The sequence below is a fragment of the Amblyomma maculatum genome, chromosome 11 (assembly GCF_055883805.1).
Source record: "Amblyomma maculatum isolate TAMU_Amacu chromosome 11, ASM5588380v1, whole genome shotgun sequence".
Taxonomy (NCBI): domain Eukaryota; kingdom Metazoa; phylum Arthropoda; class Arachnida; order Ixodida; family Ixodidae; genus Amblyomma; species Amblyomma maculatum.
In genome coordinates, this window is record NC_139354.1 from 80,371,136 (window position 1) to 80,443,224 (window position 72,089).

The following is a 72,089-nucleotide window of genomic DNA, read 5'->3' on the forward strand; positions in this document are numbered from 1 at the left end:
TCTTGCGAAACCCAAGTGTCCAGCTGTGGCATCGTCGTGCATTACCCGAAGAACCTGACACCTCAGACTTGTAGGAACTACCAGAAGAAGCCGCGCACCTACTGACGAGTAGTTCTTCCTGTATAGTACACCGTCACGAATGCAGAATGAGGTCGTAGGGTTCCGGGAACTTGCTGCCTCAACAAGCGGCGCCAACTCGTTGCCGTGCCGCTGCGCAATCTTGAATTCACCAACATCAGGGAAACTTGTAGAGATAGCAGCTATATATTCATCCAAGACCTCATTGTCGCAATCAGTAGTTTCAAGTGGCAACCGTGACAAGCAGTCAGCATCACCGTGCTTACGACCACTCTTAAAAGACACAGTAAAATTGAATTCTTGAAGGCGCAAAGCCCACCGCGCAAGGCGTCCACAGGGGTCACGAAGGTTTACAAGCCAACATAAGGAATGATGGTCCGTCACAATTTTAAATGCACATCCATAAAGATATGACCTAAACCGTTGCACACCGAATACAACAGCTAAGCATTCCTGTTCAGTTACAGTGTAATTACGCTCAGCCTTGCTCAAAGAACGGCTTGCATACGCAACGACATGTTCATCACCATTGTGGCGCTGTATGAGCACAGCACCAATTCCAACAGCGCTGGCGTCAGTGTGAAGTTCTGTTGGAGCTGATGGACAGAAGTGGCGTAGTACTGGTCCTGATGTCAAAATAAACTTCAACTGACGAAAGGCGGAGTCACAATCGGCAGTCCACTTAAAAGGCACATCTTTTTGCAGAAGACAAGTAAGGGGATATGCTAGAGCAGCAAACTTCGGAACAAAACGCCGAAAATAGGAGCAAAGCCCCAAAAAACTCCTGAGCTGTTTTAACGATTTCGGCGGTTTAAAACAAGTGACAGCTTCGATCTTTTTCGGATCAGGCCTGATTCCATCTTTGTCTATAAGATGTCCAAGTACCACAGTCTGGCGTTCTCCAAAACGACATTTCTTGGAATTGAGTACTAGACCAGCTTTCTCGATACACTCCAAGACAATCTCTAATCGACTGTTGTGTTCATGAAAAGTTGTCCCGAATATCACTACATCGTCCAAATAACACATACAAATGTGCCACTTCAGCCCGCGCAAAACTGTATCCATGAATCTTTCGAACGTGGCTGGAGCGTTCCATAATCCAAACGGCATCACATTAAATTCATACAGGCCGTCTCGGGTGATGAATGCCGTCTTTTCTTTATCTTCCGGGTGCATGGGGATCTGCCAACAGCCTGATCGCAGGTCAACTCAGGAAAAATCGGAGGCGGAATGTAAGCAATCAATGGCGTCATCAATACGTGGCAGAGGATACACGTCCTTCTTGGTAACAGTATTCAAACGTCGATAATCAACGCAAAATCGCCATGTGCCATCTTTCTTTTTGACTAGAATCACAGGGGCAGCCCACGGACTAGACGATTCCTGAATGATGCACTTATGCAGCATGTCACGAACTTGTTCTTCGATTGTTTGGCGCTCTGATGGGGATACACGATAAGGCTTCTGGCGGATTGGATTAGCAGTTCCTGTATTGATTCGGGGCTGAAGTGGCACATTTGTATGTGTTATTTGGACGATGTAGTGATATTCGGGACAACTTTTCATGAACACAATAGTCGATTAGAGATTGTCTTGGAGTGTATCGAGAAAGCTGATCTAGTACTCAATTCCAAGAAATGTCGTTTTGGAGAACGCCAGACTGTGGTACTTGGACATCTTATAGACAAGGATGGAATCAGGCCTGATCCGAAAAAGATCGAAGCTGTCACTTGTTTTAAACCGCCGAAATCGTTAAAACAGCTCAGGAGTTTTTTGGGGCTTTGCTCCTATTTTCGGAGGAAAGCCCGAAAATAGTGGCTGCACATCAAACATAGTTCTGCATAAAGAAAGTAACAATTGATATAAAGAAAGATGCTAACCAATGAGACACGATCTCCTAAGTAGTATTAAGAGCTTTCTTAGAGGAAGTACTCAGATGACTTTTAATGGAGCAGTTAGGAATATTGGTAGATGGAGAAGACCTCATTAATGTTCGATTCACTGATGACATCGCCTTGGTAAATAACTCAGGGGATGAACTGCAAATTGTTGATGAGCTTTGCAGGAAAACAAGAAAAGAAGGCTTGAAATTCAATTTGCAGAAGGCTAAAGTAATGTTCAACATCCTCAGGATGAAACAGTAGTTTACATTAAGTAACAAATCACTGGAACTATACGGCAAATATGTCTGCTTAAAATTGTTAATAACCGCAGATTCTTGCGTAGGACAGTTAGTAACCGCAGATGCGGACCATGAAAGGGAAATAACAAGGAGAATAACATAAGACTGGAGCGCATATGCCAAGCCCTCACCGATTATGACTAGCAGCTTAGCGGTATCACTCAAGAGGAAAGTAGTAATAGTTGCATATTATCTATACTCACCTTATGGTGATGAAATGTAGAGTCTAACGAAAAGGGTGTTTCTTAAGTTGAGGACAGCCCAGAGGGCTACAGAACAAAATCTGGTAGGGGTAACATTTAAAGATATGAAGCGGGAAGAGTCGATCAGAGCAATAACTCAAGTTACTGATATTCTAGTGTAAATCAAGAAGAAATGGGCATGAGCAGTACATGTATTGCGTAAAGAGGATAATAGATGTTCGCTTAGGGTAACCCTCTTGATTCCGAAGGATGGAAATCGCAGCAGTGGACGGCAGAAAGTTAGCGGGAAGTGAGGTTAAGTTAGCGGGAGTGAAGCAGATACCGCTTGCACAGAACAGGGTTAATTGGAGGAATAAGAGAGAGGCCTTCGTCCTGCAGTGGGTATAGTCCAGCTGATGAGAGATAGAATGCCCTGAATTCTATGAAAACACAATATTGCAAGACCTGTCGCACTAAAAATGTTTAACGTGATTTAGTAGCGATTTGCTTGTCGCCGAGATAACCAGGCTGCATATCGAATCAGGTTGCATGAATGGTGGTTGTATTAGAATGCGCTGTTTGGAACCTCATGTTTTGCAAAGCTTGAAGACTTCGGCAGCGTTAGTGCGGTTACGAGCAACACGTATCTCGAATGTGTGTGCCTCGACGGCTTTCAAAATGTGTTAAAGGTGACCCGCCTACGTCTTGGGGTGTCTACGCGGGAGTACAGGATGACAGCTTTTATGTAACTTCTGAAGGTTTCTCCAAGCAGATGGTCTCTAAATCGCAGACGCTGCTCTACGCGCGGTTTTTCGACAGTAGAGTGAACGAAGATGTCAGGCAAAGCTTATTTAAAGGCAGAAAAGGGGTAAAATCCGCTCGTGGTCGCAGCACCATACGCTGTTAATGTCTATGAGGTAGAACACTGTTTTTTAGCTTCATGACTTCGTCCCATTATTTGTGGTCCATTGCCCTCTCGTATGGAGAAAGGAAATCCTCTGCATCGTGATCTTCGGCTCCGCTGAACATGGCTGGGTAGCCCTTTCGGAACATGCGTTGGCAAATTACAGGGGAGGCGAAGAAGCAGAGGTTCGGCTCACACAGTTTTCGTAGTTGGTGCGGCTGCGGAGCTCCAGAATAGTAGAGAAGGATCGACGAAGGACGCTGCCCCAAGTTGTAACTTTCTTTTTGCAGCGATGAGCACGCGAAAAGCACCTCGCGAAAGCGACCGTTTTAGCATTCCGTGTCAGCAGCTTGATCTCCCGCCGTGAGTGCACGGTTCGGTTTCTTCCAGATCTCTTTCTCTTTACATGGTAATGTTTTCACAAAGATATGATGTTTAATACAAGTGTGTCCAGCAAAAAGGAAATGCACTGCGGACGTATATTTCTGTGTTTTTTACTGTTAATGTGTAGTGCAGGATAAGACAGGTTGTGTCACGCGATTGTTGCTCTTGTCTCTTACTAGTGAGTTGTTTGGTCACGCTAAAGTAGAAAGCCTGATATAAACGAAGTACCATACATAAAACATAGCACAAGGTGAAAGCTGAAATTTCAGTCAACGTTAGAGGATAAAATTGTATATGACTGCTTTTACCGTGTGCTAACAACAGTACCCAAATAAATGTACCTGATCAGCTTACGAGAAAGCTATATTTGCAAGGCTCATTCGGCTTCTTAAGTCGGTCTCCTGATAAGTCTACTGTGAGACAGTGGTTAGCAGTATATTTGTCATATATTTTTCCGTCGTCGCATATAGATGATCACATAGCATAAAGCAGAATAATTTTTGTGAAATGAACCTCACAGTGCAATGGCACCACTTTATCTGATTGGCCCCACTTTATCTGGCACCACTTGATCGCTAACTATATTTATCTCTATTTCGAAATCTCAGTAGTGGGTAATCCTTCGCGTTCCACTCTCGTGCAGCAAGTGCTCACCGTCGGTCCGCATACCACAGTAGCAGGAGGCGCGAAGTTGTTTTCTAGGTAGAGCCTCAGCCCGGTTTTTAAAGCGAAACCAACACTACACCATGTAAAGCAGGAGTCACCATACAGGCCGCAGGCCATAAGTGCGCATGCTCCTTATCTTCTTTTTACCTTCTTCTAGCTTCTTGGCTTATTCCGAATCTTCTTTCTTCCCATTTTCTTCTTCTATTTTTCATCTCCTTGTCTACCGAGTATTCTTGTCTTTCGTCTTTTGTTTTCCTTCTGTCTTCTTATTCATAGCGTCTTCCGACTCTGCTTACTCCATTTTACCAATTTCTTCTTCGATAAAGAAATAGATTTACCAGGTCTAACTATTTGTATTGAAACTTTTGCTTGCACACTGCCTTTAATAAAGCTAAACCTTCAGCAAATTTTCCTATAATGAGCACCGAGTGCGAAAGCTTTCGCCACGCGGGCACCACTCCTCAGAAGCCTTCATCGATGTCACATCACATAAGCTTTAGACGTCAAAGAAATACCTGTTGTCAGTTTCCGCACTATACGATGTTGCAGCCTCGTCTCAGGAGGACGTGTACCTGCAAATGATGTCTGAGATGGGTGGCACAGCCGGAATTTTAAATAGCGTTTCCTAATCGTACGAGCCTGTCGAGAAAAACAACATTTGCCTGAACATTTCCGTAAGCCCTTGCTTTTGCATGCTAACTATGTTTCAAAATTTATATCAAAATTTGACTTTCACTGCACAGGCCTCATCATGCAGAAAAGGCGAAGTCAAAAAGAAGTGCACTAAGAGAGAATACCCGGAAGAAATATGTCCTGACATAAAAAGGAAGAGACCTTGCAAAAACGGCGAGGAAGTGTGCGCATGTGAAAAATACAAAATAAGGCAGCCTGGAACGATGCTTTGTGTGGATCTAGATCAATGTTGTGTAGGAAGGTATTGTGAATGGCAGCATCATTGTCCTTCGTGTTTCTAACTAAAGAAATATAAAATGATCTGAAATAATAAAAAAATCTAAATATTTGTGTCATATTGTAATCTTTTCTAGGCGAAATGGCTATTGTTCTCACAGTTCTGAAAAAGGGGTGTGGGCGGGGAAGATATGCTGGCTCCGTAAATGCGATTTCCGTGCTGGGCAAAAATATTGCCACGACCTAGAGTAATATATTGCTTCAACTAACGAAAAGCGCACATATGGCATTTACATCTTGCACGTATGAGTATACATCAACAAGGTTTTCTTTGGCAGGGCCAATGCTACGTATGAAGAAATTTTGACTCACACGCTGGGGGAGAGGGGGTGCGACTTCGGTGGCGGACATTTCCCGTGCTATGAATATGGCGGCCGGGATCTCCCGTACGTGCCGAATTCTTCGGACAAAGCCATACCACGGCGTTTGACGCGAGAGGCGCCGAGAGCGCGCGGTATTTATCTGTCGCTTCGCTGTTGGGAACCAGAGGACGGGCGGTCGTGCACAACGGGTCCTGCCGTGTGCGTTGCGTACTCTGTGCCCGCTATCCCCCGAAATTTGTCGGGAGAGGCGGCGGGACACAACCGGTCTCGTCTCCGGCTGGGTCCAGAATCTCCCTCTCGTATTCTCCCGGGAATCCGCGTAGACGTATTGGTGACGCACCCATCGCTCGTCTCCTTCCCCCAAGGGGAGGTATTTACTTCCTCTCCCAGCTGGCGCTGCCACGAAGCTCGTTGGGGTGGTGATGATCGGTAGCGGCGAAGGGGAAGGCAACTGGTTTTTCACATCCCTCACTCCTTAAATGTTCACCTATGGTAGTCGAGAGGTGCTCCTTGGATGTCGTCTAAGAGGCACACATGAGGCTTCTAATGACGACCGCAGATAGCTCACACCGGGAAGCCGCCAGTGCCGCGAACAGCAAGGTGTTGTTCCCGCTTCCACGCCTTTGTTGGCAGTCAGGTGGTCGGCCTCCTCTCCCGTTAAGTCGGACTGGTTCGGCGAGCCTTCGCAGCTTCGGTGATTCACGGCCGCAGGGCAGCGGTCAGGAACGTGGACAATGGCAGCAGACCCAGGTGGCTTCACTTGATCTCTGCACAAAATTCGGATCTCCAAAAAATTTGAATAAATTGCGCAAAACGACCATTTCGTAAAATGCGGTCCAATGCGAGTCCCAAACAATATTATGCGGCACCGCGCTGCGTTCCGTTAATCCGAACAACGCACTGGCATCCGCGGTTCTTTTGCCGGCATAAAAATCTGGTTCTGCGAAAATTCTGATCCGCCTTCTCAGCACCAACATACCAAGTTCATTTGAATGAAATTAGCTTTATCTAGGTAGAACGAAAGGAAGAAGATGGTTTGCACGGTATAAAAAAGAAGAACTGAACAAGGGTAAATAGGGTACGCCTCAGGTCGCAGATGAGCCAACGTTTCGATAAGTGGACTTGTCTTCGTCTAGGCGAGAGCTGCTCAGACGAACACAAGTCCACTTGTCGAAACGTTGGCTCATCTGCGACCTGAGGCGTACCCTATTTACCCTTGCTCAGTTCTTTTCTATTAGCTTTATCTAGTTAGACGAGATGTTCGGCTACAGCGAGGTCAATAAAACAAACAAGCAAAACACATTTGCTCATCCTGTATGCCACGGTTAGCCTCTCCTCCGATGTGCGACAGGCAGCTTCCAAAACGAGCCTTAGCAAGCTCGCTCTAGCGTTAAGGACAATAGCTAGAACACAACGCCACGAGGATGTGCATCTCCGCCAAAAAAACTGAGGGTTACGCTAATCGCTCGCTGTCATCGAAAATCAACTTCTGAGCTAACGGCGCCCACCGCATCCAGCGGTGTCGGAGCGCCCCGGTGCTTTCCGGCAATCACGGCTGCAATACCAGTCAGTCGACTGCGGCACCTGGCTCCCACAGTACAGAAGAGGAAATATTCACAACTATACACAAGAGAAATAGGGTCACCGTCCCGGCTGAGGCACTCGCTCGCTTCCGGCTTGCTGCTGTCTGTGAACGGCTCTGTCTCGCGCTCCATATACGGACCTCGTGGCTGTACCTCTCAAAGATTTCGGCACGTTACACACACAAAAAAATAAAACTGCTTCACACACTCAACAGACAAATACATGCAGAAGCATCCGTTCTCGCTGCAACTCCTCTCACCTCGCCGTCAAGAAAGCAAATTAGCCTTGCTATAACCCCGGTGTCGGATCAGGCGAAACGCTGTTAATTAAAGTCCGGGCAGGCACACCATGCCGCGAACTGACTATTGTTCTTTGTCCGAACGGTTTGCTACACGTCGGGCTACCGTTGTGGCGATCGGAGCAAGCAGCTCAAGTGCTTCTTCACGAGATAACCACGTTGGGCGGTACGAGGGGACGGTATTCCCCCCGCTCGCACTTCGCAGGTGCAACGTTCTCGCTAGCTGTATGCGAGGGACGGCCTTCCGCCTTGTCGCTACTCCGCGGATGCAGCGTCCTCGCTAGCGACCCGCAGAGGGAACAAAAGGACAACGTACGGGGATGACATAGCGTTATTACTCGAATACTGTTTATTGCATTTGCAAATAATACAGACCATGCCGGATAGCTATACATCAACAAGGTTTTCCTTGGAAGAGCAAGGCTACGTAAGAAGGATTTTGACTCACCGGCTGGGGAAGGGGGTGCGCTTTCGGCGGCGGACATTTTCACGCGCCGTGAATATGGCGGCCGCGATCTCCCGTGGGAGCCGCATTCTTCGGACAAAGCCATAGCACGGCGTTAGCCGCGGGAGACGGCGACAGCATGCGGTATTTACCGGTCGCTTCGCTGTTGGGAAGCAAAAGACGGGCGGTCGTGCACCATCCGTGTGCGCTGCGTACTCCGTGCCCGCTATCCCCCGATATTTGCCGGGATAGGCGGCAGTAGACGACCGGTCTCGCTGCCAGCTGGATCCAGAACCACCATCTCGTCTTCTCGCGGGAGCCCGCGATGGGTGGCGCACCCGTCGCTCGTCTCCTTCCCCCAAGCGGAGGTATTTATCTCCTATCCCAGCCGGCGCTACCACAAAGCTCGTTGGGGCGGTGGTGATCAGAGGTGGCGAAGGAGCAGGCAACTGGTTTTTCACAGATTGCATACAATACGCAAAATGATAACGTTAAGGGTACCTTAGCGCTTTAGTAAAATAAATGCTATTACTTAGTCATTTGTCCTTTTTAACTTCTTTCCTAACCGACCTGCGATGAAAATGCAGAAATTCAAATGACTTGTAGGAGAAGTATAAACCTTGCTCTTATCGCCTTCCTTTTAACGTGATAACAATGCATGTGACCGAATGGCACCTACCCACTTCAGCATTGCCCAACGTCCGAATGGCTAGTTTCGACGTCCAACAGGCGTAAATACATTTTAGTTTCCGTAAGAAATGTTCATAAGTCGAGTCATCCATGTTGACGTGGGGCGTATTAATAAGGGACGAATGTGTGTTTATATTCGGTTAAGCGTGAGCGCTATGACAACGTTTAGGCTGGGATAGTGAAACATGCACAGATTCAATTAACGATAAGAGCGAATGTGTGCCATATAATGCCGAATAAAAGGCCGATAAGGTGCACAAAACTGGATATTGCTGGACTAGTGCCAGTATGCGGATCTGACAATGGGGCCTCATTGATTTGCCAGCCGTCTCTGCTTAACTTTGGTGAGTGTTGTATAGAATTTACTTATTCTCTCTCCTAATTTTCATGCGGTTCGACGGTGTTATTATTCGATTTTGATGCTCACGCCTCGCGCGTGTTCTCAGGCGCTAATACGCAGCTCCGTAAGAATCTTCCCTCAGAATTGGTATGCTTATCTGAGTACAATAAAAAGGTATTGATATTTTTATTACAAGTCAAAGAAGTACGTAATGTATGCGTTCTGCTCGCACACAATAAATATAGTTTTCTTGATCTGTGCAGAATTATAGCTGAACAAGTACGTTGTTCAACAGCAATGTGTCGTATGTTTGTGACTTTGGTACATGACTTTTCTGTGATCAGCCACATTTTTGTTGGTTAGAAGCCGCCCTGGCTCCAACCAAAAAGGACAGAGAGTGGTTCGTGACGCCACGTGCATGGCGACTGAAAACAACGGTGGAAACGAAGGAAAGCCCTATTAGTTATTGTGATTCTCAGGGTAAAAAAGTTTCAGTGCGAAAGGGGTGGATTACAAGAATAAAAAAATATGCAATGCAAACATGAAAAGTTTAGGGTCGCTTTATATATATATATATATATATATATATATATATATATATATATATATATATATATATATATATATATATATATATTTATAAGATGAGGTAGGGGCGTACAAACGAAATCAAAGGTTTTCGTTTGTGCGCCCCTACCTCATCTTATACATATTTCTGGATCCTGGAAGACTTTTATGAAATATATATATATATATATATATATATTGTAACGTTACGTTACAATATATATATAATGTTTCGATCGCCTGTGGATTTGTGGATTTGGCCCATGACAGTACGGACGAAGATGCCCATTTTGATGGCATTTTCATTTCCTCTGATTAAAAAGACCGCAACGGGCTGATGCAGACCTCAAATCTGCGATCGATCATCTGGAGTGTTTCGATTCTGCAGTATCTCGACTGTTTGCTTAAGACAGTGTCATCCTTCGGTACAAAAAGAACTTTTAGACGGGCTAGATGGTTTTCAGCTTCAGACGGCATTCTTAGAGCAAAAAAACACACACGCACATGAGCGTGCGCGAGTGTTTTTTTGCGCCAAGAATGCCGTCTGAATCCTTCGGTACGCGCGACGGAATCCTTTACAAGAAAAGCGCCGGCGACAGTGACCGAGCAAATCTTTTGGTCATCCCTGCAGATCTCCGCGACGAAATTCTTCATGAAATCGAATTGTTTCTTGGACGGCCATGTTGTATGCAAATGGGACATAAGTAATATCTCGTTACAATATATATATATATATATATATATATATATATATATATATATATATATATATATATATATATATATATATATATATATATATTTATATATATATATATTGTCACAGTGTTGGCGATTGGAACTAGGAAACAAAGCCGGTACAGGTGGAATGCACATTCCAAGCTTTAGGTACATCCTGCAAGTCCGGAGCCGAATCACTTCAACGTCGTTTTCACTCCGAGCGCCCCCTGGCATTCCTTGCTCCTTAAGCGTAACGCACAGTCACATGTGTACACAAGCGGACAAAAGCAACCCCCCCAAAAAGTTGGCAGATGCAGTTTTTCAGTCACCGCGCAAAGTACGGCTTCAATCGCAAGACATGAACTGACTCTGGACGAGGTAGCCGACGGCCTGTGTGCTCTGATCCATCCGGGAGCACCTCGTAATTGACGTTGCTGATGCGCCGCACGATTTTATATGGTCCTAAGTAGCGGCCAATTAGCTTGTCTGATACGCCGCGGCGTCGAACAGGAGTCCATACCCAAACCTGGTCCCCGGTGTTGTAGGAAGCTTGTCTGTGGTGGAGGTTGTGCTGGCGTGAATCTCTGTCCTGTTGCAGAGTGTTGTGTACGAGTTCTAGTTTGCGTGCTTGCTCAGCCTCTTGGGCAAACTGCTCGGCGTCAGAACAAAGTTCGGCATCTGTTTTGCAAGGGAGCATTGCGTCCAGCATCGTCCGAACCTCCCTGCGTAAACGAGGCGAAACGGCGTGAAACGTGTAGTCTCTTGGACTGCCGCATAGTATGCGAATGTCACATATGGCACGATCACATCCCAAGCCTTGTGCTGGCGTCAACATCAACCACCAGCATATCCGCGACGGTCTTACTAAGCCTTTCCGTCAGCCCATTAGTCTGCGGATGGTAAGGAGTATGTTTTCGATGCACCTACCACTGAGATGAAAGACTTCGGCCATTATTTTTAAAGTAAAGGCAGTCCCTCTATCAGTAATAATACAGGTAGGAGCACCGTTCCGTAGTATAATATGGTGTAAAAAGAAATAGGAAACTTCAGACGCTGTACCACTAGGTAACGCTTTGGTCTCGGCATAGCGAGTCAGATAGTCTGTGGCGATGATTATCCAACGATTGCCACCGGAGGACCGAGGGAAAGGACCGAGACGGTCCATGCCGACTTGATGAAACGGTGCTCGTAGTGGTATTAGGGGCATGAGGAGACCTACAGGCTTCGATTGAGCAGAATTCCAGCGCTGACATTGCCGACAGCTCTTGACATAGCGCTTAACAACAGTGGCTAGGTTGGGCCATTAGAATGTCTGTCGTATTCTAGCAAGTATGCGAGAATAGCCCAAGTGGCCAGAAGTTGATTCACCGTGGCACGGGGAAAGGATTTTCTCTCTCAGAGCTGTGGGTAGCACGAGGAGGTAGGTTCTCGACTCTGATCTAAAGTTGTGCTTATAAAGCTGAACGCCTCTCAGGCAGAAATTTGAGAGGCTCCGAGAAAAGCACTTAGGTATGGTGGCCGGCTGACCTTATAAATAATGAATCAGTCTTCGTAACTCTGGATCGGCACGCTGCTGATGAGGCATATCTCAAGCATCAACAGCTGCGAGGAAACTGCCAGCGTCATGCTTGTCTGGTGAGGGGAGCTCGGCAGGCGCATGGAAGAGCGTGTTAGCATCTTAATGCTTATGTCCGGACTTAAGACAATAGTGAGATCGAACTCCTGTAGGCGAAGGCTCCATCGCGCCAGTCGGCCGCCCGGGTCACGCAGGTTGGCCAGCCAACACAAAGAATGGTGGTCAGTGACCATTTTAAATGGGCGACCATAAAGGTAGGGGCGAAATTTCGCAGCAGCCCAAAAAGTGGCGATGCGTTCCTTTTCAGTAACTGAATAGTTCGTCTCGGCGTGGGATAAAGTACGGCTGGCATAGGCAATGATTTGTTCAACACCCTCTTGACGTTGCACGAGAACCGCTCCAAGGCCAATGTCACTGGCCTCGGTGTGTATTTCTGTCTCCCCCGCTCATCGAAATGGGCTAGAACAGGCGGCGATTGGAGACAGAGACGCAGCTCGGCAAAAGCAGCTTCTTGCTCGTGAGTCCAAACAAAAGGGGTGTCTCCCCGGGTGAGCCTAGTCAGCGGTTCAACGAGATCAGCGAAGTTATCGATAAAAAGCCGGTAGTAACTGCACAAGCCAAGAAATCGGCGAAGGGCTGTCTTGTCACGTAGATGTGGAAATTCCGCAACAGCGGCAAGCTTATCAGAGTGGGGCTTCACGCCGGTGGCGCTGACCACAAGGCCGAGAAATTTAAGCTTTTTCTAGCCTAAGTGGCATTTCTGAGACTTAGGTGCCAGGTTAGCGGCTCGAAGGGCTTCGAGTACGTACTGACCGCAGGCGCTTAAGATGTTGTGCATATGATTCTGCGAGGAGCACCACGTCATCTAGGTAGACTAGGCAACACTGCCATTTAAGGCCAGCGAGGACAGTGTTCATCATCTGCTGAAATGGTGCCGGTGCGGAACACAGGCCGAAAGGTACAACTTTAAATTGGTAAAGGCCATCGGGTGTGACCGGAAGGCCGTCTTCTCAATATCTCGCTCATCGACCTCAATCTACCAGTAGCCAGTTTGTAGATCAATGGAAGAAAAATACTTTGCACGCCGAAAGCGGTCGAGAGAGCCGTCAATCCGCGGCAAGGGGTAGACATCCTTCTTTGTTACGGAGTTCAGTGTGCGGTAATCGACACAAAAACGTAACGTGCCGTCTTTCGTTTTAACTAAAACTACCGGGGAGGGCCACGGGGGTTTGGACGGCTGGATAACCTCATCTTCGAGCATTTCCTTAACTTGTGACTTAATAACTTCGCGCTCGATTGAAGAGACCCGGTAGGGAGTGTAGGCGGATCGGGCGCACATCATCGAACGTTACGATCTGGTGCTTGGCGATCGGAGTTTGATTCACTTTTGACGGCGATGCAAAACACTCTCTGAATTCGAGTAACAATGAAAACAGCTGATCACGCTGGCTGACCGATAGCTCTGAGCTGACATCGAGACTGTCGAGGGATGTGAGCGGTGGCACGATTTCTGTGGACAAGCACTCGGAAGCACCACAGATGCGTGAGGCGAAAATTTGGCATGTGTCACGAAAACGGTGCCGATACTCGTGCGAAAAATTGGTAACAAGTACCTTGGACTGACCACGGTGAAGATGAATCAAACTGCAGGTCATGCAGACTCATTGTGTCAACAGTAACGAGACGTTAGTTTTGGCTATTGCGTAACCATCGTGAAGGGCATTGAATTTGACATTAACGAAGGTGCCGGTTCGGGGTGACAGAGTGACACTGTCCTCGTAAACTAGAAGCACATTGAGTGGCCGCTTTGCACTGCTGAGGGCCACTGCTTTCGTAGTAGAAAACGAGGCCTTAGAATCCCGGAGGTCAATAAGTGCGCCATATCCACGCAGAAAATTTACGGCCAGAATCAGGTCACGCGAACAGCTTTTCATAACAAGGCTGCTTACCACAAATGTTGACTCTTAAATTTGAACTCTGGCCGTGCACATGCCCAGAAGAGTAATCACATGACCATCAGGAGTGCGAACGTGTGGGCCAGCCCACGGAGTGAAAACCTTCTTGAGAACTGCGGCGAACTGGCTGCTCAAAATAGAATAATCAGCGCCAGTATTCAACAGGGCTCGAACATGGCGACCATCAAGTACTACGGGTATGTCCAATGAAAGCTGCTCGCGAATGTCAGGCTTCTGAGCCTTTAAGTGCTCTGCGTTGGTGTACGCGGTCTGCTTCACCTGCAAATCGTCGTCGTTGCAGGTGCGTTGCTGCGGCGTCCGTTCCACCGACAATTCGTCGCCGTTGCGGGTGCGTTGTTGCGTCATATGTCCCACCGGCCAATCGTCGTCGTTGAGGGTGCGTGGCTGCGTCGTTTGTTCCACCTGCAATTTTTCGTCTTTGCGGTTTTGTTGTTTCGTCATCAGTTCCATCGGCAAATAATCGTGGTTGCAGGTGCGTCGTGGTGGCGTCGAGGTGGCGTTATGACCGGTAACCGCGGACGTTTCCAATGTCGATGCGTAGTCTTTCCGTGTCCGCATCAATGGGGGGTCTCCCGCGCAGCGATGTCCAGCGAGCCTGCCCCCGAAGGTCGCTGGTTTCAGATTTCCCTCCGGGGACCGGGTGATCGGCCCTGCGCTGGTCATGAGGAACTCGTAGCAGATAGCGACGGGCGAGCCCTGGGTGACAGTGATTAAGATTGTCGCAAACGAGACGGCACAAACTGGCGCTGGTCATTGACGAAATCTTTAACGGCTCGAGGCCGTTCGCCGTAGCGAGGCCGTGGAGAATCAGCGGGAAACCATTCGAGACCCAGTCGACGGTAAGGGCAGCGCTGATAGAAATGACCCGGTTCGTCGCAGTGAAAGCATAACGGCCGTCCGTCGGGGGTACGCCACTCGTCTGCATTCCGTGTGGGCGGTCGGGAATCTGTGACGTACTGGATCACGGGGGCTGCTGTTTTCGGCACAACTACGTTCGCAGGAACCAGGGACGGTGACAAGGGCGGAGAGTATTGCAGCACCTGGGAGTATGTGGGGCGGTGACACTCAATTGAAGTAAGAGGAGGAGCAGGGCGAGCTTCACCGCTTGAAAATGGAGGCCGGAGCGCTTGCTGCACCTCGTCGCGGACAACGCTCGCAATGGAGGCAGGAGCTGGTATGAGCTCCCGTAGCGCCGATATGTCCATGCTATGCAATGGTAATTCGGCAGAGACGGAGGCGGCGTGGACGGTACGATCCTGTGCCGAAGCTCGCCGCTGAAGCACGTTCTCTATAGTGCATGTTTTTGCAAGGAATTCTGCGACAGTTTTCAGCGCGCTGCGAACCAGGCCAGAGAAAAGCTGCTCTTTGAGCCCAAATAATGCTGCTCACGAGGTAGCGCAGCTTTCTGTCCTCGGACATCGTAGGATCCGCACGCTTAAACAGACGCGTCATGTCTTCGATATACGCCGCGGCGGTTTCGTTAGGAATTTGGACCCGAGATTGGAGAGCGCATTCGGCCTGTTCGCGACGATCTGAGCTGCCGTAAGTTGCCGTAAGATGACATTTGAACTCACTCCAAGAAGACCGCTGCTATTCATGGTTCTCGACCCACGTCCGAGCGCCATCGTGAAGGCTGAAGTACACATTTCGAAGCCGTGCGGCGTCATCGCAGAGGTTGAATGTAGCTACCCTTTCGTAGTGCTGCAACCAGTCGTCGACGTCTTCGTAGGTGTCCCCGTTAAACGTCTTTGGGACGCGGGGATTCTGAAACATCCCTTAAGGGGGGGGGGGGGTCGTTCCAGACATTGCGACGACGTCGTGGATGCCGGTAGTCATGCTCAAGGGTTAAAACTCAGGTGGTATGCCTCGTTGCCTGCGGCTAGTGCGGTGAACAGGCGTTTCTTCGAATGTATGACCAGCACTCCTGCTTAGCGTAGGGGTACGGGACATCAGACCTCACCTCCATCAGATTTGTCACAATGTTGGCTACTGGGGCTAGGTTAACAGAGCCGGTACAGATGGAATTGAACGGTCCTAGTTTTAGGTGTGTCTTGCGAGTCCGGAGCCGATTCACTTCAACGTCGTTTTCACTCCGAGCGCCCCTTGGCAATATATATATTAGTCATTTAGGGGAGTGGTCATCAGAAAGGCACGACTAATCAGCGAAGTTTGCAGACTATCAGGCTGTGATTAAAATAGTATAATATATTTGCGTAAAAGGTATATCTTTATTTCAGATTTTGGCAGCAAAACCTACACTACGCTACTCTTTAACATTACACCGGTACCCAAAAGGACATCCCGTTAGTTATTGACCTGTTCGTTGCTGCTAGAGAAAAACGACGAGAAGAGTAAGATAAATAAACTGCTGGTGATAACCGGTAGAGACGAATTACATCGCTGTAGGCGATCTACAGCGAAAGCCTTCGTTCCACACTTATTTCGGCAGCACTGAACCTCCAGGGTAAACGGAGTCTAACGAAAGCGTGCGTTAACAGAAATAATTAACACGTCACCAAGCTCGACCAAAAACATTTAGAAATGGAGAAGCATTAGTTGGCATCGCTGGGCAAAGTTTAGTTTTCTGATATTGTAATCCTTATTAAGTAATGTGTAGTAGTTTATTACCACCCGCATTCGGGGCCGACAGCATTGTGAACTGCAAGGCAAGAATTAGCGCCAGAGGCGACACAACCGACTGTTGATTCGAAAAGCCACCTACAGCACTGCTTACGCCGAATTATTCTTAGCTATGCTGCATAATTCCTAATTTTGCTGAGGATGCTCATTTAGTCCTAGAGTAATGTTGAGATTGAACGCAACTTCAGCTCGTGTGGCTAATTGGTGTTATTAACCATATTCAGGTAATAGGCTTTTAACTTGGCTTAAATTTTATGCTGTTTAGAACTGCCTTTAAGTAGGAGCAATTATTTCTTAATAATAATAGCTGACCCTAATTCTTTCATAGCCTAAATTACTAGTCGATCCTTGTATTCGCAAATTTTCATCCTTGACCCGGTGTCTTTCTAATTTCTGGTTATTTTATGTTATCCTTGGAAATTAGCAATGCCACGTCACAGCCCGCCGGCGGGGCGCAGTGGTTACGGCGCTCGACTACTGTGCCCAAGGACGCGGGATCGAATTCCGGCCTCGGTGGCCGCTTTTCGATGGAGGCGAAAAGCAAGGCGCCCGTGTGCTGGGCGATGTCAGTGCATGTTAAAGAACTCCAGGTTGTCGAAATGTCCGGAGTCCTCTACTATGGCGTCTCTCGTAGCCTGAGTTGCTTTGTGACATTAAACTCCACAAAACAAACCAACCAATGCCATGTCACTTTTGGACCTGGTATTACAAAGCTATATGTTGTTCGGAATCAGCGTTAAGCTCGGTAGCTCAGAGGCTTCATGCAGAACTCGTTGGTAGCTAGGACGGCAGCTCATAATGTATTGCATTAAACAAAATGTGTGCTTTTTTCACTCTATATGCCTGCGCAATTTATATGACTTATATTTAGACAATAGGTTCGAAACGGTATATGTCACATCGACGTTCTAGCCTACGGCCAGTTATCTTTAACTCAGGCTGGCGTACGTAAAAGTAAAACATCTAGAGATTATTGGCACATTCTGCCGCCCAGGACAGTCGCCCAATGAAATCTTAGGATCTTGTGAGGCCTAACCCACTCGAATAACATCTATGGGGCTTGAAAGCGCAATACCAGTACCTAATTTTGAACCTGAATATGGCTCCTGCATTTAAACAACTGCAGAAAAACCGTTGTCCTATGGTATGTCACTTCCGAGTATACATTCCCAAGGATCAAAAATATGCGCTGAGCCTACAAGTGAGGAGCCGCACAGTTGCCATGTGGCATTTAGCCCCGAGTACCGTCTCTTCACCCAACACAAACGTGAACAATGTTCATCCGGCGAATAAAAACGTTCGAAAACAGAGACGGAAAATCCCAGTGAAAACGATTCCACAATGGTTTCGTATTGTCAGGTAGCATGTTCAACCACTCACACTGGTAGGAAAAGTGGAACGCTTTCTGAAGGGTGCGAATTAGGAGATGAGCCACACGGAATTTAACCTGATTACATATTCTATGTAGTCTGTTTAAATCTGTGCTCATTGTCATACGACATAATTTTTCTCAGCTAATAATGAAGGTTAGTGCAAATACTGTGTGATACGCGATTCAGGAACTATGAAATAATGGAACTGTAACATCATGGATATCACGAAATCGGAGCATATTTCTATTCAACCACCGCGTGCGCGGCGTCAGACACGGAGTTCGAGAATATTGAAAAACGTCTCCTTCTCCGCACAAGGAGAGACCGTAGCCTTGCGCGCATCGGCGTCACCCCCACCTCATCAGCCAGCGGAGACGGTGGCTCAACCGGCCGATAATGTGCTAGTCCTGTCGAGAAAATACTGCCGCGCCTTAGCAATGACTACGCACGGCCGAAGGAGGAAGAGAGGATGATTAAAGAGCGAAATTTACGTGTATGTGCGCACCACCCATGGCCTGTTGTAACAGGCAGACGATACGCGCACTACTTATTCAGGTCCCTGTAGCTTGAGCCAGCCAGGCAGCGTTAGAGCCAGTGTTACTGCAAGTTAGGAAATCCCAATGCTGGGCTCCCGGGGTTAACCAGCTGTTCGGAGAGCCTGCAAGATCTGCGAGGGAGCGGCGTTCGTCTGCAGGATGCCCACATGGTGAGTTAAGACGTCGATCTATGACGTGCCCGGTGAACAATTTGGTGTTTGTTTATTGACTGTCTCGTGCATTGTTCAGGATTGTAAGCTTTTATGTTTATTGAAAGCCTCTTTAGTTGCATGCTTTGCATTGCCTTTCTGTGGACTTCTTTTCTGTGCGTTTTAAGTGTTCGTGTGAATTCCTTTATACGGTGTCTTGCTGTGTATAAAGTTTTTTTTTTGTTCATTCATTATGACTTCGACTCTTACTCTGGCTTGAACCGGCGAAAGCTGGGCAACAAACGGCTACCCCCTCCTGTCAATACAGGTAACTGTCTTCAGGCTGAGCTTGCTATGCATGTCGAAGGGATCTCCTTTGAGACCGGAACAGCTACCACCACTCACTCTAAAGGTGTCTTCAAATGTGCGCGCTGATAGTGGCGCATCGTTAACAACATTATAATTATTATCAGGTGAAAATGCATATGCCTATTTTGTGTTGCGGATAAAGCTGATTGTTGCTACAAGTGGCTATCACTATGCGGCTGAAATATTTGTATCATGTCATAAGGACCGTAGTGGAGATCTCTTTGCTACAATTTCCTGGGAGAGTCACATTGCTCTTTACATAGGTAAAAACGCGCGTGGTAGCTCACTGCAGTGTGAGCAGCTAGTCCAGAAATGAGGCGAGTCATACTGAGTGTTCTCTGAAAGGAACCTGCTGCAAAGGTCAGCTTGGCTCGGAGAGATTGTGTCGAGGAAGACACTAGCAATAGCGTAAGTTTGCAATGGAAGAAGGTGCCTCACCTGAGTGCCTGCTATAAACCTACAGAAAATAACACCAGGAGAACAAACACCGTAATGGCAGCAATCATTCAGTCGTGTTTACTAGCTAATGGGGCAAATCCTACGAACTTGCCACTCTGGAGACAATATTTATGAATAGACAAAAAAAAAGCCTGACGACAACTAAACCCAAGTGCCTGCCGTTGTACCTACATAACGAATCAATTCGCTTTGGAATCCTATTTCATAAAAAGAAATGCAATAAAGTATTCTGTGCAGCCAACCAATGACCTCGAGTTCTACCGCAGGAGACGCATTTTTTAGAGGTCGGTGGCCAAAGCGGCAGTCACTCCAGTGATAAATTAAATTTCAGTGCGGATGTCATGAAACACATATTAAATAGCTTGATGTAGCTTTAAGGGTTCGTTCACTAAGGCTATCACATACGTATTGAACGGAAAAGAGAAGTTTAGAAAAAACAGTCACCTCATCAGGCACAGAAAAATTGTGTCTGATTAAAGCTAAAATGAATAAAACAGACAAGTTATGTTAAGTTCAGTTCAGTTCAATTTATTCCAGTCATTCACAACGGCTGAGGACAGAGGAAAAAAACAAGCTGCTTGCACAGCTTGACAAAGCTCCCATCTCACGCAGTGGTTCGAGGCGGCGATGGCGAATAACAAAACAAAAATCAGAGAAGTCGTGGAAATAAAGAATATATACACTATTTTTCGTCTTAAGGCAGTGCAGGTTCTGTAGATTTACACACAGAACCAAATCAGCTTCAAATCGCATGGTTACTTTGTATTTCTTAGAGTTCCATTATCTTCATTGCTATGTAGGAAAATGTTTATGATTATGTCGCATGAAACTGAGAAAATGGATAAATTAGTGAAAGTATATCGGTTTAAGACTGACGATAATGTATCTCTTACCGTTTGAAGTCCATAATTTCCGAGTGGACGAGTATTCGTAGTGTCTTATATTCCGGAGAAATTATTTTCCCGCCGAATAACAGGGTCAGTTAAAACTGCAATGTGGCTGTGTACGTGGGATTGATACAGCTAAATCGCACGATACTGATGGATGACTCTTTCATTCATAATGCGGTATTTTGAAATTAAAAAAACTTGTATGTGCTAAATCTGAAGCCCCTGCTATCGCTCTCACTGCAATTTTTTGAAATATTGAAACCTTCTGAATATTAGTTTGCGTCGTCGTTCCTCAGTAAAGATTACAATATTTAACATGAGATTGAAACAGGGCGAGGTAGATTACAAATTTCGTCCTAGTAGAAAACATGCACTTTAGCTTTCTAAGTATGCAGACAACGCTATCCAGTTTACCATCCAGCCTCTTGACGTGGTCATCCAATAACATGAATTCATTAAAGTAAATGCTAAGCGTTTTACAACATTACTTGTTTCTATTCTCTTACCACCCAAGACTAAATATGTGTCTTCCACCCATTTCACATTTTTTGCTGTAAACAATATCATGTGCTTTACGGTTATCAGTAAAGAAAGTACTTCAGACAAGGAGTTAACTTTACCTAACATGCTGTTGGCCCTCTCGACTATTCTGTTCGCGCTGGTCCTGACAGAAATAAGGTTGCGTCCTCGTGAATAATTACATATTCTGTTTCGGAATCAATTTGTCCTAAATCGCTAATATATACATTGAATAATAAGAAGCCAAGAATACTTCCTTGAAGTACACCATGCTTTATTTTATTATAAGTTGAACAATTATTACATATGGAAACATACTGATATCGGTAATTTTAGATAGCTAGTATTTAGTGCCTTGTCCTGATTACCGTAAATATGAAGTGTCAGAAGAAGAGCATCGTGATTAATTCTGTGAAAAGCTTTGGAGAAATCTATGAGAAATTCCAGCGATAACTCTTTACATTCTATGTTTTACAGGATTATTTCTTTTTGTTTCATAAGAGCCATTTCAGTAGAAGTCTTAGGTCTAAATCGAAATTATTTAGTTATTACATTAAACGTGTCAAGAAAATTAGAAAGTCGTAAATGCATAATTTTTCCACGCCTTTAAAAAAAAAGGCAATATTTAAACTGGCCTATAACTGCACAGATCGTGTTTGGAAACACCTTTAGAAATTGCAAGTACTTTCGCTATTTTCTCGTCTGAAGGAAAGATGCCTATAGTTAGAGACGAGTTATAGAAAAAAGGTAAAATAGGGCATATAATTGCGAAGACGTGCATAACAGTTGTCATTTTCAGTCCAAAGCTTCTTCACTGTTCGAAACATTCATACCTTTTAATATTTCTACTATATCATTTTCAATACAGCATGTTAAGAAAATGCTGGTGCTTGTAGGGTTAGTAATGTAATCCAATGCCCTATTATTGCGTTCATTTTGAATAAGTGCACTGAAATAGGTATTACACGCATCTTGAGACATGCGACAGCAGTGTACAGCACCAGCCAGAGGTTAGTAACAAGCACAGCTGCCTGACTAGAAAACTATTATTTTTCTAGCTATGATAGCATCATTAACACAGCAAATGCATTAGAAGACTTTTGCAGTGTCAGCATTGCATTGCTTCTTAGCATACTGCCAGATTTGTCTGAAATGCAATGTGACGTCACAGCACAAAATAGGCTTTTTTTCTTGCTTATGAAGTTGAAACTTGGTATTAGCTACTACTCGTCACAAGCTATTCACTTCTATATAAGCGAAACGTCTATGTCACGAGATTTGAAAAGTGTGGTAAAGATAGTCTTTGTGGCCGCAAAGAAATAGATTTTTCGCCCCCGTCAAGAGTGATTGCGGCCGAAATGTTTGAAAGTTTCAAGGTGCATTATCCTGGATGGACAATAATTATTGATTGCAGAAAGATACGTAGCGAACAGGCATAAACCATGAAGAAAGAAAGAGTCCTATGCTCAAATTACAAAGAAGCGTACATGCTTAAGTTTTTGGTATGCGTAACACCAGGAGGGAGATTTTTTTGCTCGAGAGCTTACGGTGGTAATTTTCGGATACGCATGTAACAATTGATTGGGGTTTTCTAGACCTTGTTCAAGCTGGAAATATAGTTCTTGCAAAAAAGCGATTTCCAGCAATCAGAACAATTATAGGGAACCAGAGCGTTCTCCTTGATATGCCGCCATTTCTCCGTTGTTCATATTGACACTCACATTTAGGGACACCTAATGTATCACTCAAGTGAGAATACATTTCGAAAGGTATAAAATATATACATCTTGAACAATAAGGTGCCAACTGAATTCATCCCATGCATGGTTGGTGCCTTTCATCTCCCAATCAAGAAACGCAAAGAGCAGCCCAGCTATATTGAGCAATCCGCTTTACCGGCCTCACCCTTGAGAGCATGCAAGAAAACAAACATAGGTTATGGAAGCCTCCGTCAACGAGCCAGTATTTCAAAGGCTGGGCTGCTGCGACTTCAACCTGTCTTTTTATCAGAATATACAGCCTGCAGTAGCCATGCGGTACTAGGGAGCGCTGCGTTCACCGCTGCCACCACCACCGCCAAGTAATTTGAGGCGGCTGGCGGGGTAAGGCTGCATTCGCGTTTTACGACGGGAAGCATGTCGGCTATAATGTTCTGCGGTTTTAAGGCAATCGAATGTTTTAAAATCAACTCCCGAACACCAGTACTGGCGAAAGGACACCGCCTGTTCAGGAATGGTCATGATGTGAAAGGGAATGGTGTCGACGTGCGGCTTGGTGGCCGGGGTGCGTGTGGCTATAGTAAGTTATAACAACTTTTGCCGGTCTAATGTGTCTATTTGAGTTGAAAATTTGGCCAAATGTTAACGCAATGACCCGCTACGTCCTCGCCCCGTTCAATGCACCAACTGTTGGCGATTTGGAGACAGTGGAAAAGCGTGTAAGTCTGCGACTAGATGCAGGGTGTGTGGGGGAGGACACTCTTCTGATAGCTGCACCGCTGCAAAACATAGCTGTTGCCTATGTAGTAACGAGCCCTCGGCTAATGACCGACACCAGTTGTAAGAAACGTTCCCAAAGCAAGTGATAGTAGAATTATTTCAAGAGAATCGTTGTTCTCGAGCAGATGTTTATGCTCTTCTTGATCGCAAAAGGCACACTTATGCCAACTGTGTGCTCCCTTCTACAACAGACTTCGAGGCCACGTTGTCTACCGCAATTGCGACAACGGTTGAAAAACTCCTTTCTGTCGGGTTTGAGCGTATGCTTACCAGCTTTATTGAAGCCTTGTTTGGTATTGTTGCTAGCCAGTCATATTGCCTACCACAACCTGTGCTGGCTCCAGCATCTATTTCATTTCAAACCTGCGCTGAAAGTTTAAATGCAGCTTGTCCTCTAGTTCTGGCCCAAGTGCAGCCTATCGACAGTGTCCCTGTCAGCATTTCTCGCAAGAGTGTTTGCTTTAATGATGTTGAAATGGCATGCTTTACTCAGAAGCGCCGTGCTTCAAACTCATCCTCTTAGTCCTCCATTTCCCAGACCAAAACTAAAAAAGGGCCTTTAAAAGTTTTACCGCAATCCGGTGTGTTAAAAGATGCTCTTGCGGCCTCAATTTTAGGAAAGTAATCATGGCAGGCGTACAAGTTCTTTAGTGGAATTGTCGCTCTATTGCATCTTCACTTCACGATTTATATCTTCTTATTTCAACACATAAGCCAGACATAGTGCTCTTGCAAGAAACTTGGCTCTCCCCCGCAAAGTCATTAACCTTAAAGAAATTTCGTGTTTGCGGCGCCGATCGTGCACACGGTAGGGATGGTGGCTTATTCACTTTGATATCGTCAAAATTATGTCACCGGGCAAAAATAAGCAAAACAATAATGAATCCTGAGTGTGAGATTTTGGCTGTAGATATCACATTGCCGCAGTGTGGCCTGCACAGTCGCTAATGTCTACTGCCATATAGGTGTACGTAGCCCAGACTTTTGACTTCAGTTCAGTTCAGTTCAGTCGTTCAGTCGTGTCCGACTCTTCGTGACCCTATTGACCATGTCACGCCACGCTTTCCGGTCTCTCACTATCTTCCGAACATTACATAACTTCATCTGCAGTGCCTCGAGGATGCCATCTAACCATCGCGTTCGCGGCCTACCCCTTCTCTGGTGACCTTCAACTTTCTCCAACATCAAATCTTTCTCCAGCGACTCCTCTCTTCTCATCAGATGACCAAAGTAGCTGACCTTTACCTTAAGAATTTGACCCTCCAATGAGCAGTCAGGTTTATGGTCGACAATATCGACTGATTTGATCTTCTGGCAGTCCAATGAACTCTCAAGAGTCTTCGCCAGCACCACAAATCAAACGCGTCAATTCTTCGGCGGTCAGCCTTCTTCACAGTCCAGCTCTCGCATCCATACATCACAACTGGAAAGACCATGTCACGCGTTATACCGATCTTGGTAGGCAGTCTAATATCTCTGCTCTTTACTAGGCGGTCAAGGCTAGCCGTGGCTCTCTTTCCCAGAAGCAGGCGTCACCTAATTTCATGGCTGCAGTCTCCTTCCTGGGTAATCTTGGAGCTCAAGAAAAGAAAATCTGTCGCAGCTTCCACTTCTTGTCCATTGATGTTTCAGGCCTTGATAGGGCAAGATGCCATGATCTTTGTCTTTTTATTGTTCAGTTCACGGCCAAACTTCTCACTCTCTTCTTGTACGTGCTTCAGAAGTCTCTTGAGTTCCACTTCACTTTCACGATTAAAGTGGTATCATCCGCATATCTAAGGTTGTTGATACGTTTTCCAGCAACCTTCACTCCGACTGAAGACTCGTCCAGACTGACCTTCCTCATGATGCACTCCGCATATAGGTTAAATAGGCGGGGCGACCGTATGCAGCCTTGCTCACTCCTTTCTCAATCGGAACCCAATCAGTAAGACCATGCCCAGTTCTGACTGGGGCTTCTTGCCCTTCATACTAGTTCCTCGGGAGACAGATGAAGTCAATTAAAACTCCCATCTCTTGTAGAGCTTGCCACAATCTTCTGTGATCTACGCAGTCAAACGCTTTCGCAGAATCAATAAAGCAGAAGTAGATGGGTTTCTGGAACTCTGCTGATTTTTCCATAATCCAGCGAAGGTTGGCAATCTGGTCTCTAGTTCCTCTGCCCTTGCGAAACCCAGCTTGCACGTCCGGAAGCTCCCGATCCACATACTGCTGCAGCCTTCTCGGAGGACACATTACCTTCCTAGCATGCGAAATAAGCGCGATCGTGCGGTAGTTGGAACAATCTTTGGCACTGCCTTTCTTTGGAATGAGGATGTAAACTGACCTGCTCCAATCCTGTGGCCACTGCAGGGTTGTCCGAATTTGCTGACATAATGTATACAGAACGTTAACAGCGTCTTGGTTGAGGTTTTAAAGCAACTCAGCTGGAATGCCATCAATTCCGCTAGCTTTGTTCTTAGCAAGGCAGGCTAAGGCATATTTAATTTTACTCTTCAGGATGCCGGGCTCGCGATCAGTAATCATAACCGTCTTATGTTGGGTTTGCACATCCGGGTCCTTCTTTTACAGTTCTGTGTATCCCTGCCACCTCTTTTACTGCGAAAGCAATACTAAGATCACTTTTCAGCCGTTCGCATAGCGCGGCGGTACGCATGAAATGACCTTTTGCGTAACCCCGTGTGACGTCACGCCGAAGAGCTGGGCAACCAACTTTAGCCGTTCGCGAGGGGCGGCGGTGCACATGAAGCGGCTTTCTAACTGCCGGTCTCTCCACGAGGAGCGCCACAGGTGTTGCGACGTCACATAGTTGTATAAGTAGGCGGCCGACTCGTGCCGTTTGTGAGAAGAGGCGGTGCACACGACTATGATAGCGCCTATTGCTAAGGCGGCTGGACGTAATGAGAGGTTGAAACAACGGCATGCTGCGGAGACAACCGAGAAGCGAGAAGCGAGACTTGCGAAATAACGTGCTCAATATGCAGCTCGGCGTGAACGTATAGCCTCTTTGGCACAAACTTGCCATCCGGCTTTCGCAATACTCCAATGCATATTCTACAGTGCCCTATGATTTTTTTTATCTCTGAGGCTTCAGTGAGGTCCCTGCCACGTTTGTCCGTTAACACGTCCAGCATAGCCCAGAAGCTTCCTTGGATATCTTTGATTGTCTTATACAGAGCTCTTGTGTTCCTCAATTGGCGGCTGTCCTCAACTGCTTGGCAGTGTACGCTCAGGAAGGCATCCTTATCTCTCCTTGCTATTTGCTATTTTCTGAAAATCCGCATTGAGAACCTTGTATATTTCTCTTTCCCCCATAACGTTTGCCATCCTCCTTTCCTCAGCTATTTGCAAAGCCTCTTCAAATAACCAGTTTGCTTTCTTGAATTTCTTTTGCATTTGAACAATCTTAGTAGCAACTTCTTGTATTATATCACGAACATCAGTCCATATCTCTTCAGGCTCTTTTTTTAGATCTAATTCTTGAAATCGATTCCTGACTTCCACAGCATATTCTGATGGAATTTGATCCAGATCATACCTGAAAGGCCTTCTAGTTTTCTGCGTTTTCCTCAATCGGAGCTTTAATTTGGCAACAAGAAGCTGATGATCGGTGGCACAATCGACCCCAGGCTTTGTTTTTACTGCTTGTATAGCGCTTCTCCATCTCTGCCTGCAAAGAATATAATCAATCTGATTCCTGTACAGACCGTCCGGTGAAGTCCGTGTGTACCGGCGCCTCTTGTGCTGCTGAAAATGAGTATTCGCTATGGTCAGGTTGTTTTCTTGACCAAACTCTGCTAGCCTCTGCCCAGCTTCATTTGTCTCACCAAGACCGAACTTGCCTGTAATTCCGGATATTTCTTGACTCCCCACCTTAGCATTCCAGTCTCCCATGAGAAAAAGGATGCCTGATGATGGAGTGTGGTCTAAAAGTCATGGCAGGTCAGCATAAAATCTCTCAACGTCAGCGTCTTCAGCAGTAGTGGTTAGTGCACAGACTTGGATAACTTATGTTGAAAGGGTGACCTTGGATCCGAAGGGAAATCATTCGGTCGTTTTTGGGGTTGTACCCTAGCGCTGCTTTGCCCAATCTTCTGTTTACAATGAGAGCGACCACCCTCCTTCTCCTGGATTCGTGCCCACAATAAAAGACATAATGGTCGCCGGAAATAAATTCTCCCATTCCGGTCCACTTGAGCTCGCTGATGCCCAAAATATCAACGTTCAATCTGTCCATTTCTCACTGGACGATATCAGTTTACCTTGCGTCATAGATCTTACATTCCATGTTGCAATGTGATATATCTCCTTGCAACATTGGACTTTCCGGTCGCTTCCCATTGCCGCAGTGTGGCCCTGTCACAGTCGCTAATGTCTACTGCCCCATAGGTGTACGTAGCACAGACTATTTTGACTTACAAATTCTAATAGGGTTGTTATTGCAGGCGATTTTAACTTGCACCATACTCTTTGGGGTAACTACTCTGACTCATGTGGGTAGCTATTATGGACGTGGATGTCGGCAAATGCTGTGCGCTGCTGCAATTCTCGGGCTATAACCTTCATGCACGGAAATTCGCGATCTGTCATCGATTTATCTCATTGGCAGCAGGTGGGATAGGTATAGGATGATGATCTACAGTAGACAGTGGTGCATCTAGTGACCACTTTCCAATAACATTTACCGTCATGATGAGCCCAACGCGAGATAGCACTTTTGACCGTAAACTAGTAGACAACTCCAAATATCCAGCTTTGCTACGCTTCTCCCTCACATCTAACCTCTGTTCATGTATGACCGACAAAGCACAAAAGGTATTTTCCTCAATTGCAAATGCTACTGTAGATTCCCTGTTAACTGTGCGGTCTGCAATAAACAATAAGTCGCCATCAACATGGTGGAATGATGCGTGTGAGAAAGCTTTCCGCCATAGGAAACCAGCATGGAGAAGCCTTTCTTATAACCAGATCCCAGTAACCTGGATAAACTACAAATTTTGTTCGGCATCATTTAAAATAGGCATAGCGCAGGCAAAGAACGAGTAAAAAGAAAATGTAAATATTATTTGTCAAATCCTAGTACAGGAAGGCTTTGCATTGTTTCATGCAACGAAATAGAAACACATATTTCTCAGTCATTAGGTTCAGTAGTGTTGTCTCTACAGGAAGCAAAGCATGAGCTGGAACAAATTACGCAAGGGCCAGCATTCTTCGCCTCTGCAAAAGATATTCATGACGTCTAACGTTCACAACAGGCTTACCTAAATGCACTTGAGGTCCGGTTGGACAACATTTCCAGGAGCAGTGCAGAGTTCCCTTGCACGCTTCCATTTCCTGCTCAGACTATGTTTAGGTTGAAAGGTCCTTCCATGCAAACCTCGGCTCCAGATTGGGACGTGGTTACGGTAGGTATGCTCAAAAGTTTAGCAAATCAGTTCACTCAGAATCTCCTGGATCGGGTCACCGAATTATAATCTACAAGGCTGCTGCACGTCTGTAAAGTGGCGAGGATTATATTGCTCTTGGAAGACTCTGGTAAAGGATTTCATGTTCAAAACATTCTGCCGATTGCTTTGACTTCGAATCTAGTATAATTATTAGAAATAATTTTGCATGGCCGCCTCTCAATGCTTATTTTCGAGATTATTGCATTGAGTTCTGCCCAGATTGGTTCCCGCAATGGATGCTCAATATGGTCTGCACATGTAGATTTAGAAAGCAGAATTCGCCTTGAAGTGTGCAACAAGGAGGTATCAGCGTTAGTGACGCTCAATATTGCCAAGGCCCATGACAGCATTGAAAATTCCAGTCTACTAAACAAGTTGTCATTGTTACGCCCACCGTTCCACATTTATGCTTGGATCAGGAAATTTTTGAAAGGACGAGAATTCGTTTGCACTGATGGCTCATTATTTTCAGATACCTATGCACAGCCACGAGCGGTACCACAGGGTTCTGTGCTCTCAGCGCTCCTTTTTAATATATTAATGTGCGAATCTACGGTTCATCCTGATGTCACTGTATATGTATATGCAGATGACATAGCATTCTTCGGCTCTGCAAAATATATTCATGACTTGTATCATTCACTACAGGCTTACCTAAATGCACTTGAGGTCTGGTTGGACAAAATTAAATTGGTTTTAAGTGTGTGCAAAAGTAGTGTGCTAGTTTTTAAAACCAAAACCCCCTTATATGTTTCGTTAAACTACCGCTCAGATGTCATACCTTAAGTTGAATATGTGCGGTATTTAGCAATTACGTATGACGCTAGTATGGATTGGAGGCCTCACATCAAGTCTAATGTTCGGAAAGGTGATCGTGCCCTTGGTAGGCTCATACGGATAAGTAATAAGAAATTGGTTATGCGGCGAGATACTCTTCTACTTTTGTACAAAGCCTATGTGAGACCGATTCTGGAATCTGGCTGCATTTTTTCTGGGTGTCCAAAATATAAGCTGCACCCTTTGCTGCTTTTAGAGAAATGGGCGCTGTGCCTCTGCCTAGTGCTTCCGCAGTCAGTCTCTACCACTTTCCTGTAATTGGAGGCCCACATTCCGGACTTTAACTCCCGTTTCCGCCTTCTAGCTGTTAGATCATTCCTGCGATCATTTGAGGCAACACCCGGTGTGGCTATACTTATTTTTGTGTCAAACCGAGCCCTCTTTCTCACTCAGCATTGGCCAAGGATCTGCATGCTCCAGGTTGTTTTCACGCAGATCATTTTAGCAAACATTAGTGTGGACCTCGGTTCTATATGTCCTATTGGGTGCTCAACATCCTTTGTGGATATTAATTATGATTCTATATTTCCATCTAATGTGAAGCACTTACCTTCGTGTCTAATATTCAGTCTCCTATGTGATCACCTTGAAAAGTTCCCCGACCACACTGTAATTGCCACTGATGCGTCGGTGGCTGCGCAGAAAGCAGCGATTGGAATTTTTTCAGTCTCTTTAATGTAGTTTTTCGGGGCGTGTCCTGGATTACACACCGATATTTTTAGCAGACTTTAGGGCAATTGGGCTAGCTCTACTAAAAGTTCCCTGCAGTCCATCAAAAATACATTTTCTATAGGACTCTCTTTATGTTTTGTTTTTACTGGAGTCAGCACGAGGTGCTCTTTTGAGCCGCTCACTAAAGTATTTCATACTCGAGAGAGAAAGGATACGCTTCATCTGGGTCTCCAATCACTGCAGTATTTTCCAGAACGAGGCGGCAGATGTCCTGGCTAAATCAGCTCTTTATGTGTCTGTTTCATGTACTATCCCTTATATTACCATTTTTGGAATGTCCCGTTTTCAGTGTCATCACAACCTAGCCACTTCATGCAATGATCCCCTGCTATCTACAGCCGAATGCCAGCATCTCATATACTCATGGAAAGTTCGTTCATGTAAATCTCGGCCTTTTGGGTAACGATGACTCTCATGAGATGCAGGATTCCTCGCCTAAATCTTTATTTATGTAGATGCGGGATCAGCCCCACAACCCTTTGTGAGGCTTGCGGTGAGATTGAAAATATTCATCACTTCCTTCTCGTTTGCCGAAGGTTTTCACACCAAAGGAAGGTGCATTTAGAAATTCCAATTGCACTTTTGGTGTTTACGTTGTCGGTCCCGCTTCTACTATTCTTCGGTGCGAGTGCTAAAGGGTTCGCGTTTCCTCAAATTTGTCCATACTTACATAACTACATCAAAGCTACGGGCAGATTCCCTTGCTAATTGTATTCCAAATTTACAAACTTCCAAATTTTTGCTTCGTATTTTTTTCTTTCAATCAATTTTGTGATCATAAATTTTATGTTTTTGTTTAGCTGACAATTACATTAATGCACTAATTCAGTTTGTGTAGGACATTTGGCAGTCCACTCTGAGCCCTAGCCAATCCCCCTTCGTGGGTATGTGCCATATCAAGGCAGAAGAAGAAGAAGTAACTTCAGAAGAAGCAGCAACAGCAAGTCGAAGCAACCATCGAAGAAAATCACCGAGGTCGTTCCAGGGTCAAGCGTGGAAACGAGAATTTTCGCGCCAGAAACGACTCCTTCCCGAGGCTGGACGAGACTACCGATGGGAGACAGCAGCACGGCCGGCCGATTTCCCGCTCCAGGGGGCGTTCCGGATCCAGACGAAGCTGGAGATCTAGTTCCATGGACCCTGAGAACCCGTGGACTAAAAGCGGAGCCCGAGCAGAGCCGTGAAAATATAAGCTTTGGGAGTGGGGTTTCCCAGGCAAATGATAAGGACGAGGAGATCAATAAATTAAGGAAAGTAGTTGAGGAGCTTAAAGATATCATTAATAAGCTATTAAAGAGTTGCATAGACCAAAAGAGCAAGCGCATACTGGGTCCCTCTTCCCCATATATCGCAACCGAAATTGGCATCGAAACCAACTGACCTGGCCCCTAAGACTGCAACTCCCACGAAGCCTGCGACACCGGAGGACGAAACTATCATTGTAGAATCGGCTAGACCACCCCCAATGAAACGCAAAGGGGAAGACGCTGATCTATTGGTGGCACTAGAGAAAACATTAGAAACCAAAATTGAAGCTAAATTTTATCCTCCCATGGCCCAAATTATGGGAGCAATAAATCAAATTCAAAGCCAGATCCAAATCCTTACGAGCGAAGCACAACTGCACAGGGCAGAATTAGTTGCCATCGGAGAATGGCAGCAAAAAGCTGAGGAAAATTTTGATCAGCTCCATAAGGGCCAGAGGCGCACCAAATGAGTCTTTGATCTGGAAGTGGAACTATCGCGGCTTCCAACGCAAGCAGGCGTTAGTGCAACAGTACTTGACGCTATTAGATGTGAAACCACTAAGCTATGGCCCTGCAAGAGACGGGTAAAGCAGCACAACTGTCGGGATATCAATCTTTTTCATGTGACAGAGGTAAGAAATCTCGCTTCACAACGTTGGTTTAAAGGAACATTGCTGCAATCATGCACGAAATCAACTGGAAAGAAATTGAGGCAGTGCTATTGGAAATTCGTACGGGACGAAAAGAGCAAGCAAGCATGCTCCTCTTAAATGTGTATTGTACACCCCAGCAGAGAAAGGTGAGATTCAAGGCCCTCTTTCGCAAAGCGATAATGACAGCAGGAGTAATCCCTTGCTAATAGTCGGTGACTTCATTGCGACGCATCCGGAATGTGGTTACACTAAACAAGATCCTAAAGGCAGACAGTTATGGGAAGACGCACACGAGCTGGGACTCACTTTTCACACGGACCCTAGTTTTCCATCCAGGGTGGGTAACAGCGTCTGCGTAGACACTTCCCGTGACTTGACATTCTCCAAATATGTGACAGATCTGAAATGGCAAAATTCGGAGCAAAATTTTGTCAGCGACCATTTCATTCTGGCCTCGGTCCTTAAAAATGAAGTAAATACACGCCGTGTGTGTCAACCGAGGGTTACGCAATGGGAGCTATTCAGAGAAAAGCTAGGGAAGGCTGCCGCACAAAAGATTACAAACATAGAAAAATGGACGGAGGCTCTCATGCGTCACGTTGGACAGGCAACAAAGACTCTTGAAGGGGACGATTCCCCGAAGATAGCTGATAGCAAACTGCTTCACTTGTGGGATGTAAAATATGGTATGGAGCGCACATTAAAGAAGCAAAAGTGAAACCGTAAACTTAGAAGGAGAATAGCTAGACATAACAAAGAAATTGAAAATTATGCGGTCAAACTATGCGAACAAAATTGGTGCAGCAGATGCGGCGAGATGGAAGGGGGCATGAGCGTTTCCAGATTGTGGGGTCTGCTGAGACACCTATAAAATTCGACCAACTCAATCTCCCGATCAGGAATTAGATTATCAAAAGCCAGGCACGCGTTTAAGGGTACAGACGCGGAATTTATGGATGAAAAAATCAACATGTACATTGGCGATACTCATAGTGCCCCCATCCAAGAGTATGACGGAGTTCCCAACGAGGAGGTGGACGCACCCATCACGGAGGCGGAGGTCAGGGCAGAAATATTGGGACTAAAAACGAAATCGGCCCCGGGCTCTGGCGGGATAACTAAAAAAAATTTAAGAAACCTGTATGATGACTCCTTAAGTGCTCTTACTGAGTATATGCAAGAAATTTGGACTTAAGGCCACTTTCCTCGGCAGTGGAAGTCGGCAAACGTAATTGCAATCCCAAAGCCGGGCAAACCCCCAAAACTAGAAAATCTAAGACCTATTTCTCTAACCTTATGCGTGGGGAAATTGATGGAGCATGTAGTCCAGACACGACTGACGCGCTTTATGAAGAAAAACAACCTGTGGTCGCGTGAGATGGTCGGCTTCCGACCGGGTTGGAGCACGCAGGACGTGATGCTCCAAATCAAATACCACATAATCGACTCGTATTCTAGAGAAGCCAAAGTGACTCTCGGCCTGGACTTGTCAAAAGCTTTTGATAAAGTTAAACACGAAGCGATTCTCGACGGTCTCCAAAAAATTGGCGTAGGTGCACCAAACAGAACTGCCTGCATAAAGTTTCAAGATATTCAGTCCCCCACAGTGACGTTAGGGAGAAGGGGAACGCCGCAGAGTTCGGTTCTCTCCCCGTTCATTTTCAACGTGGCGATGAAGGGCCTCCCAGAAGCTCTGATGTGCATAAAGGGGCTGAATTTCAGTATTTATGCGGATGATATTAATCTCTGGATTAACCAGGGTAGTGATGCGAGCAGTGAGGAGCGCCTGCAGGCTGCGGCGGACACTGTCGTAGACTACGCTGCCAGTAGGGGTCTATCACGCTCCCCGCAAAAATCCTAATTATTCATCTATAACCCAAAGTCAATTCGATGCAAGCGCAGCTAGACATTTGACATTAAAGTAGAAGGGAAACCAGTTCCAAAATTAGATCAAATCAGAATCTTAGGACTATTCATTAAGCACAATGAATATAATGATGGAACAATCAAAAAGCGAGAGGAATTCGCCACCCAAGCCCAGGCATAATTAGAGGGATCGCGTTGAAAGGACGAGGCCTGAAGTAAAGAAGCTTGGTTAAACTAACCCAAGCTTACGTAATAAGTCGCGTGAGCTATGCCACGCCGTTCTTAAATATCGGGTCAGAGGAGAAGAAGAAATTAGACTCTCTCATTCGACGGAGCATAAAGAGGGCCCTAGGCTTACCAATTACCACATCCACAGAGAAGCTCCTTTCTATGGGAGTGCACAATAGCTGGGACGAAATAGCGGAGGCTATCAATTTCGCAGCTGGAAAGATTAAGTCGAACTACCACGGGCAGAACTATACTCGAAATGGTAGGCCTGCACACAGATAGGGAACTAGGAGAAAAATCGCGTATCCCACAGGACTGCCCTCCCCCGTAGCATGCATGGATGGAGAAGAGACCAGAAACACTAACCAGACGCTTCGATTTGATGGACAGCAAGTAAGTGGCGTACGTGGATGCGGCAAGTGACAAAACGGGGGCGGCGATCGCTTCTATGGTCGACGGCCGAGGTGCCCTGGTATTAGCCGCCACCATTAGAAGCCGCAACGCCGAAACGGCTGAAGAAGTTGCAATAACGCTCGCTTGCGTCGGAGCGCAAGCCAATTTCATAATCAGCGATAGCAAATAGGCTATTTGGAATTTCAGAAAGGGTAGGGTCTCGCCGGAAACGGCAAGGATTCTGGCCGCCTAATTTAACCTAATTTGAACAACTGCATACACGTCCGTTCCTGGCAACGAAGCGGCCCACGAGTTAGCCCGAGCTCTCTACTTCCGGGTAACTGTGGAGCCACCCGACTGCCGGAACATGGACGAGCGTCTGCAAAATTATACGGAGATTCTTCAAAATTATAGGTTAAGCAGGAGACTGGTGCCACCGCCGGATAAAAGTCTAAACAATAGGAAGGCAGTCGCATGGCGGCGCCTGCAAGCTGGAAACGTTGTAAACCCGGCCTGGGCGTATTATGTCCAGATGGATGCTACAAAAAAAAACGAAAAATGGAAGCACTGTGGGGAGAGAGGGACCCTTGACCATATAATCTGGAAATGTGCTAGCTCCCCAGGGGCTAAAACAAATATGAATTGTAGAGAAGCCTGGGAAGCCCTGCTGCGGAGCGAGGTCCCTGCTCCACAGCAACAAGCCATCCGCCTGGCGGAAGAAGCCGCGAAGAGCCAAGACCTCTTTGCCTGCTTCTGATCGCGGAGGTCTCTGCTCCCGTCCCTTAGGCCTGCGTGCCGGGGGCGGGAATTGGGGGCCTCCTAATCTGGCGGAAAATAAAGTTGTTATCATCATCATCATGCTTATACGATGCTGACCCCGCCGGGCGTTCGATCAAGGCATCCTTGCGGCGCCTTTCATTTGCCGCTGTCTCGAACTCTGCACCACACAGCAAACTGAGATACACCCAGATATCTAGGAGGGGTTAGTACAGCGGGCATCACTGGCGTTTGAAATTGATTAACAAGACAGAAAATGTGCAGTATCTGTCACAATTCTCCGCGGACACATGTACCACGCCGTAAAAGAATGGAGGAAGGTGAGAGTGAAAGAAGAGAGGGAGATAGAGGTGTGTAGTGGAGGTATACGATCCATCGCTCTATAATGAATTTCGCCCTTTAGTGGCCCAATGTGTCATCTCGAATTGTTTTGTTATCGTTCTTATATTCCCCTGAAGCTGTTCTCTCAAGTGAACAAGCAGGAACATAAAGAAGCTGATAATTTGCACTGCACGGAATAAGGTATTCGTATTTCGTATTTAACATTTCGTATGTTAACATATTTTTCTTAGAGCAATACTTTCCATCGTACGGAATCAAGCATTGTGTGTCGTAAAAATATTTTCGGTTGGGGCTTCAAGACAATAAAGGAAAAAAAAACAATTCTCGACCTTCTGCTATCAAGAAGGTAAGCATAATTTATGGCAGAATAATATTCTCTAGTATTTAAAAAGGCGAAGTGCATTGAACGCCGTGTGCGGCGCACAGAAAGGCATGACAGCAAGCTCAAGGTTGTAGCAATATTATTTTAGGAAGTAAACTACAAGAGCACACCACTTCGCGACTGACGCTCCACACGTGCGCACAATTGACCAGCACATCGTCACACTGAATTCTTCCTCCAGGCTGCTGCACAGGACGGCGAAGGAAAGCAGTTCATGTGCGTGCAGAGTTCATTGTAGTACAACGACAAGAGACACAGAACGGTACGTTACGAAAGATTAGTGTGGAAAATATAAAGTTCGCTTGGGTGATCCGTCGAGTTAGCGGCAGCGCGAATACAAGTTCGTTGAAGAAAAGCGCATAGGAACAATGTGGTTCTCAGGTAAACGAGAAAGCCGGGCCGGCCATTTCATCATCCCTGGAGCCAACGATGGCGGCTGTCGCCACTCAGATAAAGTTTCTTGGGAAGGGCCCGGCACACGGAACAACGATGAGTTAGATATTGACCTAAACCAGAGCGGTCAAAGCTAGACGATGAACATAGAAACAAAGTGTATTTGGAGTTGCTCGGCGGTGGCAATGTCACTCAAAGATGACTTGTACTATGAAGGAAAAAAACTAAGGAGGCAGCACGCGGCAGTACCCTAGAAGTCTAGTCATAAAAAACAAAAGGGAGCGAGTGATTCCTTACGTGCTTGACCACGAGATAGGGGGCGGTAATATCTACTACCGCTACGCGCGCGCGCATGGGTCAGGTCCCATGCTCGCCACAGGAGGTAGCCGCGCGCACCTACGCCTTGGCAGATGCGTGCACTAGAGCACACCGACAACACATTAGGGAGCGACTCGGAGTGCGAAAAAACGTGGTAAGGAGCGGCGTTCTCGGCACTCGGCTTGGGAAGGTTGGCCACGCGACGTCATGCGCCCCCCTTGGTGTTTTTTTTTACCTCCATGGCTTGCACTAGCAGCCTTCCCTAGTAAAAAAAACCCTATGTGTCACATCATGCAGATTTCTCATACTAAACTCGTACAAATCTCATATGTCATACAAATATCATTCCAAGTATGAGAAACATGTGATATTGTGTGAGATTTGTATGAGAAATTTGTATGAGTTTATTGTGACTCATATGGTTTTCTCGCTAGGGTTGCGATAGTAAAATGCGCAGGAACGGGTCGGCGCCACCGCTCGAGGTTATACGATCCGTTCAAACACGCGCACGCCTAGCCTCTCTCACTCTTTTTCGTGTGTGATTTTATTACAACACGCAGCACCGCGCTATCCTACATCGCGTGTTCTCCGCTCAAGCAAAGCCCGCAGACCTATGCTTCCTCACGCATTCACGCCGTCAACCCCGGAAATGCCCCAGTGCTTCTCCTATCCCTTTTTCGCCTGCCGTTTGGCCTCGCCGCAGTATTAATTTCGCCTGACCTTTTTCGGACCACTGAATATCCCCACCACAACACGTAGAAAAAAAGATATATAATAAATCATATATACGAAACATATGTCAGAGTGTCTGTTGGGCTCAGAAAAACCCGTGTAACGTGGGCGATGAAGAAATATTAAGAACAAACCATATATGTGTTAAATTATAGGCGCATTCTGTTTAAATTATCTGCCTCAAACTGTATTATTTATTTATGCCTAAGCGTTTAAGAGCTGGTGGCAAAGAAAATGACCGGTGTTCGGCGTCCATTAGAAACAAAAATTTCAGGTCATTAAAACAAAGCAGCTAAATTACAGAGAGTACGAATATTTCCGAAATGACTCGACATAATTCTGTAATGTAACTTGGTGCAGTTACCGGTTTCAGAGATTGAGCCCAGGCCTACTGCGGGGCTAATTAGAACTCTGCACATTCTACAAAGGCTTATTGTTTAGTACAACACAGCAGCACGTTTATGAATACTGCACTATATCTTATAATAAAAGAGATAATGAGGGAAAGATGCAAAACATGATATTGCGTTTCATTCCTTAAGGCTAAGCTTAATTACCTGGAAACTTTTAGCCTTCCATGTATGATTTATTAGTACATACCATGATCTTTTTTCAATTGTACATACCATCATCATCGTCCCGCTGTGCTGGCTCCCGCACTCGCCTGAGTTCGCCATCGGGTTAAACGCTAGCCACCGGATACCTTGATCGCCATCACGAACTTTCCATCTTTAATTGGTCTTTTTCACAACTGGTGAAGGTGAAACTCGCTCCCGTTGCTGCCTTGTGTCCTGCATCTCGGTGGAGCTGCGTTCCAGTCGCCGTTTGGCAACTTCCACCATCGTCATGTCAACCGAGAGCAGTCCCGACCCGGCAGGACCCTCTACCTCCACTGCATCTACTGCACCGCCGCCTTTGACTGTGCCCATTATACAACGCGACACGCTCCTGTCCGCTGGTTGTTGCGACGAAAACTTTAATGACTGGCTCGACACCTATGAACGCTGCAGTCCCTACAACCGGTAGGACAATGCTTTAAAATTTCTCAACGTTTCTTGATACCTTATTGAGGTCGCCAGGAACTGATTCATTAACTGCGAGCCCCACACCACTAACTAGCCCACCTTCAAACAGCAGTTCCGACAGCACTTCGCTGACCCGGATGTCCAGACTGAGATCGCCAAGAACATTCTCGCTTCCCGCCTTCAAGGTTCCGATGATTCATATGCGTCTTACATAGAGGTTGTACTTTCTCTTAGCCGGCGTATTAGTCTCACCATGCCCGAACCAGAACTCGTACACCAAGTCTTGAAAGGAATCAATTAAGTGGCTTTTAACATCCTTGTTTCCCTGAATCTTTGAAGCGTCTATTCGATTATTACAACCTGCCAACGCTTCGACCAGCTACAATCCTCCCGATTGCAGCCCGGCTTCGCTACTGGCCCGTCCTCTGCTGACCTCAATCTACGAGCCCTGATTCCAGCAACCATCCACGAGGAACTCCGAGCCCTAAGCCCTTTCTGTCGGCACGGATGCGATTATCCTAGCTCGCTTCCTAATGACGCCGGCCTTCGCAACATCGTTAGAAAAGAGTTGGTAGCTATCACCCAACCTGTCGCACCTGACCCTCCTGCACCTCACCCAGCGCCGACCTACACTCACGTCGCTGCAGCCCCACCTCCTTTGTTCCCCCAACCTAACAAGCACCGCCATACAACCTCATTAATGCCATGGCAGCGACTCAACCTACGCCTCCTTATTACGCACCTTGACGCCTCTCCCATCAAGTTGCTACTATTGTGGGATTCGAATACATATATCCCGCTTTTGTAGTCGACGCTTCAGAACAAGTGCCGTGGTTACGACGTCTTCGAAAGTGACATACATTTATATTATCAGCGCCGACCTATACACGGCCCACCTCGCTGATCCTCTCCCCCACCGTTATCCTCGTCTCAACCAAGAGAAGCCCATGTATCCCGATGCCAGTCCCCTTCCCCATATCGCCGCTTTGTATTTACACTTCTACCACCAACGACTCTCCCTTTCCTTCACGCGAAAAGCTAAGCGATGCCGCTTTCAGAGGTGAAACTGCACTTTGCGAACTTACCAAGAGTCCTCCTCATCGCTCGTACAATATGATTGCCGTTTTAGCTGAAGGATTACAGGTCGAAGCTTTGATTGACACTGGCTGTCATTTTTCTTATTCACGTTGATTTGTGTCACCGTTTGCGGAAATTCAGAACACCATATGATGGGCCAGAACTTTGTGGAGCAAATGACGTCCCTCTGCGTACTTCAGCAAAGTGTACAGTTAGAGTTGTTATAGACGGCTTCCGCCACCATGTGCAGTTTGCTGTGCTTTCACCTTATGCGCATCTGATGATTATTGGATGGGATATTTTGTCAACCGCTTCAGCGTTATTTCTTGTGGCGACCATGTCATCAAATGACAGACATTGATTTTTCATCTAACGTTTCTGAACATCTTTCTCTAAGCCGCAGCTGATACTGTATTGCCTCCACAGACCGAAAAACTTCTTACAGTTGTTTCTGAACACATCACTGACGGGGATGTACTCATCGCACCATCTCGTAGTCATCTTGCACGTGGAATCGCCTTCCCATTAAGTATTGTATGGTTCCGCAGCGGATCATCGTAATGGTAACCACGAACACTACCCATGAATCATTCGTGCTGACTAAAGGAACTTCCCTGACATGCATAGTGAATGCTCCGCCTATATCATGACAGTGTTCACCGCCCTGCTGCCTCACTAACGTGATTCATCGCATGTCTCTTTTCCCGTTCTGTCAAAGATAATAAACCCGAATCTCATACCGCACCAACGCCAAGAATTGCTGGAATTGCTTCAAACCCACCAAGCTATTTTTGATGCCACGTCCCAACCACTAGAACGGACTAAAGTTGCACACAACTGCACCTCCACTGAAGGTAACTAGATCGTACGCCGATGGCATTATCTCGATGCTGTACCGGAGCGAAACGTAATTGAAGAAAATGTCAATGACATGCTCCGTCGTGATAATATTCATGCTTCAACAAGGCCGTGGTCCTCTCCAGCAGGATTAGTTAAAAAAAAGACGCATCGGTATGATTTTGTGTTGACTATGCGCACTTAACAAAACCGCAAAGATGTCTACCCAAGGCCGAGAACTGATGATGCCCTTGACTCTCCTCAAGGATTCAAATATTTCTCCACCTGGACCTCCGCTCAGGTTACTGGCAATTACCTATGCACGAGGACGACAAAGAAAAACCTCTCGCAACTTTGATGGACTTTACGATTTTAATGTTATGCCCTTCGGCCTTGATAACGCACCAGCGACATTTGAAAGAATGATACCCTACATCGTTGCCTAAAATGGAGAACCTGTTTAAGTTACTAGGGCAACTATGTTATGTTTTCGTCAACTTTTAACGACTATATCATGCACCTGAATGAGGTCCTCACGTATCTTGCTTCAGCGGGCCTTCAGATCAACACCAATAAGTGCCACCTTTACACAAAGAAATTAAAATATTGGGACATCTGGTTAGCCACGAAATTTTTTCAGACCCTGAAAAAATCATTGCTGTCTTCAACTTTGCTTGTCCACAGCGAACTGCAGATTTACGCAGTTCCCTCGGCTTGGCGTCCTACTTCCGGCATTTTATAAGGCATCTTGCCACAACGGCTGCTCCACTTCATGAACTACTTAAAGCGCGAAGCGCTTTCCTATGAACTGAACAGTCAGACAGTGATTTTAACGGCCTAAAGCACGGCCTCACATCAGATGCTGCTGTGGGTTACTTCAGCTACAGCACTACAACCAGCCTGCACACTGATGCCAGTGGTTACGGTCTTGGCGCTTTACTTGTGCAGCGCAATGCAACTTCGCGTGAGAAGAGAAAGTGATAGCCTTCGCCAGCCTGACCATGACTCCAGGTGAAAACAAATGCACCATTACCGAGCAGGACCCAGGTAGCACGAATTTGGCTATTTAGGGGGGGCCCTGGTTGATCCGACGTAGGCAGTACAGGACAGCCCTTGTAGGCTCAATGTGAGTGCTGCAAGAGGGGCCGACATAGGCCTGAAGGGGGCTGTCGACAGAGTCCCGATGGGCCCCAATAGGGACCGATGCAGGCAGCCCTTGCGGGGCTGCCCACATTTTTCCAGCATCGCCAAAGGGCACATCCCGCCAACTCCCCACGATGATCCTACTTTGGACAGATTCGGGCAGCCGCTCTGGGTGAACATTTAATTTTTTATTTCGGTTCGCCCCTCAGATAATGGCATAGGACCGATGCGGATCCTATAGCGCAAGCCGCACTTGGGCTTGCCCACATTTATCTCATAGGGTTCGACGCAGGAAATTGATGGAAAGCCCCTGTCCATGTTTTTGCAATCATGATTTATGCACATAATTAATTATTTTATGCATGTCTGCCCCTTCTAAGCAGCCACAGTATTAAATTTTACAATATTTCATACCATTAATCTAGCCTAAATGACTTCATGTGCATCTTGTTCAGGCTATGGAGAAGTGTGTTCTGAACAGTAATATTGTGCTGAGTGTTGCAGGCTATCCACAGCACCCACATTAGGAGCAATAGTTATCAATTGGTATGTTTTAGCCTCAGCGCAATTTGCATGAGCGCGAGAACTAAAGCCACGTAATATTTCTTGCCGACTAAACATGGAACAACTGTTATACAAATCATCTATAGTAGTAATATAGGGCAACGTCTAATACAAATAAAGGTTGGAAAGAATCATTACACAATTGTACACACGCCTTCTAGCCCCATTGCGGCCGATGTGGGACCTACAGCGGTTTTGTGTGGGCAGCCCCAATTGGGCTGGATGTTGTTTTTGAACCTAAAGCCCACTTGCTGCTGCACGTGCCTTCAACTTCTCCACAAGGGACCGATTTTGATATCATGTGGGCGAGCCCACCTCCCAGCCCCATTACGACCCATGTGGGATATAAAGCAATTTTTTTGTGGAAAGCCTCAATATTCAGGTGGGTGTGGTTTTTGAACCTGGAGCCCACCTGCAGTAGCACGTGCCTTCAAATTTCCCACAAGAGACCAATTTCGGTACCTTGTGGGCACGCCCGCCTTCCAGCCCCATTACATCCTAGGGGGATCTACAGCGGTTTAGCTATATCTGCCTCAGTAACCTACAAGGGCCGATTGGGGCAGCATGTGGGCAAGTCCATTTTTTTCGCCCCACTACGGCCGATGTTGGTCCCACAAAGATTTTATGAGGGCGGTCTCATTTCGGATCTATGAGGGCTTTCCCATAAAGAGCCCACGTTTAGGTTGGATTGTCCTTAAGTATCTGACAAAGGACCCTTGCGGACTGGCTGCAGGAATGTGCTCCGCATTTGCCCGAGCAAGCCGCTGTTGGACCCATGCAGAAGGAACAGGGGCAAGCCCAGGGCAGGTAATTTTCCACAGCTCCTACTTTTGTCGCCGTTTAAGCCAGGTAACATACTCAGTGTGGCTGGGTTCAGAAAGGTTCCCACCTTCACCGGCCTCCATGCTCCTTTCTTCTTGCCGAGATTCTTATGCTGTTCTCGATATCCGCTTTAAGTATGTAGTACTTGTGACATCGAGAAAAGAGTCTAGACGCTCGTTTCTTGAAATGCGTTCATCCTCGAAGTTAGTTGCAGAAATCGGCCGGAAGGTAATACCCACGGCACTTCTTCCTCTTTGTTTTCACTCACACCTTTGCGACGACGCGATACCGTAAGCTGCCAGCCAACATATAAAGCCCTGCCTTAACCGAGCCGTGTGTACCTGCCTGCGTGACCTAGGGACAACGTCAATGCAAGGGACTTGGAACGCTGCTTCTAGTGTTACCCTCCCATATGAGAGGAGAGGCGCGAATCGGCAGCTGCTGCCAAACGTAATGGCAAGTAACGAAAGCATTATGGATAGACAGACGGACATACTGAAAGAATCCGCGAGCATGAGCCATTAAAAATTACCGCCTGAAAAATGTGAAAATAGTGCTGTAAAATGTCTCAAGAATCTTGAGACATTAAGGCAACATGTTGGAAAGATAAACTGCATTTTATTGTCTCGAGGTTGATTGTACAAAAGAAAAATCCATTGTGTCGGTCTTTTGCATTAAGCAGCCAGGGGTTCTCGGCACATACCGTTTGTCAAATTAGGTGCTTAACAATTCCTTTCTTGGTACCGTGATGCGAACTAACGAATATATATGACTGCTACTTTTACGTCACTGCGACCGTATGGAAGGATAGAAAGGAATGTCTAAATACTAAACAGGTGCAGCCAAGGGATTCTGGTTGCCCTTCATATGCCGCTTGCAAAAATATGAAATTCAATCTGAAATCAACGCCGCAGAAAAGCAGGTAACATCTTTTGATGTCTACATTTACCTATTTTGAAACTTCATGTTTTTGGGGGCTCTGTCTCTTGTTGGTGTGTCCATGATGCCTGCAGGTTTGGGGCACAACTGAATATAGGGCTGGCGATAATTCAAGGCGAAAACTTTTGGCCGCTATATATCTACGTGCAGAAGTACAAGAGGGACCGCTATATATCTACGTGCAGAAGTACAAGAGGGCGTCTGTATTCACCCTCCTATAAAAAATGCATTTCTTAACAAGTCTTTAAAGTATGTCCTTGTCGCGAAATTTTCAGATTGCCTAAATTTCTGCTTGTATTCGCCTTATGTTTTCATAATTGCTAGGATGCGGAATACAATGCGCTCACTTAAGGCGGATATTAAGCACATTCAAAATGTCTGGCTCAAGATAGGTTCTGAATGAAAAACACAGGATTGCCGAGAGCCGAAACTTTCTTCTTTCTCCAAAAGAGAACGGAAGCACATATGTATACACTGAGCTGCGTGCAAGATGTAGACAATTGAAGTAGCCGCCATTTCCAACATCTGTATGCGAATTAACTTAAACGTGAACCAGATTGGTCCCATCTGCCCAAGGTGTCCAAGCGTCCACTCAATTTTATAACTTTACCTTCCTTAGGAGGATAAGTATTTTTCGCGATCTAATTCCTTTCCCTAGATGATTTCCGCCTGCGCCGTGCGCTCCTTCAAAGAAAAAGATATGTCCTCAGCGCAGTCATTTCGGATTCACCTTGAGTAGTAGTAGCAGTAGTATGTGGTTATTTTATTATATCCAAATAGAAGGAAAATGTGTTTGACAGTCCCGGTATCTGCTAGCTGATATATGAAGCACCTGAACTGTTAATAATTATATTCTAAGTGGTATAAGACGTGGCATTCGGTAACTGCTGGGAGGCTTTAGCTTTGTTGTTTCTGATGAGGTTGTTTTATTGCATCAACGCTCTATATGCGTCGCCTCTTTCACCTCATATAGATTTGCATTCTGAAGGTGAGACAGTGAACGGTACGTTTGAGAAGTGCGGAATATCTTAAACTAAAACGGCTTCTGTAACTAGCTGCGGATTTACTTTGCTCAGCTACTGCTTTTCTATCCGTTATCTCATGTTTTATGGTACACTTGCACACTGCATTTCTGCTCGTTTAGCATGGCGATGCTTCTTGTAATAGACGTGATACGAGCCATTGTTAGCCCTTATGGGCTTCTTCAATCCACCAAAAACCAGGTTTTACACACTGCAGGGGCATGGAAAAAAAAGCTATTGCAGAAACGTTTATGCAAAACATTTACCAAAGGTCAGACAACTTGGGCGTTCTTAATCTTCTTGCCTCTCTACATATGAGATATACCCACACTGGGGTTTGGTCAGGGTTTAGTGTAGGTAAAATAAATTTATATCATCGTGCTTTCCAAAAAAAAGAATGCACGGGAGAAAACATCGTAATCCTCTGCATGCTCCGGCTCAAGGCAAGATACGAAATGCACCAGACCACACTAAATGATAGCTTATAGTCGGTACTTTCTTAGTATCTATCTAAGGGGAAGAAGAGGGCGAAGTCCAAAACACACACTGAATGAATGGCAGGGTGCTGCTGTTGTCTGCTTCCGTCTGATGCTTGTCGCATCTACCACCACGCCAGTTCACTGGTATGGCCGTTACACGTGGGGACATTGGCCAGTCGTAGTTTTGAAGCGTCACTTCGCTGCCGAGATAAAGCCAAGATCACCGCGTGCTTTCGATGATGTTCAAACAGCTTCGAGGTCAAGTTGGAACTCATGCCAAAATTACTTATGACAGCTGTGTACCATCCAAAAATCAAAAGTAAAGGTCAAAGGTGGCAAGTTGCCTGACGTGTGAGCAGCTGCATGACACATGACCGGTGACGTCAATGTTGAGAACATATAGGTGTTCCGCGCAGCTCGGCCGCTACTACCTCATCACACTAGGTTTTAGAAATTCATGAATATGTATTTTTAGAAAGTATAACTTCTCTAGTTAGAACAAGACAGCTGCATTTTTAGCCTTTTCTCTGTCCGTCTGTGCTTTAGCGCGGAATTTTTGTCTATGAATCTAAAGAATGTTACACTTGCGCGTATGGACACACAATTTAGCGTTCATATTCTGGTGTAGAACTCTTTTTATTTTAGATACCCTTTTGGATACTCCGTTCGATGCAGCTTGAGTGTTAATAGTGATCATCAGCATTACTATACCCACTGCAGGACGAAGTCCCCTCCCATATTCCTCCAGTTAACTCTGTCCTGTGCTAGCTGCGTCCACTTGACCCTTGAACTTCTTAACCTCCTCCGCCGACCTAACTTTCTGCCGCCCCCTGCTACTCTTTTCTTTCCTTGGAATTTAGTTTGTTACCCTAAACGACCATCGGTTATCCTCTCTTCGCACTACATGTCCTGGCCATGCCCATTTCTTCCTTATTTCCACTACAATGTCAGTAACTTGAAATATTTCTCTGACCCACTCTGCACGCTTCCTATCTTTTAACGTTACGCCTATCATTTTTTCGTTCATAATCCTCTGCGTTGCCCACAACTTAAATAGAACTCCTTTCGTTAGCCTCCACATTTCTGCCCAATAGGTAAGTACAGGTAAGAGGCAGCTGTTGTATACTTCCCTCTTGAGCGATATGGTAAGCTGCTAGTCATATTCTTCAAATGCTTGCCAAATGCGCTTCATCCCAAGCTTATTCTCCATGTTTTTCCCTCTCATGGTCCGGATCTGCGGTTACTACTTGTCCTAAGAAGACATATTCGCCTACTACTTCCAGGTCTTCGCTACCTAATGTAAACGGCTGTTTCTTCCCGAAGCTCTTGAAAACTATCATAGTCTTCTGCATATTGATTTCCAAGCCTACCTTTCTACTTGTCCTGTCTGGGTCATCAATAATTCATTGCAATTCACTCCCAGTTACTTAGGAAGGCCATGTCATCATCAAATCACATATTACTGAGGTATTCTCCATCTACCCTTCTCCCTAACTTCTCCCATTCTAAGTCTCTGAATACATCACCTAAGCAAGCTGTAAATAGTACTAGGGAGATCGTGTCTCCTTGACTGACACCTTTATTTATTGGCATTTTGTTACCTTAATAATGGAGAACTATGTTTGCTGTGCGGCCAATGTATGTATCTATCTTCCAGTACTTTCATTTGCGGCTTCAAAACACACTGATTTCGCAATGGCTGCATGAGCGCCGTGGCCTCAACTGAGTGCATGCTTTTTCGTTATCAGTGAATGCTGTGATAAGTGCTGGTTATATTCCGAGTATTTTTTATCACCTGGTTGATGGTACGGTTATGATCGATGGTAGAGTAGCTTAAAATACCTTTGCAAAAACCTGCTGGAGCTTTTGCTTGATTGAAGTGTAAGGGTGTCTTGATTCTGTCAGCTATTACTTCAGTAAATATTTTATACCTAACAGAGCGTAAGCTGATTGCTCTGTAAATTATCATGTCCACAGGTTCCACTTTTTTATGAATTAAGATAATGTTTGCATTCTTCTGTAGTTGCCGGTACCGTCGATGCGTCGATGACACCACGCATGCGTATACAGGGTGGCCAGTTTTCCTAGCACGATATGCCCGCCGTCGTTCAACAAATTTACAGTTACCTGACCCATTCTCAAACTCGTCTTTCGTCACTGGCGGAACATCTGACTGCTTTTCCTACTTCCAATTCATTGTTGTCTTGACTACTTTGGCTACTGCAGACATCATTACAGAACTTTTTGGCTACCTTTACTGTCTTGTCCCTATTCTTAATGACATTGCCCGTTTCGTACTTAGCACTCAGATCGAATTTTCGCCGATGCCCAATTTCTCTTTCACCGATTTAAGGCTTCCCGCCGCGGCGGTGCAGTGGTAACACGCCCAACTATTGTGCCAGAGCACCCGGGTTTGATCCAGACCGTGGCGACTGCGTTTTGATGGAGGCGAAACGAAGAGGCGTGCGTGTGCTGTAGGAAGAAGGAAACGAAAATGCACGGGCTTGCTACTGGCTCTGTAGTGGAGCCACCTCCGCTGCTTCGTGCGGACAGAAGAGAAAATAGAGAAGAAAAAGAAGAAGCAAAGAAAGATGCGCGCCGCTACAACAGCCTTCGTCCACCACATAAGCGGTGGCGCATGCAATGACGGCCTAGAACAGATAAAAATTGCCCACGATTACGTTACTTCCTCCCCTTCATGGATCACTGCCTTGTCGTGGCGGAGGGGCTTGCGAAACTCGATGAAGTCGTGAGCTCTCCTGTGTAGGGCCACCCAAGATAGACAGGTCACGGCAGAGAGTTCTGACAAAATGTGATTCACTGGAGAAGGTAATGGCAACCCACTCCAGTATTTCCTGCCAAGAAAACCCTATGGCCAGTCACAATACCAATAAAGATAGGGCACCGGCAGATGAGCCCCCAGGTTGGAAGGCGTCCCACATGTGACTGGGGATGAACAAAGGGCGATTCCTAGTAGCTCCAGGACGAATGAAGCGGCTGGGCTAAGCCAAAAGGACGTTCAGTTGTGGATGTGTCGGGAAGCGACCGGAAAATCCGATGTTGCAAGGTGATATATCACATAGCAACATAAATTGTAAGATCTATGACGCAAGGTAAACTGGATGCCGTCAAGCGAGAAATGGACAGATTGGACATTGATATCTTGTGTATCAGCGAGATCAAGTGGACCGGAATGGGAGAATTTAACTCCGGCGACCACTTTGTCTTTTATTGTGAGCACGAATCTAAGAGAAGGAATGGGGTCGCTTTCACAGTAAACAGAAGAATGGGCAATGCAGTGCCAAGATACAACCCCAAAAACGACCGAATGATTTCACTTCGGATCCAAGGTTACCCTTTCAACATAACAGTTATCCAAATCTATGCACCGACCACTACTGCTGAAGAAGCTGACGTTGAGAGATTTTATGCGGACCTAAAATGCCTTTTAGACCGCGCCCCATCATCAGACGTCCTTTTTCTCATAGGAGACTGGAATGCTAAAGGTCGGGAGTGAAGAAATATCCGGAAGTACAGGCAAGTTAAGTCTTGGCGAGCCAAATGAAGCTGGGCAGAGGCTAGTAGAGTTTTGTCAAGAAAACAACCTTACCATAGCGAATACTCATTTTCAACAGCACAAGAGGTGCCTGTACACATGGATTCCACCGGACGGTCTGTACAGGAATCAGATCGATTATATTCTTTGCCGGCAGAGATGGAGAAGCGCTATACAAGCAGTAAAAACAAGGCCTGGGGCCGATTGTAGCACCGATCATCAGCTTCTTGTTGCCAAAATTAAGCTTCGATTGAGAAAAACGCAGAAAACTAGAAGGCCTTTCAGGTATGATCGGAGTCAAAGTCCATTAGAATATGCTGTGGAAGTGAGGAATCGATTTCAAGAATTAGATCTAGAAGACAGAGAGCCCGAAGAGATGTGGACTGATGTTCGTGATATAATACAAGAAGTGGCTACTAAGGTAGTTCCAAAGCAAAAGAAATGCAAGAAAGAAAACTGGTTATCTGAAGAGGCTTTGCAAATAGCTGAGGAAAGGAGGATGGCAAAAGTTATGGGGGAAAGAGAAAGATAAAAGGTTCTCAATGCGGATTTTCAGAAAATAGCAAGGAGAGATAAGAATGCCTTCCTGAACATACAGTGCCAAGCAGTTGAGGACAACAGCCCCTTAAGGAACACAAGACCTCTGTATAAGACAATCAAAGATATCAAAGGAAGCTTCTGTGCTAAGCTGGGCGTGATAAAGGACAAACGAGGCAAGCACCTCACTGAAGCCTCAGAGATAAAGAAGAGGTGGCAGGAATACACAGAAGAACTGTACAAGAAGGACCCGAATGTGCAAACCCAACATAAGACGGTTGTGATTACTGATCTCGAGCCGGGCATCCTGAAGAGTGAAGTTGAATGGGCCTTAGCCAGCCTTGCTAAGAACAAAGCTAGCGGAATTGATGGCATTCCAGCCGAGTTGCTTCAAAACCTCAACCATGATGCTGTTAACATTCCGACTACATTATGTCAAAAAATTTGGACAACACTGCAGTGGCCACAGGATTGGAGGAGGTCAGTTTACATCCCCATTCCAAAGAAAGGCAGTGCCAAAGATTGTTCCAACTACCGCACGATTGCGCTTATTTCGCATTCTAGCAAGGTGATGATGAAAATCCTCCAAGGTAGGCTGCAGCAGTATGTGGATCGGGAGCTTCCGGACGTGCAAGCTGGGTTTCGCAAGGGCAGAGGAACTAGAGACCAAATTGCCAACCTTCGCTGCATCATGAAAAAAAGCAAGAGAGTTCTAGAAACCCATCTACATCTGCTTTATTGATTATGCGAAAGCGTTTGACTGCGTAGATAACAGCAGATTGTGCCTAGCTATCCAAGAGATGGGAGTTCCAATTCACCTCATCTGTCTCCTCAGGAACCTGTATGAAGGACAAGAGGCCACAGTCAGAACTGGGCATGGTCTTACTGATCGGTTTCTGATTGAGAAAGGAGGGAGGCAAGGCTGTATACTGTCGCCCTGCCTATTTAACCTATATGCAGAGTGCATCATGAGGAAGGCCGGTGTGGACGAGTCTTCAGATTGAGTGAAGATTGCTGGAAAACTTATCAACAACCTTAGATATGCGGATGATACCACTTTAATGGCAGAAAGTGAAGTGGAACTCAAGAGACTTCTGATGCGCGGACACGAAGAGAGTGAGAAGTTAGGGCTTAAACTGAACATTAAAAAGACAGAGATCATGGCATCTTGTCCTATCAAGTCCTGGAGCATCAATGGACAAGACGTGGAAGCTGTGACAGATTTTCTCTTCTTGGGCTCCAAGATTACCTCGGAAGGAGACTGCAGCCATGAAATTAGGAGACGCCTGCTTCTAGGAAATAGAGCAATTGTTAGCCTTGACCGCCTAGTAAAGAGCAGAGACATTAGTCTGCCAACCAAGATCCGTATTACTCGTGCTAAGGTCTTTCCAGTTGTGATGTATGGATGTGAGAGTTGGACTGTGAAAAAGGCTGACCGCCGAAGAATTGACGCGTTTGAATTGTGGTGCTGGCGAAGACTTTTGAGAGTTCCTTGGACTGCTAGAAGATCAAATCATTCGATATTGTCGACCATAAACCCTGACTGCTCTTTGGAGGGTCAAATTCTAAAGTTAAAACTCAGCTACTTTGGTCATCTGATGAGAAGAGAGGAGTCGCTGGAGAAAGATTTGATGTTGGGAAAGGTTGGGGGTCACCGGAGAAGGGGTAGGCAGCGAACGTGTTGGTTAGATGGCATCCTCGAGGCACTGCAGATGAAGTTATGTGATGTTAGGAAGATAGTGAGAGACCGGAAAGCGTGGCGTGACATGGTCCATAGGATCACGAAGAGTCGGGCACGACTGATTGACTGAACTGAACTGACGATACTTCCTAATGCAAAATTTGAGCGCAGCTTATCAACTCCTTCACGTTTTCGATAGATTGAGTCGAAGATTTAGAGCAAGACACGTTTGTACAATTACAGAACACTTTATTTTAATTTTTCACAAGTATTTCATCAGAAACACTCCACTAACAGTTCCTGGCTGTCATGAAAGAAGCTTTGTGGTTGGAGAAAAGAAGAGAGCAATTGATTTATCGGTAGGTTGCGGGAAGCAGCTCGTGGGCCCGTAGGAAACTTGCGCGACAAACACACAGCAGCCACAAATTGATGCCGCTGCCGCCGCTAGCGAGGAAAGCGAGTGAGAACGGGATGCATGCACCGTAATGCGCTGACAGCGAGCCCGCGTTTCTGCAAGCGGAGAGCCCCCTCGCTGCCACATAGGAAGAGGGGGACCCCCTCCTCTTTCTGCATGGTGGCGAGGGTGTCCGATGCAGTCAGCTTGTCTTGACGCGCTAGCGGCGGTAGCGGCATCAGTCAGTCTCTGCTAGCGCTGCCTCTGGCGACGCCCTCTCCCCCTTTCCTTTCCTCGTGTTCTCCGGTTGCTGCGCGCGCTCGCCCCCATTGTTCGCCGCTTAGTGTACCTCCCTCCCCACTTGCTGCGAGGTTCCGGTTGCCGAGGCGCCGGCTCGAACTGGAGGGATGAAAAGGGGTCGGAGCTGGTTACGAGGCCGAGGTGGTCGACGCCGACGCCGACGACGAAGACGACGCGAAACACAGGAACGGGCTCCAAACAGCTGCGCTTTTAAAATTCGGTGGCTAGATATCCCCGGCCGCAAACTGCGTTGACCTGCCGTCCCAGCGCTGTAGGATTAGGAATTGCAACCCTTTACCACCTCAGCCAGGTAGTCGAAATTACTCCGTAGCCCTCTACTCCGGCTCCCCTTTCTCTCTTTAAACTTTCTCTTCCACCTTCCTCCCTTCTCTTACACCGCAATTCAGTTGTTCACAGAGACAAGTGTAACAGATACTGCGTCTTTCCTTTCCTCTGAACCAATAATAATAATAATAATAATAATAATAATAATAATAATAATAATAATAATAATAATAATAATAATAATAATAATAATAATATTATTATTATTATTATTATTATTATTATTATTATTATTATTATTATTATTATTATTATTATTATTATTATTATTATTATTATTTACGGCTTCCCTGTTCCTTACAGCATGGTAAGTTTTCTTCATGGTATACGGCTTTATATCGGCCACTTTGCGCTTATTGATTAGCTTTGATATCTCTGCGAATTCTACCTGGTCTTTTGGATTCACGTGCAACAATGTGAATCATATCACATTAAAATGACCGCCTAGACAAAGGATAGCAAATGCCATTTGGTTTCAAATTAGCAATATGGTGTTCCCGGTACAAAAGAATGCGCAGAAACTGGTTTTTACGAAGCTGTAAGGGCAGCTGATTAATTCAACCTACAACGCTTCGCAACTGCTTGCCCTTTTTTTTTAAACCAACTGATAAAGTTATGATGTCTGCTGCTGCAAATCAGACATTATTCAAATCTAGTCATACCAGAGGCAATCAGAAGCATGTTCACAACAAAACTGCATCTTGTAATTACCTCATTGTGAACAAAACCTAAAATGTAACCGGCTGCCCCAGCTACACCAACTCCCCAACCAACACACATTTTTTGTTACATCACGGAGAAAGCTCGCCTTTTTTTTTATTGACTGCTCACTTTGCACTCTCTACATAAATCTTTAAGTATGAGAAATAATTGAAAAATGTCAAATGGGGCATACTATTTGGCCGTCTCTAAAGAACGAAAATAACTTTGTCCTTGTTTTCATTTGACATTCTTTGAAAATATTCAAGAAAACTGAACAGAGATCTCCTATTTGAATGCATAAAATTTTCTATCTATATTTCCAGGCTGGTAGACCTCAAGATGAAACAATATCGGGTAGCATTCATCCTTTTTCTTATGGCATGCAGATATATCAATACGTGTGAGGTATGCTTATATTCCTTGTCATTCTATTTTCCTATCTACAAGGTGACATTATTTAAAGTACTGCGGCTACCGCTTTAAAACATTGAGGGCCGATTTGTTTTTATTAGCGTACGCTCCAGTAGCAATGAAATATGCATTTATTTAAAAACTTCTTCAATAATTACGCAGTATATTCCAGGTTCAGGCTTTTCGAAAATTTATGCAAATCGGTCAGCGGTATTAGCAATTATAAAACCAATGAACATATTACAAATAAAGCACAATGTTTATATAGTACAAATATAAAATCATTTTTGATAGCTTCAGCACCGATGCAGTTCTCCTTTAACGTGCCGAAGAGGAGAAAGAAAGACCGGTATGCTAAACAGACAGCCTTTCCGTTGGCTATCCTGCACTGGGGAAAAGGACAAGAGGATTAAAGTGGGACGATAAAGAGGATTGCCTTGTAGGCCTTGAAGGTATTCGACTGTTGTGACCACAGAACAGGGATCTTATGCAGCGTTGAAGGAAACTTTACGTGATATATTAAAAAAACTCTTCTCATTATTAGCAGCTCGAATCGGTTTTTGCGGTTTAACGTCTCAAAGCGACTGAGGCTATAAGCGCCGCCGTAGTGGAGGGCTCCAACAATTTAGACCACCTGCGGTACTTATTGTGTACTGACATCGCACAGGACACGAGCGCCTGGCTTTTCGCCTTCTATAAAAAGCACCCGTCACAGCCGGATTCGATCCCGCATCATTGGACACAGCAGTGAGAGTCCTAACCACTGCACCACCACGGCAGGGCTCATGATTTATAGTTTGTATTTTGGAGACTACCGCAATATAATGCTTAGGCATTACGTCGTTATTGGGCAGGTCAATTTAGAATGATCTTTTATTATATTTCCAAGTGGTGGGTAGAATGACAAAAGGTAGCGAATGAGGAGACAGCAGTTGTGCTTAAATTACCTCTTTATGGTTAACTTGCACCCGCTAATAACCAATCGAATGGGTGGAGGCGAGAACAGAAAGCGTGCTGGGCGGCCGTCGAACTATGTATATCCTCTGCTTTAGGCAGCTTTGAATTTAAACTCTGTGAAGAAACATCTCGGTATAATGACCAAAGGTACGAGTAGAACCTGGAACAACGCGGCAAGACATGCAATCATTCCAAAAACATCTGGGCGCTTGCTGCACTTCACAGAGAAATATGCATCCCGCCTGTGCAACACTTAGCGAAAAAAAAAACAAATATCCTAAACTTTCTTCATATGATAACTGCAACGTATTCAATAAATTAATCAATTAATCAATCGATTTATTTCCAGCCTCCTTTACAAAGAAACTCAGGGCTGCAAGAAAAAGCAGTCATTACGGCCGCTTGATAAGCCTTACCTCCCCTACAAAGAGGCAGATTTGTATCGACTGAAATGGCGAGATTAATGTAAACTTGTTGTACCACACGGAAGGTACAGAAGGTAATAAAGTAATAACTCCCCATGCTTGCTGAGAGTTGTTGAAAGCAGCAAAGAATTAAATGGTGCCTGGCATGTACGCAAAAAAAAAATCATTTTATAAATCAAAGATTTAAGAAAACGGTTTATACTCTTGGTTTGTTGACTGTAAAACAGAGCCGTGAAGCGTTATTCGTTTCAAATTTTAATATAGGAACTTGCTGCAACTGAAATGTTCTTTAATAATGGGAGCACGCTTGACCAATAGCGGCTGACGTGTTCTGAAAGGCAGTAATGATTGTATTTTGGTCTCTGCAGGCGTCCGCTTGCTCAAAGAACGAGGTCAAGGTCAAATGCACGGGAAATGAATATCCAGAGAACATATGTCCAGACATTAAAAAAAGAAGGCCTTGTTCGCCGGGGAACGAAGTGTGCGTGTGTCCAAGCGACAAGTGGAGGCAGCCAGGGACTCATAACTGCGTGTATTCTGATCAATGCTGCGGAGGTAGAATGTGCGGCGCCGGACATTGTCCGCTAGCATGCGGCTACAGCAGTTAATTATGCAGTACTCTTTATATAATAAATCTTATTATTTGTTGTGAGCAATTTCTTGTTAGTATCGCGAAATCGAATTTATTTCTGTGATCGGGAGTGGTAACACAGATGCATACATACCAAGCCGAGAATGCGTCATGTTAGCTTGAAAAGGGAATGTGGTTAAGTTGAGACAACTTGTAGTGGCCCCACCTTTCACTCACCAAGCGCCCCTGAAGAAGATGATTTTGATACCAGTTTCTCGCTGGTTGCTGTTCGAAGCTCAACTAACACGAATAAATGGTTATCTCGCTTTTAGGAGCCTCCTGTCATTCTTTATGTGTTTTACAGGTATTAATTTCCCTGTGCTCTCTTTTCTTCGTATAGCATATGGCCATTCTCATCGCTAAACGCTTTTAAAAGAGATATAACGCTAAACAAAAAAATTTGAATTACAGCTTTCTTACGTTGTGATACTGGCTAGCTCCAGGGATCACCACACGGCAAGCTGGTATCAAGATCATGTGTTGATCTGAATGAACATTCTAGATTGAGCGGGTGCTACTAAAGCATCCAAAGTCAGCATCTTAAGAATATCTGAGATATCAAGGAGCTCATCATTTTTTGCTGCCCCCACAATCCAACTTTTGCAGCTCCCTGGCATCGAACTATGGTGGGCACCAGCCTTAGATTACCTGCCTTATTCACCGATTCCATTGTCAAAGAACTAGATACCTCTCTAAGTAATATCCAGATGTGCCAGGTTCCAACATGTCTAAACCTGAGCCTTTGTTTTCCTTATTTCGTAAAAAATGCTGGGAAAGTTATAAAGCCCATAATTAAGTACAAACAAGCTGCTTTTCCTGTGCTGGAAACATCAGAAATGCGTGGCCGCAAGCTGAAATCAAAAATTCTAGAGGGCACTTTGGACCACTAAAGTGCGATGAGATGAAAGCCGTTATAAGGCGGTGGATCGTAACCCTCCGATAAGGCACCTCCATCTCCATCTCTTCTTTTTCTCCAACCTACCTCCTTTTACGGCGTGGTACATGAGACCGCGGAGAATTGTGACAGATACTGTCATTTTTGTATCCTTTAAATCAATTTTAAATGCCGCTGATTCCCGCTGTACTAACACCTACTCTTTATTTTTCTTTCCTTTTCTGCCTCAACATAATATATGTACTAACGCCTACTAGACATCTGGGTCTGCTTCTGTAGCCTTTGGTAGCCTTGGTAGCCTTTGTGTTTTGTGGTTGTTTCACTGGTAAGGTTTGTGTCCCTGGATTTGTGTCGCGTCGGGTGTTTTAAATATGCGTCAGAGTGGGTACACCGGTTGCAAGTCCATTCTTTCGGCCCGAATGTTCGCCGGGGATTCGTGACAGCATGTGGGGCTGGACTAACTATCATAATACCGGCATCGGTGTCCGATGGGGCAAAAGGGGCCGAGCCCTTTTTGAGCTTGTCCCAGATTCTGCTACATGGGCCTCATTTCGGCGTTGCTCTCGCTAACGCAGCGCACATTTCTGCATCCAGACTACTACGATAGGTTGTCGGATATGTTTCGGAAGATCAAACCTAAATGTAGCCTTTATGTAGGAAAGCTCACAAAGGACAAATTTAGGGCCACCCGTTTAATAACTGTGGAACCTAATTGGGACATAGTGGGGCAGAGATTAGAATTACACGCATGATGCCTCACTCGGTCCTTTGTATGTTACATAAGAGCACGTCCATAATGAATGCGAGCACAATTTAAGTAAGGTAAAGTTGTGCCGCCTTAGCTAAAACGCTTTAGGTTGAGGTGATCTGTAATACGGCTCGACATCGGCGTGCCGGAGTGCTGCCCAGAGCGGTGCCTTGTATGCAATTTGTAAGCACGTGTAACGGCAAGTGTAATTTTGGTGCAAAAACTAGACGTAGCCTTATTGAGGCTGTCAACACTAAACATATTTAGGTTCCTCATCAGCGTTGGCGTTTATGAAAGCTTGGGTGTCCGCATGTTTACTGAATTCTTAAGACTTTTTATCAATGAGGGCTAACGCAATAATAAAGAGGGGTTCTTTTCGCGAGAGATAGCGCTAGCCCAAAAAGCCTGCCAAATTACTGCCGCTGTGGGTACCGCCTTGGCCGTAGCGGTGTTTGGGCCACCAGAATGTCTGCATACAAATGTTCGCGCTCTTTCCAACCCTAATTTATAATAGGGTCGCCCTATATCACTTATATATTATTTGTATAACAAGTGTAAGCACCTTTATTTCCATGGAAAATGTTTGACTTTTGTTCTCGCGGTTATGTAGACTGCGCTTAAATGTTTGGACCATACACACGGGTACGGGTAAGTGGTCCTTCTTAAGTGGTTGTCATTGATAGCCCGCAACTCTGTACATCAATAGCTTTCAGAACACAGAACTTCACTGCCTGAACAAGCTAGAAAATTATGTCTTTGAAATTAGATTGAATATGTAAAATATTGTACAATTCCATTTCGTGGTTGCTTAAAAATGGCGGCAGTCTTATACAAAATATGTGCATAATTATTGCCCGAAGTATTCATTTTGGAGAACTTCCTTGGACTGGGGGTGATCATGAATTATCGTGATCGGACACTTATGGCTATAATGCTGGAAAGCCGAATTTAAGTCTGCCCCTATAGAACCTGGATCGGTATCTCCAGTAGCCATTATAGGAGTAGCTGGCTGAAATATAAAATAAATCTTCATGCTGAGCGGCCGCTCAAATTTCTCCAATGTGGGACCATAAAAGAAATTTGGCGGGACATGCACATTTCATATAGCAGGTTGAATGTCGGCAGTCTAATAAGTGTTGACCACATCGGCCTGAAGTGAGACCCATCGGTGTGTATGTCAGCATCCTCCTTCAGGCCTACGTTGCCACCCGTTACAGCAACGGCATCGAGTCCATCGCCATGGCCCACATTGTCCTCGCAGTACCCACCAGGGCCCTACTCTGTCCTACGCATGATAAATGACAAGTTACGTTATGGCTTAAGAGCAATGAAAGAGCTTCAAAATCTAGCTCGATCATTTTACCATATACAGTTCCCTGCAACTTTATCGTATCCATACTAAAAAAGTCTCCCCGCCTCTACTGGTGGCTCATTTGCGTTGAAACTGAGCACAAAGCTTGCGCGTTCTTGCAGCCTTCTTTACGGAGTAAGTTTGACCATGGTGCTTACTTGGTTTGGCCGCGCATGATGAGAAACCAGAACCGTCTGCGACGAGACTTAGGAGCCAAAAATACCAGCGCAGAGTTTCCAGCACTACTTCTTCATAAACTAAGCTTTCTAAACATCGACCCTTGTGTAATTAATTGTATTCGCGCTTTCCTCACGTCCCGCGTATAATTTGTAAATTCTAGAGGCTTGTGTGCACTACACCGATCTAGGTCGGCCGACCCTCATTAGACCCGTTTTTTCCGTGGTAATCGTGTTTTTCACACGGCGCCGACACTGACAGCGCGACGATGGTCGGCCGACGGGGAAGTCGGTCGACCGACGCCGGGAGCGAAGAGATCGGGCTGCCGTGAGCCAGCTTCCTAGTCACACAACGACGAAGCGAGGCCTCGCTGCCCGAGCGGACCAATAGCTGTCGCCACCCCGGGGCCACTGATTTAAATACTTGGTGCTCGATTTTTACCATTTGTTCACCAAATAGCTCAGGCATTCGCTAAATGAATACTTCACGGCAATAGTAAACGGTTTGCCATTTCCCGTGTAAGCGAGAAATTTTATCGGGAATGCGTCAATGGCAACGAGTGCATGCGATCGCTGCTGCAGTTTACATCTGTGTGCATACACACACGCTGCTCATTTTCATGGCCAAAAAAGCACCTGTCGGGCTCTGCTTTACTCGGGTGTTTTTTCTTCTCCCACAACGGCTCCGAAATTACGCATTTACGCAACGCGATAACTCCGCAAGAACCGCCGGTGCGTCGACATAGCACATGATAAATGTTTGGCTTTTGTAGTTGACATCGCAAGAGATCGGTTCTTGAATTTGCTCTCCTCGATGCAATTAATATTCGATCCTGATTCCCTTTAACCGGGAGTGTAATCGGCCACATGCCGCATGAATTAAAACGGTGTTATTTGTTGCCCACGAGTGCCGCTGACTGCTACCAGCCGCCCTCAACATTGCTCCGCCGACCAGGTTACGCCGGCACTTACTGCTGTCTCTACAGGCGCCCCGTGATAAAATAAATAGGCGGCGATGACATCTAGGCACCCTAGAAGCAAACGTGGTTCTCAGGTCACTAAAACCAAAACTACCACCGATTACCATTTCCACGCACTTAAACATGTTAATTTGTTCTCCACGATCGTCGGCATCATACACATAAACTCTGCGGGCTCGCTAGGCCTACTCACCGGAGACGGGGTCGGCGTCGACTCATATTCAACAAAATCCCCCCCTCGCGAGTGTTGAGGAGTGAAAATATGAAGCGCCATTCTACCCTGCTTAATTTTGGCATGTATAGGACACAGGGAAGCGCAGCTATGCACTAGCTGTACGGCATTTCATTCGGCATTTGTTTGTTGGCATTTCATTTTCGTTTGCTCGATCATCTGCCGAGGACTGATCGGGTGACCATCGACCGATGTGTTTTGTCGGCGTAGCTGGTATTGAAGCTTGTCACACTACGATAGCAGGCGGTAGGTGGTCGTGCTGGCTTTGTTGTCGGTTTATTGAGACTGACCGGTACATCAACGTCAGGATCTGCCGACCTACCCGTCTACCACCGATGTCGGCGTCGCGTCGCCCTAGTGTAAACAGGCCTTATTGAAATGGACTCATTTTCGGTCCCAGTCTGGTCCGGCGTCCCGCAAGGATCGGTTCTGGGACCGCTAGTTCTTATTTTTGATTTACATATATGACTTGTCTTCCTGTGTTTCTTCGAAATTTTGTCTATTTGCTGATGACTGTATCTTGTACTGTAAACTTGCTGATAAATCTGATGTCCTATTCATTCAGAGTGGCCGTAATAATATGAGTGCATGGGACAGCAAATGGTGCATGCAATAAAACATTAACAAACGCAAATTCATGAGGGTATCTTTTACTAATGTAACATGTCTCATGTATATGCTTAATAAGGTCCCATTAGAATCTGTACAGTCTTACCGTTACCTTTGGGTAATTGTTACTAGTGATCTACCCTGGAAACGCATGTCAACTCCATCATCGCTAAAGCCAATCGTGCTCTCGGGTACAACTGTCGTAGTTTCTCTCTTATATCATCATAACAAAAATTAATAATATATACAGCGTACATACGTCCACAATCAATTATCTGGTTGTGACCCCGGTCAAGCAGCCTTCATTCACTTCATTGAGGCAGTACAAAATCACTCAGCCCTGTTCATCTTAAATAACTATCAAAGGACAGCCAACGTTACTAATGTGAAAGCATTATTACATCTCCCGCTGTTATCGACTCGAAGAAGACATCCCGCCTCCCAAGCTCATTTGTCTCGATATGTCCATCTTCTGAAGCGACTGGCTCCCCTTTCATTGCCACCTATTGTCGCGCTGCCAGTAGTCTCATCGCTCTCGGCGTAAAACGTGCAGTATTAGGGTGGCGCTGCGCCACGAAAAAACCTGACGTGTGGTGCATGCCTCATTGCCATGCACTCTGTTTTCATTGCGGCGCAACAAGCCATCTGTACCATGAACGCTCGTATCGGTGTCTCGGTCTTCGGAGCTTCTGTATCGACGCCCCTCCACCTCCTTTTGGCCAACGTCCCCGAGTTATTGAAAAGTATCCCGCGGAGCAGTATCCTACATTCCCTGCGCAACGTCATTACCTCTCCCTGAGCCAAGGCGCTCTTCGCCGTCCTACCACGGATGCTCGCTAGCGAGCGGCGCCATTCGCTCAGCCATCGTCGGGAAAATAAAACAGCACCATTTGAGGGCGAAGCCGCTGGTAGTGGCTGCACTGAAGTCCTCCAGTCCTTCGGCCATCGTCGTTTCGAGCCGACTGAGAACTGCAGTATACCATGGCTTAGGGATGGCAACCATGTTTCTTTTGATACCTCTTATTTTTGTCTTTAGTGGACAGCAGTGCCGACTACGATTTTGAGGCGTAGAGAACTATGACACGCTCCAAAATACCATACAATGTACGCTACGCATAGCCGAGCAAACACGTTGCCTATCCTTTAAAATGTTTCAAGTAAAAAGTCTTGACGCGTCACGAAAATGCCGTGAAGATATATTGCCGCGAACTCTTTAAATCTTTATTTGTTCCTGTTCGACAGCCGCTGGCATGCGGCCTTGTCATTGTTATTATGGCGCGCTTATCAATTCTGTATCCCGTGTTTGTTCATGCTGGTTGTCGCGATACTACGCGTTATCATTTTCTTTGTCGCGAACGATGTGCCGAGATCTGTCTCGAAGATTCGAATCACTCGCGTAGGTTTCTACAATGTTACAGGTTGTGCTACTAGCAGTTTGCGACGTTATCTATATTGTTCTGAGCAGCCTCTAAATTTAGCGTTTACGAGTACGACGGGCATTCTTTGTTCGACGATCGGCGAGCCCGTTTGTTGCTATCGCCCCTGCCGAGTTGCTTAGTTCTTTTGCGGGCGCAAGTCAGCCCAATAAAGTTTCTTCAGTGCAATCACCGACTCCTCATTAGTGTCATCGACCTTGTCACCACCACACGGCATCTGGTGGAGGTGCTGGCGCCGTTCGACACCGGGAGGCATCAACTTTGAAAATGGTCCAGTCAACAGCACCAGTTGTCTTGGTGCAGCCTCGGGAGCCCCCATCTTCCAAGGACTTCCCACTGAAGATGCGGAGGACTGGATGTACCTCTTCGACCGTGTTTCAGAATTCAACGGCTGGAAAGACAAAGCGAAGGTAAGGCAAATCTATTTCGCTCTTCAAAGATCTGCCCGTATATGGTTCGAAAATCACGAGGCAGCTTTGAAGGATTGGGAGACCTTCAAGAAAGAGTTTTTGACTGCCTTTGCAATTGTCGTTCGAAAGGAAAGACCCAAAGTGATCCTTTAATCAAGACTTCAACTCCCAAACGAGCCCCTCCGGGTCTACATAGAGGGGATGTAGCGCCTCTTTCGCCGCGCCGACCCGAACATGACCGAAGGTAAGAAAGTGAAATTTTTAATGTGAGGCGTTAAAGATTTGCTTTTTTTCAGGTCTTGCCGAGAACCCGCCGAAAGCTGTGGACAAATTTGAAAGTGAAGCATCAACCATTGAGAAGACGCTGGACACCCGAATGCGCCACTACCATAGTGCATCTAGAAGCAGAGAACGCCTTCGCGATCTCATCCGTGAGATCGTCCGAGAGGAACTTCGTCGTTACTGCCATCATTCCAGCTACCCCAGGTTGCAACGCTCGCGGACGTCGGCCGTGAATAAGTCCTGCAGGTGCTGGGCGTTCTGCGATAGTTCCAGCACAGGAGGCAACAGCGATGAACAACGCTGCTCCATTACGTCGCCCTGCGCCCCGACGTGATGACTTTCCAAGCCCTCGCCGCTACCGTCCTGTTCCTGAAAGCCGCCCCTTGGCCCCCTACCAACGACATCCAAGCTCCAGGAAGTGCGACGCCTGGAGGACTGCGAACAACAGGCCATTATGATTCCGCTGTGGTGAGGCCGGCCACATTCTATGCCACTGCGCATAAAGACAAATTGGCCTCCGCGGATTTGCAGTCGGCGCCCCATGACCCCGCCCCGATGAACGACTTCACGAAATTGAGAACTACATACGTAGTGGTGAGTGTGCGCCACAAACCCGTCGATTCAGGTCCCCATGGGCCCGCTTTTCGTCGCCAGGCCGCATTTACGATGACAGTGTACAAGGAAAGTCCCCAAGCCCGCCCAGGGGAACTAAATAGAGAAACCTTTGGAGGTGAGGTTGCTTCACGACGAAAACACGAAGATCCTCCATTGCCGACGATGAGTGACGACGACGCCGCCAATAAATAGCTGATCCACAGGACGACAACATTGACGAGACCAGACATCAAGTTGACATCGCCGCCCAGCGATATTACGGCGGTGTGCCCAGTCCGCGACCTCAGCACGAGACGAAGCAGAGATCGAACACCGAAGCCAACGTGCAATACTAGGACGCGAACAAGCGACCTTGAGATTGCTGTCGACGAACGCACCGGTGCCGACTACTGTGTCATCAGTAGAGCTTTCGCCGCCCAGTTCAAAAAGGTGACGACCACATGGGACGGCCCGCTAATGCGCACCGCTAGTGGTAACCTTATTACGCCATTGGGGCGATGCACCGGAAGGGTTACAGCAAATGGACGTACCTACCCTACCAGCTTCGTCGTCCTACAGCACTGTTCCCGCGATGTGATTCTGGGCATGGATTTTCTGAAAGAACATAGAAATATCATTGACCTCCGATCCCAACTAGTCAAGCTCTCGACCGACAAAGCCATACCTACTACGAGAACTTCGGCGCATCACGTCGCTCTCAACGCCCTCAACGGACAATTGACCGTACCGCCCCGATCAAGCGTCATCGCCCCTGTGGTTACAAAAGAAGTCTAAAGCACAGAAGGGGTTGTCGAAGGAAACACTCAGTCGTTACTGGATAGAGGACTTGCCATCGCAAGAGGTATCGTCCGTTTCCGTCATGGACAAGCTGATGTGCTCGTCACGAACTTCACCAAAGAATACCGGCACCTGAACAAGGGCGTGACGATTGCTTTCCTTGACGAGCTAGCGGAAACCCGAGAAGTCTGCGCCCTCCACAGCCAACTTGAAGGCAATGCACCCAACCGAGTCAAGCAGCCCGATTTCGACATTAACCCAGCGCTCCCCCGAGACAGGAAAGACCGAATTCGCACTCTTCTTGAAAACTACAGCAAGTGCTTTTCTTCAGCGTCGAAAGTGCGGCAAACTCCGTTCGCAAAGCATCGCATCATCACGGACGAAAACAGTCGACTGCTACGTCAAAGCCCCTACCGTGTATCGCAAAGAGAACGCCAGGTCATACGCAATCAATGAGGAAATGCTGCGTGATGACGTGATCCGTCCATCCAACAGCCCCTGGGCGGCACCAGTCGTTTCGGTGAAGAAGAAAGATGGCACACTTCGCTTTTTGCATCGATTACCGTTTCTTGAATAGCATAACAAAGAAGGATGTCTATCCACTTCCCCGCATCGATGACACACTGGACCGGCTCTGCAATGCATGGTACTTCTCATCGATGGACTTGAAGAGCGGATATTGGCAAATTAAGGTCGACGAAAGAGATCGCGAGAAGACAGCATTCATCACACCGGACGGCCTTTTCGAGTTCAAGGTGATGTCGTTTAGCCTCCCACTCCGCAACAGCGACGTTTCATCGAGTAATGGACGCTGTGCTGGCGGGCTTGAAGTGGCAGATTTGCTTGGTATACTTAGATGATATCGTTGTCTTCTCGTCAAACTTTGAAGACCACCTGAAACGGCTGCAGACAGTGTTGGAAGCCATCAAATCATCGGGATTTACGTTAAAACCAAAGAAGTGTCACTTCGCCTACCAGGAACTGCGGTTCCTAGGTCACATCGTTGGCAAGGGTGGTGTTCGGCCAGACCCGGAGAAAACAGCTGCAATCGCACAATTTCCACCACCTGCTGATAAGTAAGCCGTGCGCAGGTTCCTTGGGCTGTGCGCTTATTATCGACAATTTGTCAGAAATTTTTGGCACATCGTCGAACCGTTGACGCTGCTAAACATAGGCTGACTTACCTTTTAAATGGGAAGCGCCGCAAGGAGCAGCCTTCGACGAACGTAAGCGCCGCCTGCAGTCCCCTCCTCTCCTCGGCCACTTTGTTGAAAGCACCGAGACCGAAATTCACACCGACGAAAGCAGTTTGGGCCTAGGAGCCGTTCTCGTCCAGAAAAGAGCTGGACTGGAGAAAGTAACTGCCTACGCTAGCAGGTCCCTCACTAAAGCCGTAGTCAATTACTCGACGACCTAGGAGTGCCTCACGATCATCTGGGCCATTTCTAAGTTCCGTCCATACCTATACGGTCGACCATTCAAGGTTGTAAGTGACCACCACGCACTCTGCTGGCTGGCTAATTTGAAAGACACCTCCGGCCGCCTTACCCGATGGAGCCTAAGACTTCAAGAATTTGACGTTACGGTAGTCTATAAGTCGGGCCGCAAGCATTTAGACGCAGACTGCTTATCGCGCGCTCCCGTCGACGTTCCTCCGAAGGAAGATGACGACGATGTCTTTCTAGGACCAGTTAGCGCCAGCAGCTTAGCACAACTGCAGCGATCAGATCCTCAGCTGAAAGACCTAGCAGATTACTTGGAAGGCAAGAGCGCTTCTCCTCCTGCTGTTTTTAGGCGTCAGTTTTCGTCGTTCGCCTTAAACAATGACGTCATCGTAACGACGAACTTCGCTCTCAACAAGACAGCTGAGCTTCTTGTCGTGCCTAAAAACCTCAGGCGGGGTCTTTTTAATGGGGGGAGGGGGTGCAGTAATGCCGCGAACTGTTTAAAACTTTATTTCTTCCTGTTCGACAGCCGCTGGCATGCGGCCTTGTCATTGTTATTATGGCGCGCTTATCAATTCTGTATCCCGTGTTTGTTCATGCTCGTTGTCGCGATACGACGCGTTATCATTTTCCTTGTCGCGAACGATGCGCCGAGATCTGTGTCGAAGATTCCGATCACTCGAGCAGGTTTCTACAATGTTCCAGGTTGTGCTACGAGCAGTTTGTGACGTTATCTAGATTGTTCTGAGCAGCCTCTAAATTGAGCGTTTACGAGTGCGACGGGCATTGTTTGTTCGGCGATCAGCGAGCACGTTTGTTGCTATCGCCGCCGCCGAGTTGCTTAGTTATTTTTCGGGCGCAAGGCAGCCCAATAAAGAGTTTCTTCAGTGCAATCACCGACTCTTCATTTGCGTCATCGACCTTGTCACCACCACGTGACAATATTGATTGTATGTGCTACGTTTTCAATATTTCTAAGCATCAAACGTATATTGTGTGCAATTCGTTCTTCCGGCTATTTTTAATTTTTGTTGTTCTTTGTTTTGGTGGTCTGTTTTCTTGCTTTATTAGGAGTTTTCATCCCTCCATTATATAGCAACATATATTTGTTACCACACATATCGCCTAATGCAATGTAAAGTAGAGGGTAGCGGCTTGGGAACTAAAAAAATGAATTGATTCAGAAGGCCCTAATACAGACAGAAGCTCTCGAGTCTGGAAAATGGGAAGATGGCATTTGCTTGGTGATACAAAATTTCGAGGTGCGTTATTGTTCTCCCTCGACTCTCTTCGTTTGTTCATGGAAATATACAATTGAATGGAATTGAACCTAAAAGCGCTGATACAGCCAGAGTCTGTCGAGCCTGGAAAGTGTAAAGGTGACGTCTACATGGATAAAAGGAAATGTCGAAGTGCTAGATGAAGAAACCTCAGTGCACCGATAAGAGGCTGAGCGGAAAGAATAGCAGCTGGCGAGGCACCGACTAATATTGCTCTTAGCCTTGAAACAATAAATGCGGAACGTAATACGAGCAGTAAAATTTAATATAGTGGGCCAATAATATAAAATGATGTGTATATTTAATGTGCATTTTGTGAATATTAGTGCGGGATAATCTCCCATCAGTCTGTAAACATTGGCCTGTTTAAAGAAATCATAGTGCCGAAATTAATATTGTGATGACTTAATTTTGAAACAACCTTTTTGTATGCACGAACTCTTCAAATTATTTGCCTTCTAAATCACAAGAACCGGGCGCATTAAAAAGCTGTCACCTAAACAAATTTTTAAAGCACTGCGGCATTCACACTGCGGAAATGGTAAATTCTGAACGATGCTGATGCACACGAAATATATCACGTTTGCTCACAATATCTTTATCAATGAAATACATTGTCATTCTTATTTGGACTTTGTTTGTTGTAATATTCACTAATTACAGCGTCATTGCCATCGCTACTATCATGCGAACGGTAGAAAAGGAGAATTCTGATGTAGGTTTCATGATCCCAGGCGTGGCGCAGCTGGTTAAAGCGCTCGGCTGGAGATCCAAGGGATAGAGGTTCAATTCACGGAGGAGACAGGGTTCTTATGTTTATGATGCCATCATCAAGATGATTGACAAATGACACATAAGCACTAAAATCCCGCACACATTTCGCTCACAACTCTAAAGCAGGGATTTCGTTACATGCGTCTAGAGAGGATTTCGCCTTAAAAAAGCTATGTAGAATCCGTATAAAGCAATAATTTTTGAAAGATTCTGATATGAAACTCTTCCACGTTATTTTATTCCTCCGACATTACCTAATACCTAAACGACTAGTATGTATGAATAGGAGGGTTTAACATCCCTAAGCGACTTAGGCTACGAGAGACGCCAAAGTGGAGTACTCGTGAAATTTCGACCACCTCGAGTTCTTTAACGTGAAGTCACGTCACATAGAACATGTAAGCCACCGCATTTCGCATCCATCAGAACGCAGCCGCCAGCGGTACGATACGCAATATTGTGAGAAAAAGCGATCGGAAACAAAATTCTGGTTGAACAGTGGTTGCTCCAAATTTGCTCTCCTTAACCAGTGTTGTTTGGCGTCTATATTGTGCTGTGCTGCTTAAGTATCCTAAAAAAAGAATGGCAGGATTGCAAAAGCACGTAGTGAATTTTTGTATGCTGACATATGCTGATCACGTTGCTGTTTTCTTCTTTAATTAGAACATTTTAAAAGCTGTTTCTTGTTAGGAAATTTGAACAATTGTAATATGGGAACGTGCTTGGGACTTAAGCATAATGATTGTCCGCATCGAGTGTCTTCGCCAACCTACCGCGAACTACACCTAAGGGTATAGGTATATTGACGTATCCCTCAAAAAGTTTACAATGATAGCCTTATTTAGTCAAAATAGGCCGTTAAATAAAGAAAAAAGGCACAGTTTGGTAGACTAAACATCGCAATAATTATACGTTCCAGAGGTTGCAATCCTTTGTTGGTCAGCAAGCTTTGGTACGTGATGCAACAGGAATGCTTTTTCCGACACATTTCAGTAATGATAACCCGTCAGTTTGGAACGGTGCAAGTGCAAAACGTCTTTTAAATGGAACGAGCTGTATACGATAGCTTTCAATAAACACATGCTTTTGTGTTAGTAAATCAGCATACTATAAAACAATGTTGTGCCCAGAAGGGACAATAATAGTGTAATTGGAGAATGCGGTTTCTTAGGAAATAACATTTTTATCTATGTTTAAGATTGGCTTAATATTTCACCTATATGTTGCTTCTAGAAACAGTAATCTCTATAGCCATGCCTTGCGGTAAACTGATTTAATGTATGGCACTTATGCCTTACGTGGAGGTTTTCGAATTGGTGCGAGCTGGTTAGCTTCAAACCTAAGAATTCAGGTAAGCAAGGTTCTAAATGGGCAGATATTGACTTTTAGTTTAATATGGTAGCCTTAATCATTTTATTAAAATACCAATGTGTAATACAAACGGAGGACAAAATATGGTGGATGCCTGTGATCTGCCTTTAAGAGTATGACGCGATTGCGTAGGTTGCAACCTGACATAGAATGAAGGCTATCACCAAGTAGTGGGAACGTGCCTGCGTGGCCCAGGAATAACGTCTCTCACTCATAATGCCAGGCCCTTGTCAAGTTTTCTCTGATATCATCCTCCTATATGAAAGGAGAGTCCATAGTTTGAAGCTCTGCCAAACGTAACGTCAAGTTTCCCTAAGTCTAATCAATCCGTGTTCATGCGAGCTAGCAGCTACAATCTGCCAGCGAAATGCTCATGATTTTCGCTTACAACGCCTACGACGACAACGTCGAAACCAACGGCGACATCGACAACGACGGCGACGTCAATTATGAATTTTCCGGTTAACATAGGTTTTACGCTGTCGTGTTTAAATGCACTGTTCACTAAGAAACATCTAATGTTTCTTTTTGCTCAAGAGCACCTATATTTATTTATCAATGCAAACCCACTGGTACAAACAAGGGAATTATTGTACGTAAATACGTGCGAACGACAAAAAACCAAATAAAGAAGCTATATTAGTTTCAATAATGTTTCGTCACAATGCATAGCCATCTTTAAAATAACGATAAAGCCTTAGAATGGCCGATGAAAAAAGAAGAATGTAAGCTATTTAGTTTGAACGTAATAGAGTCTCAATGAGACAGGACCATGTTGCCTACAATGGTGCGTTACTGCTGGCGATTTATAAGCGAACTGCCTAATTTCAAGTTTGGCATTAATCAGAGGATAAAATAATTCAAGCTTCAGTTGTACTCAAGTCTCAGCAAATATAAATTTCTATCATTATTTAGGCAAGTGAGTAAAGTCACGAAAGCTTATTAGGTATGAAATCGCAGCATTTTTTGTATTTTTTTCAAGCTGGTTGATATTTTACTTAGTGTGTGGGTCCTAAGCTATGTATACTATTCTAGTCTGGGCGTAATAAATGAACGCTAAGAGAGTTATTTTACAGAAAGGGGCGCTTTTGTGTCTGTATCTCAGAAAACCGAGCGCGGAAGGCAGAAGAACAGATTCTATTATTATGCCACTTTCAGGACAAGCTAGGAGAGTTCAGGTAACACCAAGTCGTCCAAGATCGGCTGGATCAGCCACGATCGGCCGCGACGGTGTTTCGAGCTGTGTGACAGGGCCCATCGCGTATGTTTTGTAAGCTCATTCTTCTACGAGCCATCGCGGGAGTTAGTTAGCGCGTATTTGACTGTGCTTTGTTTAGCTTCTGGGATGAGTGGCCACTACTTTGTCATAGTGTGTTTCCGGCGCATCAGAGTGCATAAAAACGACGCACGCATCAGTGTGCGCAGTGCGGATGGCAGTGCAATAGGGACAAGAGAAACGACGGCTGTGAAAGCCAAGGTTTAAAAGGAAACAGTCGTCGTGGTGTACCTCTGTTCTCTTCGTCGTTATCATTTTTTCACTAGGCTTCCTCTTCGTATCTGATAAGCTGTGGCCGCAATCATTTGCGCAAAATTAAACGCTGAGATTTCATATTAAAGGAATGCATGGTGATTTGCATGCATCCATGTACGTGTTTTGAGGGCACTGCGATGTTTCGGTACGCGTAAAAACGTGTACACCTTTATTTTCGAAACCAATGCGATGGGAAGTGACCTGGTCATTCATCTATCCTATCTTAGCGTTTTAGTCAGCAACGACTTGCCACTACGATCGCCTATGCTAATCTGATCCCTGCGTAGATTGCAGCTGGATTGTAGATCGTTGCACAGACCGACTAAAGGTGTATTCACACAAAGGAACGAATTGCAAAGCGATCGGTGACGGGACCCCTGATCCACGGTCCGCCCGTCTGCGGCGAGCAGTCGTACGGCAGGAGAGAATAGCAGACGACATAGCGGAGTTACTCCTGCTCCCAAAGCACTGCGCGAGCGAAGAACCTCGTGCGGGCGCGCTGTTGTCGAGGGTAGTCTACATTATGAACGGTGTCTCGATGGGTGAATACGTGGCTGCGGTTACCTGCAACTACTGCTGCTGCGCCGCTTTCCCAAAATATTGTTGAAGTGACTGTACCACTCAACCTGATATACTGCGCAAGCAGTTCTCTGCAGTGAAGGCGATCGCGCTTACTCTAGAAAGCTGCATGAGCGTGCTGCTTTCAATCCTTAGAAGATGACCATTCGAACTGCTGCTCATATGCTCTCGGTACGAGTCAGATGTCGAAGCTTCTACAGCTAGAAAGCGATGAATACATCAAAGCGACTGCTCTGTGCAGCCGCAAAACACGCATTCGGTGTCACGCAGTTACAATAAGCTACCATTTTTTGAAAACTATGTACGGCGAGCAAAGGCAAAAACATTGCTTTAAATTACAAGCTAGTTTGACTCCAAATCAGAAACGACTGCTGTGCGGTAATAATGAGCAGTCTGCTATCCCTTTACATGATTGTGGGAAACATACATCGCTGCTCCAAATACAAATATCGGGCTAAGATGATCGGGATACAGAACAGGATGACGACCATTCATGCTTGCTTCGCGGCCGTACAAGTCAGTCATTTAAAGCCGTTTCCCGCTTTCCTCCAGCGCTTTAGTGCGTATCTGTTACGTTGTGTATGCTTGGGTATCGGGAGTATAGCTGGAAAGCGTTCGGCGAGAGAAATAAAAAACCTCTCGTCCGTGAAGGACCCTAACTGTAAAATGAGAGCTCATGGCCTTATAGCGAGTCGTTGCTCGCAGGCTCAAGTGGAGCAGCTGAAATCACTGAGATAGGGTCACGTCACACATCACAAGAGGGCTTCGCGACTTGGTCCGCCGTGTGAATCCACCTTACGCCGACTGGCTCTTTAGAAAGCTTCCCTTTCAGTCCACAGCAGTGCAACCAATGACAAAATGACGGCTGTTCAAAAGACAGATCTAAATATTCACTAATTAATGAGAATAATGATTGCACAAATAATTTCTGTGGCTGCAGTGAGTGATGGGTACAACGTAGCCATGCCCACAAACACGAAATGATCTCGACACCCATCTTAACAATGCAGCCGATAAAGGCGGCACGGCATCAATCCATTCCTTGTGCAAGTGCCCAAAAGCTTAAATCTTCTCACAAAAGCTC

General features: G+C 45.9%; 1 protein-coding gene across 1 annotated transcript; it reads left to right on the forward strand.

Annotated features, from left to right (window-relative positions):
• Nucleotides 1–18,518: 18,518 nt before the first annotated feature.
• Nucleotides 18,519–58,459, forward strand: LOC146174247 (uncharacterized). The gene is made up of 5 exons (XM_084585360.1): nt 18,519–18,606; nt 43,047–43,120; nt 53,414–53,495; nt 55,252–55,368; nt 58,352–58,459. Exons 1-5 carry the CDS (start codon nt 18,604–18,606, stop codon nt 58,457–58,459), a joined length of 384 nt encoding a protein of 127 aa, XP_084441486.1. The 5' UTR covers nt 18,519–18,603.
• Nucleotides 58,460–72,089: the final 13,630 nt, after the last annotated feature.

Coding starts and splice junctions, on each gene's coding strand:
- LOC146174247 (XM_084585360.1), top strand. Junction 53,496..55,251: donor GATATATCAATACGTGTGAG/GTATGCTTATAT, acceptor TGGTCTCTGCAG/GCGTCCGCTTGCTCAAAGAA. Junction 55,369..58,351: donor CGCCGGGGAACGAAGTGTGC/GTGTGTCCAAGC, acceptor ATCCTCCTTCAG/GCCTACGTTGCCACCCGTTA.